Genomic DNA, 72,089 nt, shown 5'->3' with positions numbered 1-72,089 from the left:
GGCTCGAACCAGTGACCTTCTTACTGTGAAGGCGACAGTGCTAACCACTGAGCCACTATGTCACCACTATCCCTTTAACAAAACTATAATTAAAATAAAGGAGAAAGCCAAACATTACAAGCGTCCGCTGTTCTATTAAAACAGGCCTGATGCGTGATTCTGATGTGTTTTCCTGTAAAGGTCTGGCACCGATTTCTGGCTTCTGCATTAAAGGAATTGCATGCTAAAATCCGAGCTTTGTCTGAATTAATCAGAGCTGATTTATGGGGTTTCTTTAATAAAGGCATGTTTCTGCCCTCTCATCTCCTCTCCGAGGCCCAAATGTGGCGCCGTTGCCACACAATCCAGATGTGTTTCTTTCTTTTCTTCACCAAAACACACATCTGGATGAGCTCCAGGAGCCGACGACACACGTGTGTGGTTTACTGATCAGAGTCACTCCTAAAACTGAACACACACACACACACTTACGCTATGGAGTCAGATCAGTCTCAAAAATAACACGTTTACAAAATAAAGTTCACACACAATTCACATTCATTCATTCATTTTCTTTTTGGATTAGTCCCTTTAATAATCAGCGGTCGCCACAGTGGAATGAACCGCCAACTTATCCAGCATGTTTTACACAGCTGATGCCTTTCCAGCTGCAACCCAGCACTGGGAAACATCTATCCACACTCATCACGCCAACATAGGGAGAACATGCAACCTCCACACAGAAATGCCAACTGGCCCATTTGGGACTCGAACCAGCGACCTTCTTGCTGTGAGGCCACAGTGCTAACCACTGAGCCACTGTGTCGCCCATTTACAAAATCGAATTTGTAAATTCAAAACACAATTAATAAATATACAAACAAGACGATGACCTTAAGCACACAGCTAAAACAGCAATGTGCTTCACAACAACTCCGTAACTGTTATTGAATGGCCCAGCCAGAGTCCTGAATTAAACCAATTGAGCATTACTGGAGAGACCTTAAATTGGCTGTCCACCAACTCGATGTGTATTGCATTACTTTAATTGTATGTGTGTTAACGGGATGGTGATTAGTAGCCGTGCAAAATGACAGCGAGTACCTTCTATATAATAATATGTTTCTCTGTTTGTGATGAGCATTGGTTCATTATATGACTTTCTCATCCACACACGCTTGTGGGTGTATTTCAGTCAGTGTAACAAAGTTAAATTGTGTAGATGTTAGTAGGTATTTAGGACCAAAAGAAAAGTATGAAATATGGTAATTTACCGTAAAAGTAAAAAAAGCAACCTTTACAGATGTATTTTTTTTAACAGTCTGTATATTCTATCTCTTTCATTTTAATAATGGAGACCAAAACAATGTCAAAAATGACTGGTAGTGCTATACTTTTTGACATTTTGTCCCCCCATTCTAAGCAATAGAAGGCACACACATACACAATAGTATCTGATTCCAGTTTAGAAGGAAGGACAATTTGCCACAAACTGTTTTTGTAAAAGTGGTTCAAATGTAAAGTTACATGGTTAAAATTACCCAGTTTGCAGAAAAACCATGGATTTGGCAACCATGCTTCAGGTGCAGTTCCAGCATCCACCAGAAGAGGCTAAACTCAACCCTTACAGAAAACAATTTACAGTTCACATTAAAAAAAAAAAAAAGTTAATTGTTTAAGATTTATGAGCCGTTTTACTCATGGGAACCAAAAAAATGTCAAAAATGTTAAAAAATGTCACAATGTCAAAAATTACTAGTATTGCTATACTTCTGGACATTTGGTCACCACACTGTACAGATTGCAAGGTGCACACACACAATACTTTCTTATTCCAGCTCAGCAGGAACAGAATTTGCCACACAATGTTTTTGTAAAAGGGGTTAAAAGTAGTGGTAAAATGGTTAAAAGTATCCTGATTCGTGAAAACCACAGACTTGGCAACCCTGCTTCTGCTGCCGGTGGTGCAGTTCCAGCATCCGCCAGCAGAGGCTAACTTACCCATTTCTAATCCCCCTACCCCTAGGCTCAACCTTCATAGAAAACAATCGACACGTTTACATTTTAAAACAACTTAATTGTTTGAGATTTATTAGCCGTTTTACTCAGAGGAACCAAAAAATGACCCTACAGTGTCAAAAAATACTGGTATTGCTATACTTTTGGACATTTGGTCCCCACATTATAAAGAATACAAGGTGCACACACACACACACACACAGTACTCTCTTATTCCTGCTCGGAAAGAAGGGAAATATTTGCCACAAAATGTTTTTGTATAAATGGTTCAAAGTATCCCAATTTGTGGGAAAACGATGGATTTGGCAACCCTGCTTATGATACAGTTCTACCATCTGCCAGCAGAGGATCCCTGACCCATTTCTAATCCCCCTACCCCTAAACTCGACCCTCACAGAAAATAATCCACATGTTTGCATTTTAAAACGACTTAATTGTTTGAGATTTATCAGCCGTTTTACTCATGGGAACTAAAAAATGTCCACACAATGTCGAAAATTACTAGTATTGCAATACTTTCGGACATTTGGTCCCCACATTATAAGTAACGCAAGGTGCAAACACAATACTCTTTTATTCCAACTCGGAAAGAAAGGAAACATTAGCCACAAAATGTTTTTAGCAAAAAAGTTTCAAAGTATCCCAATTTGTGGGAAAACCATGGATTTGGCAACCTTGCTTGTGCTGCAGTTCCAGCATCCGCCAGCAGAGGCTCACTGGCCCGTTTCTAAGTACACAATGTTTTTAAGCAACTGAACAACACAAAGACTCTGTATATGTAGAGAATTATGCAAGCTTGGCCGCAGTAAGAGAAACAATGGGTGGGTTTATGATCTGCTTTTATTACAGCAGCGCTTGTGTAATTTTGCCCATTGGCACATCGGGACTCTTGAGTGTGTGTGGGTGAATCCCATCAAACCCAAGAATGTCAATCAACAGAAATAAACTGTAGAATTTTATTAATTTATTTAGCTTAAATAAAATAAAGCCTGTTTTTGCTCCATTCAAAGAAGTGAACATTAATAATACATATACACACACACATACATACATATTATATATATATATATATATATATATATATATATATATATATATATATATATATATATATATATATATATATATATACACACAAACACACACACACATACACATATATATATATATATATATATATATATATATATATATATATATATATATATATATATATATATATTAGGGGTGTCAAAAATAACTGTTTTTTCGGTGCACTGCGATGCAGACGCGGACAATTCGGTATCGGTTCAGTAATAATCATAACTGGTTATTACTGACGTCATTTACCTCATATGCGTTCTGTCGCGAGGGAGGTGATCGCGAGTATTTACAGCACTTTAACTACTTAAAACTAATAAACTGTGCACAATTTCACTGTGTGTGTTTGCTGGATCAGTCTTTCACTGACATATACAACAATAGCCCCTATTTCACTGAGATCCAGAGAATGAAAGTAGCCTACTCCATTTCTCTCTCTCTCTTTCTCACACACACAAAGAGTGGCCCATTTGACCTGCTGGGGTGGCTTTTCTTATAGCCCGGCTGTTTTACAGCGTTACTTTTGCATCCAGAAACGAGCGCGTGTCTGCAGAGTTTTCTCCACCGTGTCTATCATACATCAGTTGTGAGATCGCCGCTGCCGCCTGCCGCTTATCAGCATCACTCATCTGTGAAGAGCGCAGCGCAACCGTTTTTTTTTTTTTTTGAGGGTGTGACCAATCAAAGGGGTGTAAGAGAACTAGACAAGGATCAGAAAGTGAGCTGGATATTTAAATTTGTTTATATTATTTGCTAAATGCTCGTGTTGTTTAAAGGTACAGTTTATATATCTGACTGTTTGTATTAAATGACAAAATTGTATTACAAATAGTATATAAATATAAATATATTCATACATGTTAATACAAGAACTGCTGCTGTGAAGAAAATATAAAACTGTGTATGGAAAGCACCGTCAATGCACCGTGATGCACCGAGATATTAAACTGAACCGAGTCGATGGCATGATAATCATAACCGAACCGTGAGACTAGTGTAGGTTCACACCTCTAATATATATATATATATATATATATATATATATATATATATATATATATATATATATATATATAGCCTATATAAAGGGTGTAACGGTTCACAAAAATCACAATTTGGTTCGATACGATACAGTGGTGTCAAGGTTATTACATTTAACATTTGCTTAAAATCCGAAGATTTCACTACCGAAGATAATCCGGAAGATTATCATTTGATTGCGGGCATCCAGAAGTCCACAAAGCTTCCGGGAGACTTGGGATGTCTGGGATTACATAAACGTTAATAATTATTTTGCGAGCGAGTGTAGCGCGTGCCTGGAGTAGTGTTTGCAGGTTGGCTCTTTTGTGTCGGGGGTCCAGGGTTGCTGTGGCAACGGGGGCGGAGCCAGCACGAGCAGCCAGGCTGACACAGACGCTAGCAAGATTGCTAATGAGCGCATGCTTTAATAAAGTGATATTCTGAGTACAAAAGCGATGGTCTATTGCTTAACATGACAGCGGGGAAGGCAGCATGTTGTCTGCCACGTCATTTGGGATGCCATGTTGAGCGTTGCTGCACTGAAAACATATTTTGTACTTATTGTACCAAACCGCAAGTCTCGTACCGAACGGTTCAATACGAATACGCGTATCGTTGCACCCTTAATATATATGTGTATAATATAATTTTATATTATAGACATTTTTCTTTGAAATTAAAGTTATGTTTTAAAGCACTAATATTCTACATTAAATGTTTAACAAAATCTAATAATATACTTAAAATCAATGTTGAAATGATTAACCTAAATTCTGCAACCTATTTATCATTCCCGCAACCAATGTTCCTTAAGTGATATTTTATTAATATTTTTTAATCGTTTGCTTTTCAATGCATGTGCATAATCTACAAATTATGTCCTTTCAGTTTAGCCACATTATTTTGAAAACACATCAGGTTTTATCAAAATACATTAAAAAAAAGTGTTGTCAATTGTGTACAATGGTGTTTCGGTAATGAGAAAAAACAATAAAAATAAAAAACCCTGATAATTTAAAAATAAATGTTATTGCAGAATCTCAAGTAACTCCACATCACTGTTAATAATCCCTTTTTTAAAAATGTCTAAATAAATTAGCTTTTTTGTAAGAATCAATTTAGCAGACTGTTGCGGTAATGAAATTTTTGATTACTTGTTTTGGAAATTATGCTCAAAAAGGTACTAAATGATGTGCATATATTTTTTAATTAATGTTGACAAATGCTCCAGACTTTGTTTCAATTATCTGCAAAACCAAAATTTAATTTAAACATTTTTTTAAAAATTAATGTTTGAAAATTTTTAAACTACGTTTTCGTGAGAATCTCCCATACACACTTTAACATGGCGAGCGGCGGTGAAGTGAGGTTGAGGCAACAGTACAAGGAAGCGCCGGCGAAGTGAGGCAACAATACGAGAAAGCACCGGCGTCTTTCAAATCTGCGGTGTGAGGACATTTCGGTTTTGCTGGTAAGCATAATGCCAATGCACGTGCACGTGAATAACTTGGTTTCGTTCGTACGTCATGGCGAAACACCTAATGACTCGGTATCAAGGCGAGTCATTTGAAGCACTTTGAGTCGACTCTTTTATAGATGAATCAACCGTTTTAAACACTGTACACTTACAGATTTAAGCCTTAGCTGGATACTTCACTTCACTTAGAGCTGTGTTACACACTACATGGAAGGGCATTTTCAAAAACCCATAATATGGGCTCTTTAAAAAATGGTCCGGCCCTTCTGGCATTTGCCAGAATTTCCAGATGGCCAGTCCGCCCCTGGCTAACTGTATTGTTGCATCTCTAATAGGTACTAATATATACTTTTGAGGTACCGATGTAGACCCTTTGAGTACAAATGTATACCTTCTGAAAAGGTACCACCCCAGTGACAGCTCGCGTACCTTCATTTCTGAGAGCATATATCAGTCCAAACTGCTTACAAAAGTTGACTTTGCCTTATGTGTGGCCTTTAAAACACCACGTGACCGCTTTTTGGAAACATCATGCAGACGGAAAACTTGCCTGAATGGGATTTACTTCAGGTTTTACCTCCTGTATTATCATAAGCAAACATCACAGCCACAGGAATGACGCGTGTTTAATTCCCGCCGGCTTTTCACACTTTTTCCTGAAACCACAGAAAGCCGGACTGTATGAAGATGATAAATGACGTGCTTCTGCTGTCGTTCTGGGGTTTGTGAGAAACGCTCCCCGGTGACTTGAGAACAGAAACAGTGCTGGATGTCTTCTGCAGCCGGAGCTCCACACAGGCCGTCTGTAATGCAGCCCAGATGGCCATTAGCCTAATAACTCTGCGGTCGCTCGCACCGCGGCGCACAGGAAGAGAGCGGGTCAGGACGACCCGGCCGGACGCTGAGGGCCCGTGGGCAGAGGAAGAGCCACATGTGTGTGTGGGTGAGTGGGCGAGTGTGTGGAAGACAAACACAGACGCGCACCTTCATGTACTGAGTGCAGTGTGTGTGCAGGAGTCGAGGGTGTGGGTGTTTTTATAAACAGGAACGCTCGACTTTTACGCAATTTCTGAGGCGGACACTTCAGATGGGAAAGCCAAAGAAAATATCCTATGAGTTTTCAGGAATCAGGTGCAACGCCATGTAATTTTCCAACTTGTTTAAAGTGCAGGTTATAGGCAGGAAGCCAACTATACATTGTCAATACGGGGAAGGGGTTGAGTCTAGACGGCATATAGCTGTGGATACACCAGTATAGCTGTACAACAATCATTAATATTTTCACATTACAGTGATGGTTGGGTTTAGGGTTGGGGTAGACATTAATAATCTACAATCAATAGATAATTTAATAAATAATATAAACAAATTGATGCATTTACATTAATATAAACAAATTGATGCATTTACAATAGGGATGCAAAGATTATAGATTTTGGTTGTGCGATTATAGTCTGAGGAATAATCACGGTTATCAGGATTATTATGCACTCATTAATTTTAAAACACTGCTAGTTTAGAAAAATCACATAAAAACTCCTTATATTTTTAAGTGTTGTTTATTGCTGCTCAGTAGCCAAATAATATGACACAAAATAATATTAAAAACAAACAATAGTCCATTTCTCTTTGGACTTGAAAATAAGTGAAAAAAGTTTTGGCATTTAAACATAAGTAATAATTTTAGACTGAAAATAAATGTCAATAAATAAAATTAAAATAAACAAATTTAATATAAACAAAAATAATTCATTTTTAAAAAATATAATTATAATAAATAAAAAATAAAACTTAAATAAATTTATATAAATTTTAATAAATTAAAATAATTAAATGTAAATAAAAAAATGAAAATATAAAAATAAATTATAAATAAATTAATTTAAAATAAATTAATGAATAAATTTAAAGTTATTTTTTAAATAAATTAAAATAAATAAATAAAATAAACAAATAAAACAAAAAATTAATCAATAAATGAATAAATAAATAAGTAGTATTTGTCTAATGTGAATCAAAGTTAAGTAATAGCCAAGTATTTCCCTTTTACAGTGAAGCAATGTATTCAAAGGCTGCTGAACCTTTTGATCAACTATATTACAATATTGTTTGGTATTTTTCATTTTGCTTTTTTTTTTCAGTGTAGGGCGCTCGCGGCATTCTTTTTTAACTAGTAGGTGCGTCTGGAAAGCACGAGTCCGTCGCTCCATATATGCAAGCCACGCGCCTCCATTGGAAATACCGAACTTGCTGGCCCTCAGTTAATAGCCTCAGCCATAGTTAACCCAGTTTGCATGGTGTAAAGTACAAGCTCGGAACTTAAAAACTAGCACTCAGTTGGCATCACTTTAAGTTGCAGCAGTTTTGTTTCATGCAGAAACATGGTGTTGAGAAGCTTTCACGATTAATTAACCCTGACAAACTAAAACATGGTTGATTGAAATTGATTAATTGTTGCATCCCAAATTTACAATAATGTAAAAAAATGTATGTATTTATTGGAACTACAGCAAATTTATAAATTGTTCTCTCCAGACTGGACTATTGCAACTCTACTAGCCGGGCTTCCAGCTAATTCTATCAAACCTCTTCAGCTGCTTCAGAACGCAGCAGCACGAGTGGTCTTCAATGAACCTAAACGAGCACATGTCACTCCGCTGCTCATCTGTTTGCACTGGCTGCCAGTTGCTGCTCGCATCAAATTCAAAGCTCTGATGTTTGCTCTGGCTTTTCTCCTTATCTGCTCTCTCTCATTGTTTGTTCTAAACCACACTGAAGGGAACTTAAACTCTGAAAATTTAACTACACTGTTTCAATTCACTATAATCTTCTATGTATAGCTGCTTTGACACAATCTAAAAGCGCTATAGAAATAAAGGTGAATTGAATACATATTCACACAGATATACACATATATATGTTATCATATCTGTGAAATCCAAGCCAGAAATTGTACGTCATATACATGTAATTTGCACATATTGCCACAGATGAGATTTCAACATGAGTAAAGATCAAATAAGTTTGTATTTATATGATAGATATTTTAAAACATAACTAAATAAAAAATAAGCACCCGTCACTGTTGGACAAGTGCAAAAAATGTTTTTACCCTACAGAAGTAGTCTTTATCCAGCAGAGCTCATATCTGTGCTGCTGTGTTTTTCTCTGGCAGTTGTTTTCACCCTGGTTAACAGATTTCTGCTGGGGTGAGGAGCTGCTAAAATACTTGGCATCTGCGAGCTGTGTGTGTTTGTGCATTTCAGAGACGCTGCTGCCTCTGCTGGCCAATTCATGACTATACATGTTTTTTTCTTCATTAGTGAAAATGAAAAAAACTTTACTAGAAATGCTAAAATAAATCCAGATACACTGCATTGATTAAGCCAATGTGCAAAAGAAGAGAAGAAAAAAAAGGAAAAAATAATAATAATGGTGATTATTATACTACTAATAACAATAATAATAAAACTGAAATTGTAAGATCAAATAAATAAATAATAATATGTGAAATATGTAAAGAAAAAGAAATAAATCAAGTTAATAATAATTAAAATGAAACTGTAAATTAAAATATTTAATAATAATAATAATAATATTGACAAAATGAAAAAAATACAATAATAGCAAAGTAAAATTGTAAAAGAAAAAGAAATAATCATAATAATCAGTGACTAAAAACGTAAAATAAAATTAAACAAATGAATAATAATAAACTGATTAGAGTTGTAAATTAAAATAAATAACGATAATAATAATAATAAATTTAAAAAGTGACAAAATGTAAAAAAAATTATACAATTAATAATAACAGAGTAAAAATGTAAAAGAAAATGTAATAAATAATTAATCATAATAATCGGTGACTAAAAACGTAAAATAAAATTAAACAAATAATTAATAATCAACTGATTAAAGTTCAGAAATTCAAAATCAATAATAATAATGATAAAAAAATTGAAAAAAATGGTTAATAATAATGATAATACTACTAACAAATAAGCAATCAGATAATAATAAATGACAAATATGTAAAGAAAAATAAACAAATAAATACAATTAATAATAATAACAGTGATAGTCACAGTCAGAGTAGTGCAGTGGGTAGCATGATTGCCTCACAGCAAGAAGGTCGATGGTTCAAGCCTCGGCTGGGTCAGTTGGCATTTCTGTGTAGAGTTTGCATGTTCTCCCCGTGTTGGAGTGAGTTTCCTCCGGGTGCTCCGGTTTTCCCCACAGTTAAAACATGTGCAATAGGGGAATTGAATGGGCTAAATTGGCCATATTGTACAGTTGAAGTCAGAATTATTCGCCCCCTTTTTATTTTTTCCCCAATTTCTGTTTAATGGAGAGATTTTTTTTCAACACATTTCTAAACATAATAGTTTTAATAACTCATCTCTAATAACTGATTTCTTTTATCTTTGCCATGATGACAGTAAATATTATTTGACTAGATATTCAAGAAACTAGTATTCAGCTTAAAGTGACATTCAAAGGTTAATTAGGTTACATAGGGTAACTAGGCAGGTTAGGGTAATTAGGCAAGTTATTGTTTAACGATGGTTTGTTCTGTACTGGACTATCGGAAAAAAAAGCAAGTGGTGCTCGCTGCAGAGCCATTTGAGGAGAGCTGAGCTCCAGCGAGGGGGAGATTGAGCTTGAGTTCCTCCTTTTTTGCACTTCTTTTACGAGTGATGTCACTGGGGGTAGGGTTAGGGGTGGGGTTGGTGTACGCATTAAAACAGCTTACAGGAGGAGGAGCGACAGCTCATGCTCCCCCTCGCTGGAGCTCAGCTCTCCTCAAATGGCTCTGCAGCGAGCACCCTCTCAAAAAAATAGCTTAAAGGGGCAAATAATTTTGACCTTAAAATGGTGTATAAAAAATAATAAAATGCTTTTATTCTAGCCGAAATAAAACAAATAAGACTGTGAAAATTTCATTGCTCTATTAAACATCATTTGGGAAATATTTTTTAAAAATTCAAAGGGGAGCTCATAATTTTGACTTCAACTGTATGTGTGTGCAAGAGTGTATGGGTGTTTCCCAGTGATGGGTTACAGCTGGAAGGGCATCCACTGGGTAAAACATATGCTGGATAAGTTGGCGGTTCATTCCACTGTGGTGACGCCTGATTAATAAAGGGACTAAGCTGAAAAAAAAAAAATTATTGAAACAAATAGAAAATAATAATAATAAACTGACAAAAGTTGCAAAATAAAACAAAATGCAAAAATAAAAAGTATAGTTAAATAAATGTAAAAAATAATAATAAATTAATACAATTATTAATAACAACAGAGACTAAAAATGTAATTAAAAATAACAAATTGCCTGCTAATTACCAAATTCATTCATTCATTTTTCTTTTCGGTTTAGTCCCTCTATTAATCTGGGGTCACCACAGTGGAATGAACCACCAACTTATCCAGCATATGTTTTACACAGTGGATGCACTTCCAGCTGCAACCCACCACTGGGAAACATGCACACTCATTCACACACACTCACAGCCATATCACCCTGCAGCCCAAGACCAGTTACTCACTGAAGCTAAGCAGGGCTGAGCCTGGTCAGTACCTGGATGGGAGACCACATGGGAAAACTAGGTTGCTGTTATTAGTGGCGTTAGAATGGCCAGCAAGGGGCGTCCTTAAAGTCCTAAAGCCAGAGTAAAAGTAAAGAGGACACTATACTGTCAGTGGACGCCTGCTTTCAGATGTAACGTTAAACAGTGGTCATGAAAAATCCCTGAGCACTTCTTGTAAAAACCCCAGTGTTCTGGCCAATGTCTCTCAATCGGCCCTTACGATCGTGGCCTCCCAATCATCCCCATCAACTGAACTGGCTCTATCAAGGTCTCTCCACTCCACCTATAGCTGGTGTGTGGTGAAGCACTGGCGCCGTTGTCCTGTGGCTGCCTATCTGCTGAAAGATGCATCTGCTCTGAAACAACACATTGCATTTGGGGAATAAATACAAATAAATGCTGAAATGCTCCAGTGTTTGACTTTATTGGACCCAACAGAGCCGCTGACATTAAAACATCTTTTTTTAATGCATGCAGCAAAACCCACGCAACAGTAAAACCAGCAGAACTGTGAAAAATCAGCACGTATATGAAAAGGTAGAAAAGTGCACATTAGCAGAAAAGCTGTATTTCCACACACACACGCACACACACACACATACGCACGCACGCACACACAATTCACAGACCAGCAGTGACACATGCAGAAGCTTTTTACATGCATAAAACTGCAAGAGAAATAAACAAATTGCACTGAGTTCCATAACACATGATGCATGAAAATAAATTAGGGATGCACCAAAATATACATTTCCAAAACTGAAATTTCAAGATGCACTTTGGGTGAAAACCCAACCTGAAATGCTTTGTTTTAATTATTTATTATTTTAATGCATTCATTCATTCGCTTTTCGGCTTAGTCCCTTTATTAATCCGGGGTCGCCACAGCGGAATGAACCGCCAACTTATCCAGCAAGTTTTTACGCAGCGGATGCCCTTCCAGCTGCAACCCATCTCTGGGAAACATCCACACCACATGTACCGCATGTGTTTGGACTGTGGAGGAAACCGGAGCACCCGGAGGAAACCCACGCGAACGCAGGGAGAACATGCAAACTCCACACAGAAACGCCAACTGAACCGAGATTCGAACCAGCGACCTTCTTTGCTGTGAGGCGGCAGCACTACCTACTGCGCCACTGCCTCGCCCTATTTTAAAACATAGGCCAACATTTTTCTGAATTTACAATTTCACCAATTCAGATGTTTTATAATATAATATAATTATTAATCTACATTATTCATTCATTTTCCTTTGGCTTGGTCCCTTATTTATCAGGGGTCACCACAGCGGAATGAACCGCCAACCTAATTATTATATGTTTTACGCAGCGAATGCCCAACCAGCTGCAACCCTGTACTGGGAAACACCCATACACACTCATTCACGCACTCGTACACTGGGCAGTTTAGCTTATCGATTCTCCTATAGCGCATGTGTTTAGACGATGGGGAAAACCAGAGCACCCGGAGGAAACCCAGTCCAACACGGGGAGAACATGCAAACTCCACATGGAAATGCCAACTGGCCCAGCCGGGACTCGAAACAGTGACCTTCTTGCTGTGAGGCAACAGTGCTAACCACTGAGCCACCCATACTACATTTTTAGACTATAATTTGATAGATTTTATAGACGTTAAGATCATGTATGCTTCCGAAATATGATTTGACTAATATTTTTAGCTTGAAAGAAAGAAAAAAAAAACATTAACAATGACTTAATTTACATTGTAAACCTAAATTTACACTTTATTTTCTTTCTTTCATTCCTAAATCGAAAACTCATCAGCAGAAAATTTTATCTTCGGTGTTTGCAAATTTGGTGCATCCCTAAAATAAACGTTCTTGACCTGTCAGAGTATACGAGAGTGTTTGTGTTTGATTAGAGCTGGACCTGCAGGTTATCTGACGCTCTGCGACATGTGCAGCGGCGTCAGCATCTCCTCAAAGATGGCGCCCTTCACGTTGGAGCCGCGCAGGTTTGCCTCCTGGAGGTCGCAGCCGGACAGATCACAGTTCTGGAGGATTGCAGAAACAACAGTGAGGAGCGGCCGAAAACAACACACAACCACTGTGAAGCGCCCTGTGCTTTGTGCAGAGCTTTGTGAGCATAAACACACTCACCGGCCACTTTATTAGGTACACCTTACTAGTACTGTGTTGGACCCCTACTGCCTTCAGAACTGCCTTAATCCTTCATGGCGTAGATTCAACAAGCTACTGGAAATATTTCTCAGTGATTTTGCTCCATGTTGACATGATAGCATCACACAGTTGCTGCAGATTTGTCGGCGCAACATCACTGATGTGAATCTCCAGTTCCACCACATCCCAAAGGTGCTCTATTGGATTGAGCTCTGGTGTCTGTGGAGGCCATTTGAGTGCAGTGAACTCATCGTCATGTTCAAGAAATCAGAGATGATTCATGCTTGATGACATGGCGCTTTATCCTGCTGGAAGTAGCCATCAGAAGATGGTACGCTGTGGTCATAAAGGGATGGACATGGCCAGCAACAATACTCAGGGAGGCTGTGGCATTGACATGATGCTCAATTGCACTAATGAACCCAAGGCAGGATGGATTCATGCTTTCATGTTGTTGATGCCAAATTCTGACCCGACCATCCAAATGTGACAGCAGAAATGGAGACTCAGAGCAGGCAACGTTTCTCCAATCTTCTATTGTCCAGTTTTGGTGAGTCTGTGTGAATTGTAGCCTCAGTTTCCTGTTCTTAGCTGACAGGAGCGGCACCCGGTGTGCTCTTCTGCTGCTGTAGCCCATCCGCCTCAAGGTTGGACGTGTTGTGTTTTTAGAAATGCTCTTCTGCAGATCTAGGTTGTAACGAGTGCTTATTTGAGTTTCTATCAGCTGGAACCAGTCTGGCCATTCTCCTCTGACCTCTGGCATCAACAAGGCATTTGCGCCCACAGAACTGCCGCTCACTGGATATTTCCTCTTTATCAGACCATTCCCTGTAAACCATAGAGATGGTTGTGCGTGGAAATCCCAGTAGATCAGCAGTTTCTGAAATACTCAGACCAGCCCGTCTGGCAGCAACAACCAAACCATGCTCAAAGTCACTTAAGTCACCTTTCTTCCCGATTCTGATGCTCAATTTAAACTGCAGCAGATCGTCTTGACCATGTCTACATGCCTAGATTAGTTGAATTGTTGCCTTGTGGTTGGTTGATTTGCGTAACCAAGCAGTTGGACAGGTGTACCTAATAAAGTGGCCGTTGAGTGTATATGACAACAAACTTCCCCAAAAAAGTTGGCTTTGGTGAATGGTTTCAAACTGCAAAAATGAATTCAACATGAACTTGGAAACTGGATTTAGCCGGACATGCTGTCATTCCAGTTCTTTTTTTCCAGTTGGTTTGAAGCATACAGGGTTAATAAAGAAATATTGGATCACCTCCAGGTCGGTTCCTGCCAAAGTGGCTCCGCGCAGGTTGCAGTTTTTGAGTTTGGCGTTCTTCAGCGTGGCCACTCGGAGGTTTATACCCGTCATCTGACTGCCCTCCATATCCACACCCTTCAGATTGGCACCTGTGCAGAAATGACAGCCATGCGGTGTTAGGCAAGTAATCGATTACTAATTCAGACAGGCAGCAAATGAAGCACTGCTCATGTATTTAACTGCATTTAACGTTAGCCTTTTTAAATAAGATCATGTTTTATTTGATAGGATTATTAGAATAATGTAAAATGTCGTCAAATCATCAGAATACCACCTCTATAGCATTTTACCTGGCTCAAAATGAAGCAATTGGTAAAGCTGAATGTACGTTTATAATTTTATTCACATATTAATTATACTTTTAATCAGCAACAATGCATTAAAATGCTCAAAAGGGCCACTAAAGACATTTATGTATTTTTTTTTTTTAGTGCCATGTCAGCAACCAAGGCTATCTTCATGGCAGAAATCTTTCAACAATAAATATACAATTTAAAAATCAACTAACAAAACAAAACATTAATTAAATAAGATTTTTTGTGTTAATACATGATAAAAATTCTAAAATCTTTTCTGGTTTCACTTTGTCAAAAATGTCCTTAAAAGAGTTCATTTCATAAAAAAAGTCCTTCTGGAATCAGTAAAAGCAGGACAGTCCAGTAAAATGTGTTTTATAGTAAGAGGAGTTTTGCAGCACAAACACTGAGTAGGGTTTTCACCTTGGAGCAAAAAACCATGTGTAATTCTCGTATGCACAATACGACATCTGGTAAAAACTACTTGATCAAATCGATTCTTAAAATGTCTTAAAATTCTGTGTGAAACTTCAGGTTGGATCTCATGTAGTTTATTGTTTTCTAATGCAGCCCATTCCTTTTGCCACTTGTTTAAAATGTAAGCATTGATAAAAGGTTTCATCTCTGACGGAGGAATTTGGCCTTTGTTCACTACTTGCTTCAAAGCATCTTTAGCAGCTGCATCAGCTCGCTCATTGCCTAAAAGTCCGACATGTCCAGGAACCCAGCAAAAAATGATGTGATAAAACTGATTTTGTAGTTGGTGAACTTTAGTTAAAATATTATCAATTAAAGGATGATCATTCGTTGAAGATTCCATAACTTGGAGGCATGATTTGCCACTAAAGACATATAAAAGTACAAAAGAAAATTAACATTCAGAAAGAAAAAGTAACAATTTCAAAAGGCAGGGCTTTAAAGCATTGTTATTCACAATCTCCACCATTTGATAGATGGGTTTTAGAAATATTAATTAAAAATATGACAAAATGTAAATTGTTGTTCAAAATATTATACATACAGAACATACATACAGAGACAAAACAATAAATTCTGTGAAAATGCAATTATTTTTCCAGAGTGATGTTTAACACAGCAAGGGTTTTTGCTCGGATTTTTATGAAGAAAATCTTATTTCTTTTAGTTTGGCTGGAATTAAAAACATATTTAGCTATGCTAAGGTCAATATTATTAGCCCCATTTGGAAATTATATGTTTGATTGTCTACAGAACAAACCACTGTTATAAAATGACCTGCCTAATTACCCTAACTTGCCTAATTAACCTAGTTAAGCCTTTACATGTCACTTTAAGCTGAAATAAAAGATAAAAGAAAAATCAGTTATTAGAGATGAGTAATTTAAACTATTATTAAATTTGTTTAAGAAAATAAAAATAATAATTTTGCTTATATATTTGACTAAACAGTTTTGAAAAATGTAACTTTTTTTAATAAAAAAAATCTGCAAAATAGATATGCATGAAACAATATTACAACTCCTCTGCTTCTTTAATTGATTTATAAAGAACTGTTTTACTATGTTTATACTGAACATTGATTTACTATATTTAAGGCAAGTAACTTATGAGTAGGCTCACACAGAATCTGTACGTGCAAAAATCTGCCGATTTCTAGCCCATCATTGAGTCGATTTATTTACTCGTGTAAATGTGTGTAAACTTATATTCATTCAGTTTTTAAAGTAATTTCAGTAATATTATTGACTAATATGAAAATGTTAATATGATTTATTTACAATACAGTTTACAGTCATATTTTCTGTCTTTTAGTAGATGCATTATATGAGAGACTTGCTTTGTTTACCAAATAAGTGGATCCAATTGTATTTGCATTGCAAACATTAAATAAAAGCTAAACATTTTTTTTTTAAATTTATTTATTTTCTTCCACTTTTCCGAGGCTGGATCACAGAGGCAATCAGTCTTAGGAGAGAACCCCAGATTTCCCTCTCCTCAGACACTTCCTCCAGCTCCTCCGGGGGGATCCAGAGGCGTTCCCAGGCCAGCCGAGAGACATAGTCCCTCCAGCGTGTTCTGGATCTTCCCCGAGGCCTCCTTCCAGTGGGACATGCCTAAAACACCTCCCTAGTTAGGCGTCCAGGAGGCATCCTAAACAGATGCCCGAGCCACCTCAGCTGACTTCTCTCAATGTGAAGGAGCAGCGGCTGTACTACGAGCTCCTCCTGGGTGACCGAGCTGCTCATCCCGTCTATAAGGGTGTGTCCTGCCACCCTGAGAAAGAAACTCATTCCTGCCACTTGTATCCGAAATCTTGTCCTTTCAGTCATGACCCAAAGCTCATGACCATATGTGAGAGTAGGAACAAAGATTGACCGGTAAATCGAGAGCTTTGCCTTTCGGCTCAGCTCCTTTTTTACCACAACCGACCGTTACATCGACCGCATTACTGCTGCCGCTGCACCAATCCGCCTGTCAATCTCACACTCCATCCTTCCCTCACTCATGAACAATTTTTTATTTCATATATAAAGCTTTTAGTTCTGATACTCCCAAAATCATCCCACATTTTTTTTTTTTTTTACTAAATTCTGCTCAGAAATAGCAAAAACTGTTCGCAGATTCTGTGTGAGCCTAGTTATAGTAACTAATTAAATGAGCTATAAATGAACAGTAATCCCTCACTTTATACAGTGGATCAGTCATATAATTACAGTAACTTGTCAGTTTTGCACGTTAGGTCAAGTGTGTTCGTTTCGTTCACCTTCTAGATTAGCTTTGAGTCCTGCGGGATCCTCAAAATTGCAGCCTTTCAGAGACGCCCCTTCTGCATTGGTGCACAGCATTTTGACGCCCTGTAAATTGGCACCCTGGTAAAAACACAGGCAGAAAGAGAAAATCAGCATCACAGGGCAACAGAAGAAATAAAACAAGAAAGTGGAGGAATAAAATAAATCAATATTTTAGATTCTTTGGATTTTATTGATCTACATAAACATGATTAAAGTAACTCATCTGCATAATCCCCGCCCACCTGTGACATTCGAACACTATTTCATTTGACATGGAATAGTTAAGGAAAGACCAATTAAAACAGAATTGGCTAGAGGACCAATCAGAGCAGAGTTGGCTTAAGGATGGGGAGGGGCTTCAGAAATTGATTCAAACTAACCATATCGAAATGAATGCTAAATTATTCTAATATTGTATGCATACTCTGAGAAACTGACAATGATTTTTGAGCTTGGATGCATTTAAACCTGTTGTAAAGGACTTCAACACTGTATTAGGACTCTTGAAAATACATGTGACCTACTCTTAAATTTTGCTTTGTGTTTTTTGACTCTCAAAGTGTAGCAACTATTGATTTACATTTTATGTATTAACCCTTGTGTATTGTTCAAATTTACTACAGGATGAAAAAAAAATCCACTAAAGAACAGGAAACCGAGGCTACAATTCACACAGGCTCAACAAAACTGGACAATAGAAGATTGGAAAAATTTTGCCTGGCCTCAATTTCTTATGCAACATTCGGATGGTAGGGTCAGAATTTAGTTCATTGTACTCAAATGGCCTCCACAGTCCCCAGAGCTCAATCCAATAGAGCACATTTGGGATGTGGTGGAACGGGAGATTCACATCATGGATGTGCAGCCGACAAATCTGCAGCAACTGTGTGATGCTATCATGTCAATATGGAGCAAAATCTCTGAGGAATATTTCCAGTACCTTGTTGAATCTACGCCATGAAGGATTATAGCAGTTTTGAAGGCAAAAAGGGTCCAACTGGTACTAGTAAGGTGTACCTAATAAAGTGGCCTGTAAGTGTATTTTAATTAGATTTTTTGATGTTGTTGCGTAAATGTGGTAAAGTCAACCTCATTCCTGATCAAACCTACTAAATGTTTTTAAAAATGCAGGACTTTGACTATCATGGCCAAGTTCAATATTTTTTTTATTAATAAAAATAATGAAAAGTGACAGGTAAATTCTCACGTCTAGGTTGGCGCTGGACAGGTCTGCCCGCTCCAGGTTGGTTCCACAGAGGTTGGCGTGAGTGAGGTTACATCGGCTGAGGTTTGCCATCTTAAAGTTGATGTAACGCAGGTCAAGACGAGACAGATCTGTCCCGCTGAAATTCAGGCCCTGGGAGAAAACCGAACACACTGAAATAATGCACAACTATGAATGGTTTCAACTGAGAGCTGCATTACAAAAGTTATGTGCAGGGCCAGACGGAATCTGCGGACATTTTTTGCTATTTCAGCACAGAATTTTGGTAAAAATCTGTGGATTTCTGCAGAATTATTTTGGGAGTATCCAGTGGAGTATCATAACTAAAACCTTAATATATGAAATAAAAAGTAATAAATTACTGAATAAAAACTGAATAAATTCAGATCTACACATTTACTCAAGTAAATAAACAGAATTAATGATGGGCTAAAAATCTGCAGAAATCTGCGGAATTCTGCAGAAAATCTGCGGAATTCTGCGCTCGCAGATTCCGTGTGGGCCTAGATATGTGTTACGTCACATCCCGCCTATGCACATAGACGATCGAGTGGGTCAATTTGTTAATTTGTGTAATACTATGGAGCTTAAAATATGCCAAATCAATCCAAATTTGAATTGTGTTCATTTGAATAATTGACAATTGCAATTTAATTTTAATATATTGAATTTGATGATCTGAATTTCTTCATCTTGAAAACTTTAAACCAGGGGTGTCCACACTCGGTCCTGCAAAGTTTAGTTCCAACTCCGATCAGACACACATGGGCTAGCTAATCAAGCTCTTACTAGACTTACTAGAACCAACCTTGCTGGTGTTTTGAGGTAAGTTGGAGCTTAAACCTGCAGGACACCGGCCCTTTAGGACTGAGTTTGGACACCCCTCAGAACAAAAAAAATCTGAAGTTTGAAAATATATCTATGAAAATCTGCCTTAAAAAAATTCTGTTGTCTTAAATTTCAGATGTTGAATATTCAAGTTCATTCATTCATTTTCCTTCAGCTTAGTCCCTTTAGTGATGATATCATGTTGTCATTCTGGTGATGAGTGGCATAAGATGGCCTTAAAATGACAATAATATCGTTTATCGCAATATATTTTAGTGCAATATGTCAGACAACAAAAAATAGATATCGTGACAGGCCTAGCGATTATGCATTCACAATGGTATGAACCATTATATGGGTGGTCAAATGTATATTTATTTGATCTATTATTTGATTTAATTATTTTATTTAAGATACAGATCAGAGAAAACCACTTCTCACTATTAAATGGCTGACCCTATTGGTATAAATGCATATCATTCCATACTCTATCAAACTATACCAAGTGTAAACAATCCACTAAATTAAACTAACCAATAAAAAAAACTCAGGTCCTCCTACCTGACAGCGAAGCTCAGATTTAGTTGGTGTGGCAAGAAGAAAACGCACAAACTCTTTCCGAGAGATAGGTGAATGATCATCAGGAGGCTGGGAATTCTAAAGAAAAGGAGAGACATCCCTGTTATTATGGTCATATTCAATAAGTCACTACTGCACCTTATTCGTAATGTTTTTTTACCTTAATAACACCTTCAAGCTGCTCAGCGAGTCGTTCAATACCAAAGAAACGAGCTTCTTCTAGAACGCCTGGACAAATAATGTTGCACAGGTGCTCATTTTACATGCAGAGAGGTTAGCCAATCGTAACAGAGCTCATTTGCATATTAGAAAGTTAACGAAATTGGAGAAAAAGGAGTTTGCTTATATTTTAAAATAAAGAATTGCCAAAATTAGATATTATATTGATGACTGTATCCTGTTTACTGATCTATATCATGGCCGAACTCATCTGCATAATCCCCGCCCACCCGAGAGATATGAACAGTCTGGAATGGGCATTTCATTTCTGACAAGGAATAGATACAAAAACAGGCTTGGCCAGCTGACCAATCAGAGCGGAGTTGGCTTAAGGATGGGGGAGGGGCTTTAAAAATGGATTCAAACGAACTGTATCGAAATCAATGCAAAATTATTCTAATATTATGTGCATATTCTGAAAAAATTACAACGATTTCTGAGCTTGGATGCATTTAAACATGTTGTAGAGGACTTCAACACTGTATTAGGACGCTTTAAAAATACCATGTGACCTGCTCTTAAATTTGGCTTTCTTAAGACACAAGACGTGTCTGGCGTCATTTGTTGTTATTTTCAGACCAGCGTAACAGTAACTTTTACGTTTTCTCTGGACGGCAGGGGAGAGACTATGATTCAGAGATTTATGCTAAGCTGTTAGCATTGTGGAAGATCACCTACTGCATCTTTAACTAGCAAATCCATTTGCACCTTTTTGTGGACGTATGAGTGTGCTGGTCTGAAAAGGAGGTGTGTTAAGGCGCATTGTTGGTGCGTTGTTATTTTGAGGAACTGAAATGGCATTGACCAATTAAAAGCTGCTCTAAAGTCCAGCGCAGAGCGAGTTAGTCATGAGGCCCAAATACTTACACATCGTTGAATACACACAGGATGATCAAAAAAACACAAATATCTTTATATATGAAAACAATTAAAGTATTAAAATGTTACAAAAATTATTTTGTACATTAATATAACGTGTGCAGAGTTACTGAAGTTTGTCCTGCGCGCTTGCGGTTTTTTGTGTGTATATACAATGTTTGAGTAATTGTTAAATGTAGAAAACTTTTAATGTCAACTGTTAGAATTTTTTGTATTGATGTACACCTGATTAGTGATGGTGGTTGATGCACTTTATCTCTGTGGAGTGAGGTCGGAAATGGGAAGAATGTTTATTGTCATTGCTGTGAAGATTATAAGTTATTGTGTGATTAATTGATAATGAAATGAGAGTGACGGTTTAACTAATTGCACATTGTGATTGACTATGGAATAAAAGGGTGGAGTTGGAGAATGTGTCACACACTGAGGAAGGCTTTGTGCCGAAACGTCTGTTTGTCTGTTATCACCCGTAAAATGTAAGAAAAAGTAAAAATAAAAACAGTATGAAGCAATTGAGTGCGAATCATTACCTTCTTTTGAATAATACTACATTAATATAACCATTGCCTCCATGCCTTCTTCACCTCGAGGGGCTTTTTCAGTTCATTTATGACAATTTGCAGTTTTATATGTTATTATTAGCAGTATTATTTATCATCTGCATATTTATATTTGTTTTAATAAAAACAAGTTTAGATTTGTCCACCTGTGGGGTTTTGGAGATGTCTGTATCACTATATGGGGTATAAGAACAGGACGTGTGTTTGGATATCACTCAGTTATTTGAACACACTTCGTTATTATTGTTCATTTATTCCTTTGCTGGAAATTAGAACTGAATAAAGAAATAGTTTTGACACAAATCTTTGCGCTTAACAAAGGAAATTAAATATTTAGGCTAATGGATGTGTTCAGTGGAGTGAGTTTCCATCATTTCCTTACTCCAAAAAAGTAAAGAGTAAAAGTAAAGATTAAAAGTATAGAGGCAGAATGGAGGAGGCTCGTTCTTTATCCTCGTGCTGCAGATGCTCTGTTCAACTGTTTTCCCTCTAGTAAAGCGTTTAGTTTTTACACTTACAGAGTAAGAAATAGCAAATGTTTTATTGCACGACGCAACAGACTCTTTAAGGGAATGAAAGATGGGACTCTGATTGGTTTAATGCACGTTATGATAAAAAAACACCCAGAACGTATAAGGAGAACAAGCACAACCATGCGTCAGGGCGCAAAGCGTATTTTTCAGTCCTTAAAATACACACCCTTATTGCCTTTGCGCTCTTGTCTTGGGACTAGATCAATAAAATATTAGCCATCTTTTATGTATTAACAAAGGCCAAAGTTTTAGCTTAAAATCAGTTAATTTGTTGTATTGAAGAAAAGTCGCCAACATCTTGTATGACCTGATGGTGAGTAAATTAGCAAGTTTACATATTTTTTTAATTAACCATCCCTTTAATAAGCAGACCTCAAGAAACCAACAGCATGATAAAAAAATAGGTGTATCATATGCTAATCTGTATGTATCTCACCGAGCAGATTAATGCCGTCATTAATAATGAGCTGTCCGTGTCTCAGGTAGTTCAGAATGGGCTCAAAGTAATCCGGGCTGCGATCGATGAGATATGCTCCTTGCTCGTCCTGTTTGTTCCCCCAAACATCTGAAACAATAATAATACAATTAATAAACGCTGTAAGACTCAAAAGCATGAGCAAATGAGATTTTCTGAACATTACAAACAGGATAAACTATCACCTTTGTCTCTGAACATGTGAGCCAACATACTCTCCGTTTCTTTGACCAAAGTGCTCCTAATAAAAATCACAGAAAAGAGTTTAAGTGTTAAAACCATCAGACATCAATGGGCAAATAATGTAAAAAATTAAATAAATCCACAAAACAAGGTTTGTTACTTAAAATATAAAAAAAACATAAGATTATTTGTATTATTTTCTTTAATTTCAGCTGGCTAAAGCTGCAATGTTCCCATTAGCTTTATCTTAAAATGTTAAAACTAACCTGAAGGAAATGCATCAAAAACATATAGAGATTAAAAACACACATTAAATAACCTATATATATATATATATATATATATATATATATATATATATATATATATATATATATATATATATATATATATAATTTCTCAACATAAATAAACAACACTGAAATACACACAAAACATTGCAAATGTTCAATACCATTTGGTAATTTTCATTAACATTATATATTCAATGTATATATTCCTTTTATTATATATATTCCTTTTATTAACAATTCATATTTTCTCATCGATGATTATAATTATGTTCAATAACCAGAAAGTAAAAAAATCACAATTATTTTTAACAAAAATCAAATTTAAAGGGTTCAGTTGAAAAAAATCTCTCAAGTTTTATCAGTGGCATGATAAAACATACAAATAATAATTTAATAATTAATGAATAATCATTTTCTAATACAAATAATAGACTGAAATAAGCTAAATGTTTCTCAACCTCTATTTAAATTGCCATATAGAATTGAAATACATTTGTGTATTTTAATATACACATCAAGTTTAAATAATATAAAACTCAGTTGAAATAATAAATAAGTAAATAATTCCATAAGACGTTACAATAAGGTTGTATTAGTTAATGCACTTACTAGCATGGACAAACAATGAATAACACATTTATTGCAGTATTTGTTCAAGTTAGTTATTGAAAATACAGTTGTTCACTGTTAGTTCATGTTACTTCACATTAACTAATGATAAGAAGCATGACTTTGGAAGTTAATAATGGGTTAGTAAACTGTGATTAATAGATGCTTTACAAGTATTGTTCATAACTAGTTCATGTTAGTAAATACATTAACTATAGAAAGCTTATTGTAAAGTGTGACCGATAATTAAATATTACATTTTTTTTTTTAATCTTTCACAAGGTGAGGCAGTGGCGCAGTAGGTAATGCTGTCGCCTCACACCAATAAAGTCGCTGGATTGAACCTAGGCTCAGTTGGCGTTTCTGTGTGGAGTTTGCATGTTCTCCCTGCATTCGCGTGGGTTTCCTCCGGGTGCTCCGGTTTCCCCCACAGTTGTACATGCGGTACAGGTGAATTGGGTAGGATAAATTGTCTGTAGTGTATGAGTGCATATGTTTCCAAGAGATGGGTTGCGGCTGGAAGGGCATCCAATGCATAAAAAACATGCTGGATAAGTTGGCGGTTCATTCCGCTGTGGCAATCCCGGATCAATAAAGCGACTAAGCTGACAAGAAAATGAATGAATGAATGAAATTCTTTCACATCACCATAACGAGAATGAAATATTGAGACTTGGCATGCAAACAGTCAAGAAATGATTTGTTGTGATGTTTGTAATTCTGGATTACAGTAAAAGAGCTCAGTGTTTAGTGTGGCGGTGAATTACCGTGTGGTTGTGAACCGTCGGCCTCCAACATTGAGTGTGATCCAGTCTGTGTGAGCCCAGGAGTTAAACTCGTGCACACTCTCTGGGTTATTTGGTGGATCTGCAGGAAATTATTCAAATAATACACATTATAATACAGGTTTGTTGCAAACTCGATTCTGATTGGCAATCTTAATTTATAAATTAGGTGAAATTGTATTTATATCACAATATGTATCGCAGAGAAAAAAAAAACATCACAATGTTAAATTTTTCCAATCTCATGCAGCCCTAGTAAGAGGTGTAAAAAAATAGATTTATTTTTACAAATAAAGCATAAGCACACATTCTTTTCACCCCATAAACACAATCAAACCTTAAAAAGATCCCTTTAAAGTCTATAAATCGCATCAAAACACAACTGAAGACTTTGGATGACATTTGTTTGAAACTAGTCCTACACACAGGAGCAGTTTGAGCACAAAACCCTGACAAATGTCTGAAATACAACATGTGAACAGTGTCTTTTAACTGTGGTATAAGCAGAATAATGCACTCTGGTCCATTAAATTATAAGAACATAACCTGAGGTGTAACAAACACTCCGCTCCACATGTGGTGTGCATTATTTTCTAATAATTCAACAGCCCACCATCAACTATTCCTCACTTGAAGTGTATTAATAACAGTTCTGTGGTCTCAAATTAAATAACTTTAAACTCACCAACAAAAGAGTCTCCTTCTGATATATACAAGACATCGTCGTCTCTGTTAAGAGAAACACCTATGTTACATGATAACAACAATGAAATATATACAATAAAACTAGTTATTGTTCTTACCTGATGAGGGCTATATCATCAATAAGACCTCCTTTCCCATTGTAAACATTAGCAGCTTTTATAGCGAATTTTGCGCTTGCAACCGACAGTAGATCAGCTAGAGTCCCATAAACTGCCACCACCTGATATAAAAGCCACAAATAACCTTATATTAAATAAACAATCGTGCTTTAATAGTGTAATAGACAGGCAGTATATTAAAAACACACTCGCCTTGCCGTTGTGTGATGTGCCGTTCACAAACAGCGTGACTCTTCTCATATCTGAGGCTGTAATGAGGCTCTTCGGTGTTTAAAATCGTTTTAAATTCCACGTTATTGTTAAACATTGAGGCATTTCCGACTATATCTTAACACTGTTTACTTCCGCCCTAGAAATACTACAGCAAGCAGGATTGACTAATGAATAAAGCAAGTCCAGAGTGGGCGGGGTTAGATGAGCGAATGTTTAATCTGATTGGTCAAGTACGAGTATTAAATATTTGTTTTTATTTTTAAAACGTGTGGAATTGCATTTAAATGTGTACGCAATTTTTGGGTGTTGATATTTATTTATTTAAACCAAGAAATCTGAAGAAACTTCGCAGATTAATTAGTCATGTGGTATCTGTTACTTTTCTCATCGCTGGCCAGTAAGGCTGAATCAGAGTCGTTTACGGTTGTAGTTCAAATTTGCTTTGATAAAACGCTTCTTGATCATACTTTGTTTAATTCCGCCAATTAAGACGAAAAACATCCTAGTGTACAATACGGAAATCTCCCACACTTTCTATAGAAACATTATACAGCGGTTTAACCATTAAGATGTCAAAAATATCCTTTATAACAGTTTTATTTCAGTCAAAAAACTTATGTAGAATATATCTAGCCCTTTTACTTAAATATATTACATTTTGCTTGGTTCACAAGTATTTTTACGTTTTAAAAATGTCATGTTGTTATTAATTATCCTGCAGGAAGCAGCCTCAGAAGATGGGTTCACTGTGGTCATAAAGGGATGGACAAGGTCAGCAACAATACTCAGGTAGACTGTGGTGTTGACACGATGCTCAGTTGGTACTAATGGGCCCAAAGAAAAGAAAATATCCCCCATACCATTACACCAACACCAGCCTGAACTGTTGATACTAGGCAGGATGGATCCATGCTTTCATGTTGTTGATGCCAAATTCTGACCCGACCATCTGAATGTGGCAGCAGAAATGGAGACTCATCAGAGCAGGCAACATTTCTCCAATCTTCTATTGTCCAGTTTTGGTGAGCCTGTGTGAATTGTAGCCTCAGTTTCCCGTTGTTAGCTGACAGGAGCGGCACTCGGTGTGGTCTTCTGCTGCTGTAGCCCATCCGCCACAAGGTTGGATTTGTTGTGTGTTCAGAGATGCTCTTCTGCAGACCTCGGTTGTGACGAGTGCTTATTTGAGTTACTGTTGCCTTTCTATCAGCTGGAACTAGTCTGGCCATTCTCCTCTGACCTCTAGCATCAACAAGGCATTTTGGCCCACAGAACTGCCGCTCACTGGATATTTCCTTTTTCATCATTCTCTGTAAACCTTAGAGATGGTTGTGCGTAAAAATCCCAGTAGATCAGCAGTTTCTGAAATACTCAGACCAGCCCGTCTGGCAGCAACAACCATGCCACGTTCAACGTCATTTTAATCCCCTTTCTTCCTCATTCTGATGCTTGCTTTGAACTGCAGCAGATCGTCTTGACCATGTCTACATGCATAAAATGCATGTGAATGGCTGATTAGTTAACAAGCAGTTGGACAGATGTACCCTATAAAGTGGCCAGTGTGTGTATATAAGTTCTATATTTAGTTTAATGTGAGCTATGCCTTTTATAAAACAGTAAATATTCATGTAAAAGTGAACCTGAAAAGCATAACCTGTAGGCAAAATAAATTTTCAATGCATTCTACTTAATGTTTTCAAAGCATGAGGTTTTGCTGTACTAAAATGTCACGAACCACATGCCGAAAATCAGCAGTGTTGAAAACCACTGTTACCAACATCAGCAACAGCACACGACGCAGAAAACACAGACGCTCGCTTCAGACAGCATTAATTTATTCATCATACTGAATTTACAAAATTAAAAGAAAAAGCAACAATTGAAGAAACCGGTTTGTACATTTTAGTCCTTATTTTTTTTCGTTTTTCTTTTTTTTTTTTAACAGTTTTGAATAGCAACCCACTGTACACAAGGCTTATGATGATATTTCTATATCTCTTAAAAAGAAAAACGACCAAGATGCTCTACATCCCAATGACGGATCTTAGAGGCGGATCTCAGTCAGGACAAACTGGACTTCAACGCAACCCTGCTACCCATCATCCCGACAAACACTACTGAAATACTAGTGCCAGAAGAGCTCAGAAATCCATTCAGCCTTCAAAAACCATGAGATTTACACAGAAATGACACAATCTCGGTCGCCGTTGTTGATTTCATGCACTAAATCTGGAGATTTCGGGGAAGAGTCAGAATTTACATCGTGCCACAATGATGGTAGAACTCACTGGACGACTTCATTAAAGCTCTGCTTCTCAAAACTACATGAGAATCATGGGAAATGTAGTCAAGTCGAAGGGGCTAATGCTTGCATCAAGTCAATTACATAATTCAACAACAAAAAAAGACGGTAAACAACTTGATGCGTTTCCACTCACTCCTTTTAACGAACAAAATGTGCTTTATATCAATAATAATAACACTTTTAATTGAAGCAGCGATGAATCTAGCCTACCGTGTGCTTCTGTTTACATCATTTAGCTCCCGGTGAAGGGAAATGACAGCAAACACAGTAGTGTCTATTAAAGCCAACTGTTGTAATAGTGAGCGATGCATCGAATGAATAAAAATACAACGTTGACGTCTAAATAAAACGATAAATCTTCGTTTTCTGGAATGAAATTCTTACAACCGAGTGAAACATTCACCTTCATGTTTTGCATTAGATATGACGGTATCATACAGGGTATAATAGTGTAATAAATACATACATGTAAGCGCTGAATTGAAGCATTGGCTTTTTAAAATGAAACAGTATTGACTGATGCCCTGAAATCGGTGACTGATGGGTGCAAGGGATGTCCGGTTGCGTCCCGATTTTTTTTTTGCCGATGTCCTGGGCAAGGGACGCGGAGGGCAAGCCTTCACTGCGGATGGAGGATTTAAGGGATTTGGGTGGAGAGAAAGGGAGAAAACAGAGGGGAGAGGTCAAGCGAGAGAAGGGGATGTGAAACCGCAGAGATGAGAGGGAGGCTGGCGGACTTTTAAGCCCTGTTAAAATGTCTTCCGGTGAATGGCGCGCGCACGATCTTCCTCATATTCCTTCTTGGAGACCCACATTTTCTTAAAGGTGTCGAGTGATGCTAGGATGGATCCCCTGTTTGAAAATAAAATAAAAAGAAATTTACCAGAAAAAAAAAAAACAAGAGAGTAGCATAACCTTTAAAAAGGCTAATAGCAAACTGGGAGGTGTTCACAAGACCCATACTTATATGGAACCAGATTAGTCTCAAAAGAAATTCATGCAAAAGACACGATGTACACATGCGTAGCCAAATTCACGTGCATAAAACCAAATTCACGTGCGTAAAATATTTATTCATATTCACAAAAAAATTTCACGTGCACAAAATAAAAATACATTTTCATAAAATACGTTTCACAAATGCAACACCATTTGCAAATGTATAAGAGTGTACAAAAAGTTTCGAATGTTTAAAACTTGCGAGTTCATCCTGAATGAGAATGTGCAAATCCTCTTTCACGTACGACTCCCCCTGAATACGTGTGTGTGTATTTTTGAGACTTTCCTGCCAGAGTCAGGACTACTTGTACCTTTCAGCCAATCAGATGAGAGCTGTATTCAATAAAACCAACTTTGCGCTTCTTTTGCGCAGACTGTTCCTCTCCAGCATGGCGAACGGAGAAAGCAGCAGTCGCACTTTTTTTAAATGTATTTATTTATTTGACCATATCCTCACTAATAAATATAAAATAAATATTTTACGCACGTGAATTTGGTTTCATGCACGTGAATTTGGCTATGCATGTGTACGTCGTGTCTTTTGCGTGAATTTCTTTTGAGACTAATCTGGTTCCATACACTTATGTTTATTTTGTCAAAGACTATAGAATACGCAAAGTGTAACTGTCAGTATGGTGAATAAAGCCCCGCCAACTAGTACAGGAGCCAATCATTGATCGCTATATGATGAATAAAGCCCTCCTTCTAGTACAGGAGCCAATCATCAATCGCTATAGACCACCGATACTCTGGAGGAGGGGCTTGGACCCAGTTTTGCAGATTTTGAGTGATTTGGACGTTTAGAGATGAAACTAAAGGGACAGTTGTTGTTTAATTTCATTGGTGATTCCTAATATCAAATTTAATCAAAAGCTTGGCAAGTAGTTTTGTAGAATTTGATGCTTCTCCAGCAGTGTTGTGAGTAATGCGTTACAGAAGGAGTGTATTACAGTAACGTATTACTTTTTCCTGTAACGCAGTAGTGTAAGGCATTACTAACATATTTTCAGTAATATTTTACTCGGTACATGTTCAGTAACGTGTGCGTTACAACAAACTACTAGGCATCTGATTTGATCATTTGGAATGAGGTTTGAGATGTCTTTATGACAACCTGACATTTCCAAGGTACTATAACTCGTTATAAATCCGTCATAAACATAATAGCAGGGTTCATACACATTTTTACTAAAAAAACTTTCAAGTCAATTTTCATGACCTGATGTTTCATGTAATGTCTACGTATACATGGTAAATCATAAGAAAAACAATACACGTTTAAATTTAGGAAATAGGAAAACACTGCTATTTACACACAGGCTGTATCTGAAATTGAATACTTCCCTAATCTGTTGTAGAAAACATTGTCACAAAAAAGTATTATGTCTGAATTCATAGAACCTGTTTTACCTACCACTACTGGCACGATTTACAAGCATTAACAATCCACATCGTGCTAAAATATAACTAATGTCAAAATCTTTACCATTTATGATAACCATTGTCAATTATCAATGGTAAAAACAGTTGGGCTGCTTAATACTTTTGAATATTCCTATAATATTTTATAATAGCTTATGGTTTGCCAAATTTAACACATCTTTGCTAAACAGACTTAATTTATTTAAACATATGACTTTACTATTGCTACAAGAATCAGTATACTTTGTTCTTACCCTATCCATGTTGAGTAAAGTCTCTCCTGCGGTGCAGATATCTGAAACAAGAAGTAAACATTTAGCAACACATAGTTCCCACACAAAGCTAACACTTCTCAGACGTGGCAGTCACCTTAATTTTAACGTCTTTGGGGGCAAGTTTCTTCACTTCGCTTAACAACCGGTCTCCAAAACCTGTGAGGAACAAAAAGACAATTTCACAGAGGGCTGTAGAATATGATGATATACATCGTATGTGCAAAAAAATTGGGCAAAAAAATATTATTTGTTGTGTCACAAAATACATTGTTTACAGTAGTATTGTCAAAAGTATCGAGTTCGGTATCAACTCATACTCGATACTTGACAACACTAGTTTACAGTAATATTTTTTTATAATATAAATGAGAGGATCATTTCCCTCCATTATGGAAACATTAATAACAGAATGGTGAGAAAGTTACAATCTTGAAAGTATAATGTTTACATTTTGCTTTTTAATTAGCAATATTTTTTATTTTTAAGTGTTGTACCGGTAGTCATCGTTTTTTTAAAAGTATTTTAATAACAATTTGTTTTGTCTACATTTTTTCTTCAAACATTTGCCCTGAAGTTTTAAATAAAGAAATATTATCATATACTAATGAATACATTTCAGAGTACACACACATATATATATATATATATATATATATATATATATATTAGTGCTGTCAAAATTAGTGCGTTAATGTATGCGATTAATTTGAAGTAATTAATGTGTTAAAAAAAATTAACGCAATTAACGTAGTTGCAGGTTTTTTCATTTCCTGTTGTCGTTGACGTTTGTTTATCGTGCAAAGAACCATGGATAAGACAAAGGAAGCACTTTTTGAACGCAAGTTTCAGTATAAAAGAACTAATGTGCATCACCAGGCTCTCCAGAGTTTCATGCAATTTCCGGTGTTTCATTTTTAACTTTCGACTTCTGTTTTAATGGAATTTGAAACCGCATGAGAAATGGAATCGTGGATCGCTGCTTACATGGTAGACTCATAATAAGAGTATTATCTTAATTATATTAAAATCGTAGTATTGGTGTCCATACCGGATGAAGTCGCGAGCTGTCAGACAGCGCATTACTCTGCCTTCAGCATGCGCCCTCCAATCTTTTTAATTAAGTTTGATGTGTATCCCCCTTAAACGCAAGCGTATGCTTCGCATTGTTGTGTCACAATCCTTGTGAAATACAGCCATACTTTAAAGTGTTTAGTTTAAGCAAATTTGATGAACGTTATCACACGTGTTGAATCTGAAGGGAGTCATTCCTGCTGCGCTGTCCAGCGCGCCTCTCTCTCTCTCTCTTTATTTTTTTTTGCAACTGGCTGCATGTAATGGAGGACAACTCAACTCACAGCAACACAACTTTACAATGAGTGTAATTGTTTGTATTCAATACTTTATTATTATTATCATAATTTTCCATTTTCCATATCTGCAATGCCGGTATTTTGGCATTTTTTTGCAGTCCACTTAAGAGTACAACTCGGAAATCAATGTTTTCTTTATTGGGATTGATTGTTTTGAAACTCAAATGGCGCTAACATGCCTGTGTTTTAATTTCTGTAATAAATATGGCTGTCAAGCCAGGATCTTGATGGTTTATTGTGGGTATTTTGTTTACATGAAGAAATCTGTGTAACAAGTTAAACAAAAATTCTAATAAAAAATTATATTTTGAATTTAAATAGTTTTTTTTCTTGCGTTTACATTAATTTTACATTTGAATAGCCAAAATAACAAGTGTTATTCTAAATGTGATTAATCGCGATTCATTTTCAAAAAAAAGTGAGAATAATTAGTTAATTAAAACCTCGAGTAGTTTTTCTTCCATTTCGTGGGTCCAAATAAACTGAAAATGAGCACTTTTAACTTCTCCCTCAACCTCCCGCTGGCCAGCAGGTTCACGTGCACGCGCACACACACACACACACACACGCACGCGCACGCGCACACACACACACACACACACACACACACACACACACACACACAAGTGAATGCTGCTCTCTCATTGGCTGTAGGCGATCGCTGATGTTATTTTCAGTCAAAACTCATTTCACACGGCATGATTTGAATCGCCGACGCCAAATATCTCACAGGCATCTGCGACTCATCGGCGATTCTCTCAGATTGCGTCTGCGAGCCAAAATCGGGGCTAAAATAACGCAGTCTGAACTAGGCATTACTTGAAGGGGTGTTTATAAGACTGTCATGAAAAATGCCATGAATGTGAATGAGATTATGCATGCTTATGACAACTGTTTTTATTTTTTTAGTTTTTTTTCACCTTTATTGACAGGACAGAGGAGATTAACAGACAGGAAAGTGTGGGGAGCAGAAAGAGGGGAAGGATTGGCAAAGGACCTCGAGCTGGGAATTGAACCCGGGTCGCCGCCATCACCTGGGTGCTATATGTCGACGCACTAACCACTAGGCTATTAGTGCCAACATGACAACTATTATTAACTGTCGTTTGCTCAGTGATGTCATTTTAAATGCAAAGATGACACTGTTTGAGATGACAACTTGACATTACCAAGACAACAAAACTTGTCATAAATCTGTCATAAACATGATTGTCATGAGGCCATAACTGTCATGAATATTTTTGATCATGTTTCCACTGTATTTGTCCTTAAAATGTCTCATTAAATGTGTCATTACTAATTTAAGAGCATCAATAATATTTAATTATATTTTAATGACAAATTCAGCTTGTTTCACTGTAGCCGAGCTTTAAATAGATATTAATCACACCGTTATAAAGTTCATGACACATTTATAATGGCTTAATGACAATCATTTATGGCAGATTTATGTCAAGATCTTATGACAAAGGCAAAAAAAAAGGGTGTGATCTTTTTGTTATTGTGAAATTGCCATAATCATGTCATCTTAACAATTAAAAAGTTGAATGAGACTTAATGACAGTTGTTATAAGCAAGATTAAAATCTCATTCATGTGTCCTTTTATGATTAATGTCAGTCCCCTTCAAGTGAAGTGTTAGCGATTTGTGTCATATCGCCAAGCCCTAGTTTCACTTATGTAACTAGATGAAGCACTGAAAGAGACAGACTGAACTATTAATTTACTCCACCTTTGAGGAGCGTCGAGCCTCCGGACAGCACTATGTTTGAGAAGAGCGTGCGTCGCAGATCCATGTCGGACTTCTGAATGGCGAAGGCCAGCACCTCATGAATGCCCTCGCTCTCGTCTCCAATCAGATCTGGCCTGAAGAGAAGCTCCGGAGCCCTAAACCGCGCAGGGCCGATCTGCAGGAGACAAACAGCTGTGAGAAACACCATCACTTCTCATGAAAACTAGTCTATGGATCTGCAATGTAGCATAATCAAGCAGGATATTAAATTAAAAATGAAAACATTTAATCATTACAAATCTTTGGTAACAATGGAGCCTTTTCACACGACTGTTATGATGCGTTTAATGGTCATCAGCATCTTAAATCTTCCAAAGTTTTTAACGTTTAGATTTTTTTGTATGTATAAACATTTATATGCAAAGATTACAAGTTACTGCTTATGCGAGGTGTTTTTAATGCAGTGTGTATGGGCTTGTTATAATGCAGTGTGTAATTGAATGTTGTTTACTTTTCTGGCTGCCATTATCAGTCTCACACTATTGTTGTCCTTTTTCTGAAAGTCTTGATAGCACTATCCAGTTTTTTTTTTTAACATTTCAGCAAATCAAATTGTAAACGAATGATTTGTTGTAGTCTCTCATTCACTGCGCTCTACGTTTACCCAACTGTGATGACGTCCGCTACTGAGAAACCCGAAAATGTGAAAATTATACTCCATTATAGTTTATTATAGCGCAACCAGACAGACAAATATCTGTGGATATTTTTGGCTATTTCAGCGCCAAATTTTACAAGATCTATAAATTCATGCAAAACTATTTTAAGAGTATAGCAACAAAAAACTTAAAATGTTCAGAGCCACTAGCAAGTCTCTAATTTAAAATATTTATAAAAATATTACTTTACAAACTGTAATTTAAATGAACCATTTGCATATTAGGTAATAATATTACTTAAATTAATATAAAAACTGAACAAATTTATATTTGCACACAATTATACAAATAAATAAACAGATTCAGTGATGGGCTAAAAAAATCTGTGGATCTCTGCACGCACCAAATTCATGCGAGCCTACATATAAATGTAGAATTTCAAAAACAAACAAGCAATGTAATGATCTCATAAATTACTTGTTTTCAAATTTTTTTTTAGGGAGGGGGGGTTAAATTGTGGCCATTTCTCAGAATCATTTTCAGAAAATGCAAGTTTCTACATAGAAATTATGAGAACTTATCATCTGAAAAAAAGATTTTTATAAATAATTATAAAAATAAAAAAATTATATATATATATATATTCAACTGGAAACGCTGGCAAGATTTCAACTTACAGAATATTTACTAAATATTAATGTAAGAAACTAATTCGAAACTAAAACATTATTTATATACTGAATAAAAATCTATTAAATCTAGCAAATTCAGCAGGTTGGCACCTGTAGAGCTGCAGAAATAATGGTGATGCCTTGGTTACTGCAGTAAAAAAAAGCAGCATGATTTCAAATCGATCAGGATTTCATAGATTTTTTTTTTTTAAATACAGAGCATCTTGATATTCACAGATTTAATTCAGGCAAACTTTAGCATACAACCCTACATTGCATAATCAAAAATGATACAAAATGTAATAGCACAATAGCATGTAAGACTTTAATACTTTTTAAGGGTCTTAAATTTCTCTACATTGATTTATCCACTTTTAATACTTTTTAAGACCCCGCTGAGACTCTGGGGAAGTAATTTCCATGTTTAGTTCCCCTCACTCAACAATAAAAACAAAAAAACAACAATAACAGTATTCATAACCAAAAAATAATCAAATACAAGAAGAAAAAAATCAGCAATTATAGTGAAATTTTCATAAAGAAACATTTATATTAAACATCAAGACTATTTTAACTGCCTAACGCTCCATTCACACGGGGCTTAAGCGTCAACGCTTGACTGAAGGCGCGTCTGAAGTTGGGGCTAACGCGATCGTCATATGACAATGAAATTCAGTCAGCAATAGGCCACTGTCTAGCTGGTGTATTTGCATACAGCGATTTGATTGGCTGGCGCTTCCGATCCACAATGCAGTTTGGCAACGCCTGACGTCACCCATTCAAAGTGAATAGGAAGCGTTGACGCCCCGTGTGAATGGGGCGTAATGTTGCCTGCCACAGCAAGTTCATGATGACAAAATTTTTCTTATTTAAATTACTGGAAATGTAATACTGATAAAATCATTCTTACATCTAGAGTGCTTCCGTCAGGGAGGGTATACTGTGCTTTTTCAGTTTCTAGAGTTTCATCCTTCTGAGGGTTGAGGGAGAGGTAGCAGGCTCTCTGAAAAACAACAGCATCATTACTTTAATGGTGCACCATCAAAAAAAAAAAAAAATCAGATACTGTCACAATATCCGAATTGACCATCAAGATCTGCAGTGTAAATGCAGCCAAAAATGGCTATTAATTATCTATAAATTATAGACATTATAAAAGTCTCATACCTCCTTGATGGTGCGCACCACCTCAAACTCTGCAGAGGTGTGGAAATCATAGCCTTCCTTGCGCAGGAGGAGACGGAGGTACCGGGAGACGTCCCGTCCAGCTATATCCACACGCATAATGGAGTGAGGAATGGCGAATCCCTCGTATATGGGCACGGCGTGAGTCACACCGTCACCAGCGTCCAGCACCACACCTGTGGTTCGGCCTGTGGCGTATCTGGCAGTTGGGAGAAGGGTTTGTATGAGAGGGAAAATGAGGAGTGACGTGAGGAAGAAGATGATTTAAAGAGAAACTCACAAACTGAGAACCGCCTGCATGGAGATGAAGAGCGCAGGCACGTTGAAGGTCTCGAAGAACACCTCTGCTGCTCGCTCACGGTTTTTACTGGGGTTCAGCGGGGCTTCCGTCAACAGTACAGGATGCTGAAACATCAGACAAAACATGTTTTTACCTTGGTATTAAGCTGCGTTTACCCTATCTTTTTTATTTGTAACATTTTTTAAATGTACAATTTTGGAAGAACCCCAAAAAAACAAAGAAATCTAATATATTTATAAATCATTGTATTGTTTTTTTATGCAGGATAGATAGATTTGCATGCAAAATACTCACAAGTGCATATACAGAAATGCACTGCAAATAGCACAGACCACAAGGAAAATGTGTGACCCCTAAAAAAGATTGTTTATTAGAAGAACTCCCACTGCAGAATCATCCCAATCGATCTAACATTATAATTTGTTTTCAAATAGAGATATTAAGTCATCCTGTGTAATTGTACTGATATCACAATATATATCGCAGAATTAAAAAAAATATTGCAATGTTAATTTTTTTCAATATCAAACAGCTTTAGTCTATATATTCTTTACATTTGATTCTTTAACTATATTGACTGATATGCATCAATAAAACAGAGTTAAAATTTATATGTCTCGATTTAATATATAATAATAGTAATATTATAATAATATAATATTAAAGATAACAACACATAATCTGGTAATTACCTGTATTAACTCCACTGGAATGAAAAGAATCTAAACAAATGTCTTTGAATATTAACATTCAAATTATAATAAAAAACATTTCATGAAGCAATTGTGTGTTGATGAATGAATTATCATAATCATCAGCATAATTCAGGCACAATAATAAAACTATATAAAAAAAAAAAAAAAAAATATATATATATATATATATATATATATATATATATATATATATATATATATATATATATATATATAAAACTATGTTTTATAAAACTAATCTATAAATCAAAATAAATAAATAAATAGAATTAAATATATTTTTAAAATCTGATGAAAATGAGGTAGGACGTCTTTGAAGCAGAATTTTTTTTTCCAGAAGTTTTTTTTAAAGACAAGTTTAAAAAATCTTGAAAATAAAAGACCCTTTAATTTGTTTATAAGTTGCTTGAATGTGTTAATAAATATGGTGGCTTGGTTATTTAGCATGTTTTTTTCAGTTTTGCTTTGGTACACAGGACTGTGTATTTTCACTGTTATTGGTACCGAATACTGAAATTAGATACCAGCCACCATGGCTTTACATTAACACCCGCCAACCTGCCAAGTGCGGGTAGATTTCAGCTTTGGCGGGTTAGACAGCCGCTCCCACTAGCCACTTTGGCAGGTTGGAAATCATTTTTACATTGTAGTTTTTTGAAAGCAGGCTTAGACAATAATGATGGCCCAATATTAGGCTTGGGCGGTATTTCGGTATTATGGTATACCGCGGGATCTAAAAATAGCAACGGTGTAAGTTTCAATACCGTTATACCGTCATAAAATATTAAATATCCTTTATTTAATGCCTACAAAAACGTATGTGTGGTTGTCATCACGGGACAGTGTGGAGGAGAGAGAGAGAGGAAGAGGGAGAGGGAGGGGGAGAGGGAGAGGTGACGTGACGTGACGTGACGCGCTTCAAAGTGTCCTGCAGTTTGGCAGTTTCGACTGAACAGAAGGGAGACGTGGTTAATATGAACGAGAGGTCTGCATTAGAGCTGAAGATCTTTGCCCGAACCCGGCGAGACCCGAAAAAATCCAAATCCCTGCATTAAAATCCATCCCTGCAAAGGTGAAACAAATGATGATGAAGTAGTAAAAAAAGCAAATTATTACGGTGGTCAAGCAAGTCACTAGCTCAGAAAGAGCGCATTCCAGCCGCAGGTATTTCGCGGTCGCTCATAAACTGCGTATTACGGTAGAGCCCTAAACCGCAAGCTGACAGGTAAAAAGAAGAGGCCTCTCGCTACAATGAAACTACAGTCATGGAAAATTAAATGGATGTTCCTGAGTGGTAGAAGATGAACAAACAATCCAACCCAAAACTTGCAAAATCAGCCAGATCAGAACTCTGCATCTCGGCCTGTAGCAGCAGGAAAGGGTGTTCAGCTGCTGGACCCTGTAAGCGCAGGACTGCGCTAAAGCCAGTGGATTTAATAATGTTCCTCCACAAACACACGTAGCCTAATCTTGGTGAGTAAAGCGTTTTTCAATTATAAATAAATATTAATTAAACCATATAATCATAATGTAGACAGAGTATACAGGCTAATGGTGGCATTATTCTTTTATTATTCAGCTTCACCGCAGCCCTAATGCCAGATTGTGAAGAGAAGTGGAGAAACACATCTTGCACAGCCTTTATCTTAATTTCGTTATTGCCAAAATACCCGTCATCATTTAGAGTTTATTTTAATTTGATTTGTTAAGAAAGATTTTTTTTCATTTGTGTGTTGGCCAATTTAAAGGCTAAGTGCATGTACCTAGACCTATAGAGTGCTGATATGTTACGATGTTACAGAGGACTTACTTTAGCTATTTCTTTGTTCCAACTTTCAAGTGGCATATAGCCTAGTCTACGTTTGTTACGAATAAATGATGTTAAAACATATAAATGACTCATTCTTGAAAAAATGCAATAGAGCTGTGTGCATGAGCACATTTGAATAATGTCGGGCTGTAAATGGGTTCGGGCTTAAAATATAAAGCTGTCAATCAAAATGTACCTGTCGGACTCGGGACCTATCGGGTATAATTTTTATGGCCCGATTACAGCTCTCTGCATTCCCGCTGCAGTACCGCGGGAGCCGGCCAGATTTCTTATGGTGTGGGAGTAAATTTCTGAATAAATCGCGGGAGTGTGTGTGTGTGTGTGTGAGAGAGAGAGAAAGAGAGAGAGAGAGAGAGAGAGAGGTGCTGTGCGTTGCTTGGCGCTTGCTCTCTCTCTCTCTCTCTCTCTCTCTCTCTCTCTCTCTGACCGCGAGCCTAAGGTCGCATAGAAGGTATTCAGTTTCTGAATGGTTTAGGCTCAAGCCAACAGTTCGGTGAAGCTGTCTGAGCCGAACATCATAAGTTTTTTATTACGCCGGTAATACCGGAAACCGGGGTAAAATATGGAGGCGGTTTGACGGTATCAAAATTTGGACACCGCCCAAGCCTACCCAATATGCGTGCAAATGTGATCTTAGAATCGAGAAGCAGCACGACTAATAACAATAACTGTGTTCGCGCGAGAAAGCAGGTGAATACCTTATGAGAGGATGATTACTCACACGCACAGGTGATGTGATGCGCACGACTGTTAAAAAGCGCCTGTGCTCCTGTTTACTTGTGCGAAACAACTGTGTGTAAAGGAAGCGCAACTGGTGCGATCGGTTCTCTTTGAAAAAGACTATAGACAAAAAACGATTCTCGTGTACCCACATTCCTGCTGCTTTTAAGAGCTTAAGATTGGAGAAATTATATATATATATATTTATTTTTTATTAGTTTTTTTCTTGTAAGCAGCAGCAGCCACTGCTTTTGTTTTCATTGTTCTCAGGCACGTGATCATCCTTTCATTATCACTCGTGGTATGTTTTTACCTGCTTTCTTTTGCTTACAGTTATTTTTGTAAATATAGTTTAATTATCATCCTTTACAATAACATTTCTTTAATACGAGATTAACTCCCCATTTGTGTGTAGTAACTGCTGATTTGAGACCTTTAGTCAGGACAGATTACTGTGCATATTTTAGATGCATGACAATATATCTTTTTAAATGTTAATATTTTTTTTTTATAAAGAAAAGTTTTGTTGAATAAAGTGCATGTATACAGCTATATATTTGCTTGCTTTGACACATTTAAAATGTGTGGCTAAGAAATAATTATTTATTTTTGGTGTGGTTAGAGATGAATTCGGTAGAACCTTAATTCTGAGCCCTAAATTGTCATGTGAAATAAAAACCAATTGCAATGGGACACAACCCATTTGCTCATGCACAGTGAGCAAGCTCACACACAACACACACAAACAGTGAAATAAATAAGGAGGCATGTGGACAGCACAACATCTAAATCAAGTCATTTTAGCATGTCAAAGTCACATTTATTCATATAAAATATTGTTTCCAAACAACAAAATTGTGGCTAGTGAAAATGGCGAGTGGCTAGTAATGTTGGAAAACTACTAGCCACAGTGGCTGGTGATCAAAAAAGTTAATGTCAAGCCACTATACTAAAAGAGAGCGCTAATAATCAACAAAGTGGGTTGTACACAAATATGATGTCTAATATTAATACACCATCAAGTTACTTTTAACATATCTCTGGCAGCACAATAGGAAAAGATGTGACAGAGAGAAAAAATAAATTTGACTACTGTCATTTTAAATTTCACGTTGTACACCCTTTAAGGATAGTGCATCCACACTTCACTCTCTAACTCATCAACAACCAGCTTCAATACTGAAATTTTGGTACCGTAGTGGAAAATACAGATTACTGGTTTTTGACTTGCACAAGCAAACTCATAGATATATACACTAGATATCGCATAGGGACCGTGAGCATGCGTCAATAGCGCCGCCACATTGGTACAGTGCTCCCAGGACAAATGTCATTCAACCGCTCTAGTCAAGACAGTGTTATTACGTGAAGATGCGGGACTTTAGCGCTGTCTACGAGTGTAGTAATGAGCAAACAAAGAAATCAAAGCACAAAGGCAGAACATTTCATAGGTAATATTAAGTTTTTTTCTGTTTTTGTATGTTGTGAACTTTTGTGCTAATCAGGTAACGTTATTGATGATAACAGTCACTTACTGCATTCACCATAAGGCAAAGCAGCTCCAACTCACACTAAACACTCGGCTTATGCTAGTTTTGTTGAATAAAATCAGCAAACAATGCCAAATAAATATGACAACGAGATGCTGCGCTGCCAGAAACTTGTACTATTGTCGGCTAACGTTAGTGAAAGAGACGTTCGGGGGATTCATTCACAAACGAATCGCTCCCTCCGTCAGTATGAGAAGTGAAAGCAGGAGAGGAGCTGTGTTTCAGGACATGATTAGATCAAATTTAACAGGGAGGGTGGATAGTACATTTCAGTACACACAAACACAAGCTTTTAGAATGGAATGCCCGTGCGGTCACTAATCCATCAATGTAGAAAAGTGATGTAAAATTATAATTTTCGTAATTAGAAAAAAGAATGACATACTAACATCCAGGAAAACTCCCGATCACAGATATATGTGTATATGTGTATATCTCTGGCTTTGGATGGCCACAGCCCTCCACTGTACCTTGGTCCCGCATTCATTTCAAAGGAGCGCTACCCTGTAGCAAGATGGCGGCGCTATTGACGCATTCCGTCCAATAGACAACAATAGGCCAGGCGACATATAATGTATATAACTATGAAGCAAACTGTAGAAGAAGCACATGCTCACCTCCTCAGAGAAGGTCTGCAGCTGCTCCTTCGAGTACACGTACTGCCAGATGCGCTCCATGTCGTTCCAGTCTTTCACAATCCCATGTTCCATTGGGTACCGAACAGACAGCAGACCCCGGTGCTCCTGCAGATACCACAGACATCAACACATTATGTACTTATATTAATATGTTAAAATATAACAAAAACACTGAACTACAGTCGCAGAAGCCCAGAAAACTGTTTGACCAGGCTGTGGATTCAAGTTAGCAATATTGTAAATAATGTCTCATCAGGAGCCATATCTATTGATTTGAATTAGTTTGTATGTGTTTATTATTAATCTAAAAACCTGTCACCATTCACTGCCATTATATTAAATCACCAAGAACAACAGATTCATTAAATCTTCTTTAATATTCTACTGAAAAAAAGAAAGTCTTGGATCTTGGATGACCTGTGGGTAGGTAAAATTAACAGGAAATTTTCATTTTGGGGTGAACTATCCCTTTAAATGGAGCACTGCACATGACATGCAAGAACTTAATAGACTTATTCATTCCCTCAATTTACTAGGCTGTGTGCATGATTTATTAATTCATTCTAGGGCTGCACAATCTAAGATTTCAGCATCGATATCGCAATATGCACTTTCATAATAGTTACATCGCAAGATATGCACTGAGTCCTAGTTGACCAGGAGCTACCAAATTGTATTTAATTACTGTATTTAAATGGGATTTATACAACTTCTGCAAAAAAAAAAAAACAGCAATTTTTTAAAAATTTTTGTCTTGTTTAAAGTACAAATATCTACATTTCAAAGCAAAAACAAGATTATTTTACTTAGCCCACTAGCAGTTAATTGTACTTGTTTTAAGGTATAACACTAATTATGAATTATTTCTTCTGCAGTTGAAAAACAAAACAATATTTTTATTTGATCCAACAATCTTTAGATATTTGGACTATAAAACAAGACAAAGCAAAGTAAGAACAGCATTTTTTCCATTGTGATTATTCAATATCTGTACCCAAGTAGTACTGTTACGACTCCCCAGAAAACAAACTCTCTTGTGAAACTGGATTCATATTGCAATATTTATCACAGAAAAATTCAATCTTGCAATATCAGATTTTTCCAATACTGTGCAGGCCTAATTCATTCCCACAATTATTTTTCTCACATATAATAATATACATCTAATAGTAAAATAGAATCAAAATAAAAAGGGTTACCTCTGCTTTAGGTCCAATAAACAGATCGCCTTCCAGTGCACCAGCCATCACCCGAACATGCTTGGGTCGACCCACACTATAAATAAACCACTATAGTTAATATCACAGCTTTAAAACACTGAGAAGATACTAGACTAGAGAATATTAGCAATCACTTGTGGTTTAATCAATAGAAAAGAAAGAAAATTACAGATACAATGCAAATAACACAACAAATGCAATTATGGATGAACATTTCTAAAAATGAATAGGTTAATTTAATGATAAAGATACATTTCTGATGTTTTAATGTTGAAAACATCTGTCACGTCATTGGAAAAAAGACACATTGCGATTTTTTTTCTTCTGCAAAATATGTTGCAATATAAATACAAGTTCTCTAGGCCAGTTGAAAAACTGTTGAGAAAGAATTATTATTTCAGATTGACTGGGAAGATTCAAAGGGGGGAGGGGCATAAAATATAACAAATTATCTACAAATATAGATAAATTCAATAAAAAAACAATATGCAAATTAAATAAACAGCGTCTTATTGTTTTACGAAGACTTGAAATGTATTCATGTATACAGTGAATGAATAAGTAAATGTAAAACAATACTGCATAATCTTCATTTTATAAACAATTCAATAAAATTAATCGTTATAATCTTTTCAAAGGCACAAACGGTACATTTTCTTAAGCCTGGATGCTTTAAAACATTAACAGGTCTCAAAAAATACTTGCAAAATGTTAAATTATAACCCAGACTCAACATTGCGTATACTCACGTGTGACTATTGCGAATGATCACATCGGGATAACGATGCTGTAAGGATATATTGTGCAGCCCTATGTAAATATATGCAACCCTGGACAACTAAAACTTGTCATAAGTCTCATCCTTTTTAAAACTGAGATTAAAACATGATCTAAAACCTAAGTAGTTAGGATTTCCACTAATGTATGCTTTGTAGGAATACAATAAAAATGTGGTCAAAATACAATTATTTGAATATCTGGAATCTGAGGGATAGAAAAAAATATATACATACTGAGAAAATCTCCTTTAAAGTTGACTAAAGTGCTTAGAAATTCATATTTATATTCAAAGGTTAAGTTTTGACAGGTTTACAGAAGGAAATTTAGCTAAAAAACATTAACTGAACATGATCTTTACTCAATATCTTAATGATGTTATGGTGTAAATCAACAATCAATTTTAACCCATGCCAGGGTTTCTGCAGGTTTCGCAAAGTTAAATTAAATATTTTTAAGACATTTTTAAGACAATTACGAATGAAACTTTTTACTTATTTTTAATATCCCAGTTAGAAAAGGTTTTCACTTGCCATATTTTAAGTTATTAAAATTAAATACATTTAATAATACAATAATAATAATAATTTAGTTTGAATATTTTTATTAATTTTCAAATATATCCCTTCACAAACCCTATAACCCGTACCAAGAATAGAACAAAACATAGCTGTCAATTACTTCGGTCTACAATAATAATAATTTAGTAATAAAAAAATATTGGTCAGGTCAGTGTACAGCAAATAAATGGAGAACTTTTAAATAAATGTTACTGTAAGGCAAGTAATTAAAAGCTATTTTTAAATAAAGAGTTAAAGGTTTTATTGAGATAGATTGCTGGTGATTGGTGTTAATGGCCATATTGGGTAGCTATGCATGAAAAAACTAAATTAAGACCCGTTTACAAAAGATTTAAGACCTACAACACAACATTTCAGTAAATGTAAGACTTTTTAAGGCCTAAAATTTAGCTTTTGAGATTTAAGACATTTTAAGACTTTTTAGACCCTGCGGATACCCTAACATACAATGTATTATTGCATATCGCCAATCATATACAAGTGTAACATTAGATTGCTTTTGTGCTCCAGGATCACTTTAACAAGAATTTCCCCTTCATTGTCACCTTTTAATGCATTCTAGCGAATAAGTGCATGATCATAAACTTTTGAAAGCTACGTTTCTATTGATAACACTTGTTACTTACTAATTTGGAAAACAGTATTTGGGGATCTGATCTCCAGCAAAGCCTGCCTTGATAACTCCCGACCCCTGGAAGACAAATTGAGATTAAACCAGCAGTCAGAAATGAGCAATAATAGAGGGAGGAGGTTCAAAATAAACTCCAAGTGCACAAGCTCAAACAGTGAGCGTGTTGTAAAATGAATCATCTGAACCCTCCTTGTTTGATCTGGAGTCATGAGACAGAGCTCAAGGGACAAACAAAAAAAAAAATCAAGCAGATTTAAACTGCAGAAGAGGCAGACTGTGAGAAAACTCCTTCAGAAGTCACTGATATTTACTAAATTTTTCAGATTTTTCTCAATATGTCAAAGTTATATTAATGCATACATTCAATCTTGACTTAATAGTGATTAAAAGATGAAGCTTACCAAGTTTGCATAAACTATTTCACCTTCTGACTTACATTAAGTAACACATTTTCTATTAAATATACACATTACTTCATTGTATGAAGTGTGTATGTAAATACAAGGCGGGGTCAAAGCCAGCCATCTTGGCAAATACAACTCCAGCTTAAAATACAGGATTATATCTGACAGATACTCCTTGACAACCCTGCATCTTACAGTATTTGATTAAAATGAACAATTTATTTCAAGTCTTGGCATAATAACTCAAAGCATCGCTGAACTGAATGACAAATCCCGATGGAGCTAGCTAATGCTTAATGAAAACGCTTTTAACAATGATACTCTGCAATGCCTTGCTTGTTTAAGTTACGTATGATTGCTAAACACATTGGAAACTGGTATTTATTAAAACTAATTCCTAAATAAACGCTAACTTAGCATCGGTCGGCTAGCGCAGGGCTTCGGCACAATGGCATTAGCTTTAGCCCGTTAGCTCAGACTGGGTGTGGAGGGCTGCTGACATCATACTCACATTATCAATCACAACCGGCTGGTTGGCTATAATATCATACGACTCCATGTTCAACCTGCGCTTGGCTGCGTTTTTCGGTCAATTCGTTCGCAAGAAGCCCCGTTTATGATTTTCTGTGCATGTAAATAAAAATAACCGTCGCTGCTCAGCAGTAAAAACCCTGGCTGAGCGGTGATGCGTCAACCAAACCTCACCGCGGAGGGAGCCAATGAAACAGCGTTAACGGAAGATGATTGACAGCTCATTTAGCCAATGGACTGTTCGAATTCCACGCCGTTTGACAACCTCGTAGCCGAATTTTGGAACGATAAATTATTTTTTTTTACCTGCAATTATTTATAAAAAACATGGAAAATAAAGTCTTGTTTTTAATTAGTTGATGGGAAAATAGAGCACGGATGTTTAGAGTGTCACAAAGTGGTTGGTTTATTTTAATATTTATTTTAAATAATAATTTTGCATATTGCATAATACCTGTTTATTGTAATTTTTTATACAACAGTTCTGTCTGGTGCTCGAACCTGATTGGCTGATAGCCATGGGATATTCTGCAATATCAGCACCTGTACAGCCTCCTCCTGTATTACTCCGCCCACATAGAGTGACAACAGATCAATAAACTTACTACAGTTTGACAAATATTGCAGCTGTTGGACAACATAATGTACTTTTGAGGCTTATTAGGCGAGAATGTAGTCGTTTAGATTGCAACTATGCAGTTTATTTATATAGATGTAAAATGTATAATTTATAATAGCAGGGCACAAAGAGCATCAGAGATAGAATAAGACGAGACAGCCCGCCTTCGCCGAGAGCCAAAGAAGAAGACTTTAGAGACTTTAGAAATTACGCTAGAGAATCATTCAAATATTAGCTCTAAGTAACAGCTTCTGCTGTTCTTACGTCAGCTGCAGATGTAAATGAATGGCAGAGGAAAGTAGTTCCTCTTACAAAAGGGTTTTGAGACTCTCTATGTTTGATCTTCTTTTCTATATACACGATTATGCAGTCAAACTGTTGTATAAATAAAATATCACACTCGTTGCAATGCATCATGGTTATTTATGAGCGCTGGTGGGACACTAAGGCCGCACGTCTCCCACCAGTGCCGATATCCCCTTGTTAAGTGTGACATCACGCCAAGTTGCTTTCTTGGTGCAATCGCTCTGTCAAACTGTACAGGGAGACTCAAAGGGTATAAACATTTACAAAGTGATGTAATACTTTCAAAAATCACAATATGCCTAATATCCGATGGCCAGAAAGTGATTAATTTTTTATAAATTGGTAAAACTTTGGTGTTTGTGATGCAGCAAGTCCAGAGACTGTTGTGTACGAAATTATTCTATGTAAAATTCACTTTAAAGTGTGATATGACTAAAAAGTGACCATAAACAAACATTTTCTCAATTTAAATGATTAGTGGCTTGGACCAGGAAACAGTATTCCATATGTCACGACTTAACAACCGGATACAGTCATATCGCACTGCTATTCATGTGATATTCCTCATTTATTTATTCATTTTCTTTTCGGCTTAGTCCCTTTATTCATTTGGGGTCTCCACAGCAGAATGAACGGCCAACTTAACCAGCACATGTTTTACGCAGCGGATGCCCTTCCAGCTGCAGCCCATCACTGGGAATAATGGTCAGTTTATCTGAATTTTTTTTCATTATAATTTGGACTTTTGAACAATATTAAATATAAATTAAATAAATTGTAAATAAAATAAAATAAAATTTAATGAATCCTTTAATAAACAATATGATTAATTCTCTGTATAATTACTGTTTTTACATTATTTGATGGTTGGGTTTAGGGTTGGGCTAGGAATATAATGAGCTATATGCACCGCTAGTGTTTTTCTGCCAGCAGTAAACTTTATTTTCGGTAAAACTTTGTTTTCAGTCTTATGAGGTTCTTTTTACACCGTTGACATCGTAATGTAATTAAAATACAATCAGTTAAATAAACCTAAGCATTTATTTAGTTGTTCAATCATAAAATGAGATGATAGACCGTGTAACCGCTAGCAGCGTCAATAGCAGTAGGCTAGCGCAGAAACTCCTTTCAAAATACTGAGGTAAAATAAATGTTCATATTTTAAAGACATGGTGGGGGGAAATGGAATTTAATGCAGTGCTTCTTGTCTGGTCTGAGGCCCACTTTATATCAAATATAAAGATCACTTATTTTTAAAGAAAACAGATCTTATACATGGCGATTTTGTAATGGAAAAACAGTTCACCGGAAGTCGTCGAGGAGGCTGGGTAAAAATTAAAAGTCTTTGTGCATATACCCCATTAATTAGTAATTTATTTAATTATATAAATAATTCTCCAAGCCGCAGTTGTATCCTCTTTAGCAACTACCGGATTTTGTTGGGGGACATTTATTTTGACACGCGGAAGTTGCCCATCCGGAAGTTGTCCTTCATAAGGTTGTTGTTCTGTCCTCGAAGAAATTGAAACTGTCAAATCAGCCAGATATCTGACATAAACGCCCAGCAGAAGCGATTAGATACACGTAACATCTTCAGGTAATGATCCACACATGAACCGGGCTAATAGTGTTGCGCGAATGACAAGTTGTGGTATGTTTATATCTGTTAAAACTAAAATAACAGTGAGTCGCTACTAAAGAAAATTATGATGAAATGTCTTCCTTCAGAATTGTAACCGAAGTCTCATTCAAATGTGATTAGAGGGCTTGATTGACAATTTAAAACACGTATAGTAACGATATAATCACAAATACATTTACGGCGTGGATTTCAGATAAAGGCAGATGTCATTAATATAAATGAAACAAGTATACTGTCATGTATAGTACTGTGTGCTATCTTTCAAATAAAACATTCTTACTCAAAATATGTTGATAAAATTGAGTTACAAAAGTGATTTTATATTTAGAAAGCATGCTAAATCGACGTGTCTACTTCATAGTTTGAAAACAAAAGTGAAAATGTGATGAAATGATGTGGTCATTTAGCATAACATAATAAATGACATAATGAATAAATGGCACTATATATAACACAAATGAATATATAAATGAAATATAAAACTGCTTGTTGAAATATGTCAAAGCATAAGTGACCTCACCAAATTTTAGTGTATTTTAAATTACAATAAAAATAAAACTTTCTGATAGATTGTTTTATAATATAAAGTTTTAAAATTAGCATTTTGGGGCAAAACTGTAATTGTCAAATGATTCTTGATCAAAATATGTCTGAGAAGATTTTTTACTATTTTAGTGGCCATTTATATAGTACATACTGTTCACTACCTGACAAAAGTCTTGTCGCCTATCCAAGTTTTATGAACAACAAATAATAACTTGACTTCTAGTTGATCATTTGGTATTAGAAGTGGCTTATATGAAAGGCAAAGGCATCTAGATTACACTTATTTGATCACAATAAAATATGATCATGCCTTGATTTTGAATGATTTGATTAGGACAGTAAGGTCTCACTTTGCTATAACATAAGTCTTGTATAGAATATAAAGTCCTGCTGCAGTGGAGACCGAATGAATATTGTGTCTGACTCCATCATGAGCTTGGAGGACTGCATCCATACATCTCTGACATGACTCAAATCACTGATTAATAAAGTCATCTGGAACGGCAAAGAAAGCGTTCCTGCAGGACTCCCAGAGCTCATCAAGACTCTTTGTGTTCATCTTTAATGCCTCCTCCTCCATCTTACCCCAGACATGCTCAATAATGTTCATGTCTGGTGACTGGGCTGGCCAATCCTGGAGCACCTTGACCTTCTTTGCTTTCAGGAGCTTTGATGTGGAGGCTGAAGTATGAGAAGGAGCGCTATCCTGCTGGAGAATTGTCCCTCTCCTGTGGTTTGTAATGTAATGAGCAACACAGATGTCTTGATACCTCAGGCTGTTGATGTTGCAGATCTCTCGCACAGCCCCATACTACATATAACCCCAAACCATGATTTCTCCTTCACCAAACTCGACTGATTTCTGTGAGAATATTGGCTCCATGCGGGTTCCAGTAGGTCTTCTGCAGTATTTGTAATGATTGAGATGCAGCTCAACAGATGATTTATCAGAAAAATCCACCTTATGACACTTTTACAAATGATCACCTAGAAGTTAGGTTATTATTTGTTGCTCTTACATCTGACAAGACTTTTGTCAGGTAGTGTATAGTCACTGTTGTTTGCTCAGGGAAAAACTAAAATTAAGCAGCACACGTTTTACTCTACATGAAAAAAACTAAAGTTAAAGCCATCGTACACTTTTGTTGTTTTAATGGTTGAAAACCACCCTAATATGACAAAAATCTCACATCCTGAGAGCAAGATATATATCACAATATAATAGTACCATTTATGTCAATTTTATTAATTAATAGTTTATATTCATATAGCAGATATTCTTCAACACATTTATAATCATAATAGTTTTAATAACTCAATTCTAATAACTGATTTATTTTGTCTTTGCCATGATGACAGCACATAATATTTGACTAGATACTCTTCAAGACACTTAAAGTGACATTTAAAGGCTTAACTAGGGTAATTAGGTTAGCTAGGCAGGTTAGGGTAACTAGGCAAGTTATTGTATAATGATAGTCTACATTTTCTGTAGACTATCGAATAAATATATAGATTAAAGAAGCTAATAATTTTGACCTTAAAATGGTGTTTAAAAAATTAATAACTGCTTTTATTCTTGGCAAAATAAAACAAATAAGACTTTCTTCAGAAGAAAAAATATTATCAGACATACTGTGAAAATTTTCCTTACTCCGTTAATCATCATTTAGGAAATATTTAAAAAAGAAGGAGAAATTCAAAGGGGGCTAATAATTCTGACTTTAACTGTGTATTGACCCAATAGAAAATAAACCTTTTACATTTACATCAACTTTTTTTACAGTTTAAAGTGTATTCTCAGAAATTTACTCTGCATTTGTGATCATATTTCTGATTTATTTAGAACTTCAGGGGAAATTCTATAAATATGAATTGAATATAAAACACTATTCAAAAACGAATGATTAAAGACCATTAAATAAAATAAAAAAATGCAAAATTAAAATGCAAAATGTAAGCATTGTACTTTCAAGATTGCACCTTTCTTATGATGTTGTTGTTGTTGTATTTGTTTCTGTCTGAATCACTGTAAAGCCATATAATATGGTGCACATATAAATTATGAAAAAGTATTGCATTAAACAATATATTTGAGACACTACAAAATAAATTATGATGATGATGATGATGATGATGATCATGAAAGCTTTTATTTGTCACATACACTTTTACATGCAGTGAAATAGGACCTCTCCGATCATACACAGACTTCACACATTTCAGGGGAAGACAGGTGTGACGAGGGGTAGCATAGAAAGAGTAAATAAGCCCCATTAGGGAAAATGATAGAGCAGAATATGAAATTATAGACTTTATATTTTGTACTCATGATTATATATTCTCATATTCCACAGTCACAATAGAATCTTTACTCTTTCTCAGTCTCATTATGATCTTTATTTCGGCTATTTAATTAAACTGAATGTTGTTTTTACTGAATAAACATGATACAGTGTACTGATGTGTGTGTGTGTGTGTGTGTGTCCAGGTGTGATCTCTGAGGCTGCTGTGGCTCACTCATGCTGGATTTAACCTGACTCATCATGGCCTGTGTTGACGAACCTCCAGAGAAGTGAGTTTCTGCGTTAGCTGGGAATGCTCATTAGGGCTGCAGAATACACCGCAAAATTATCGCAAAAATAGGAAGATTTTTTTCTTGTTTGTTTTAATATTATTAATAATAATTTCAAAAATTTTAATAATAATTTAATAATATTATAATATTATTAAAATAAACAAGGCATTAAGGTATTAATAATACTGTCACCTCACAGCAAGAAGGTTGCCGGGTTGAGCCTCGGCTGGGTCATTTGGCATTTCTGTATGGAGTTTGCATGTTCTCCCCGTGTTAGCGTGGGTTTCCTTGGGGTGCTCCGGTTTCCCCCAAAGTCCAAACACATGCACTATAGGGGAATTGCATAAACAAAATTGGCCGTAGTGTATGAGTGTGAGTGTGTATAAGTGTTTCCCAGTACTGGGTTGCAGCTGGAAGGGCATCCGCTGTGTAAAACATATACCGGAATAGTTGGGGGTTCATTCTGCTGTGGCAGCCTCTGATGAATAAGGGACTAAGCTGAAGGAAAATGAATGAATGAAATGTTAGATCATAAGAAATGTGGTCATTGCAATACTCCACAGCAATACTGCAGATTTGTCCAGTGTCATGAAGGCCTCCTCGTGATTTTTATCCTTTGTTGTGTGTGTACAGGCACTGCTGGGTGTGTTTTGCCACAGAGAAAGAGGACCGCGCTGCTGAATGGGTCAGTCCCTGCCGCTGTAAGGGCTGCACAAAGTGGATCCATCAGTCGTGTTTACAGCGATGGCTGGATGAGAAGCAGAAGGGAAACAGCGGAGGAGCCGTCAGCTGCCCACAATGTGGCACCGAATACCGCATCGTTTTCCCCAAAATGGGTCAGTTTTGTCTGGTGCAAATTATTTTTATTAATGCAAATTAAAGTAATTAAAATATATACTATTTAATTTACAATATTATAAAACAATAAAACGGAAAAAAATGAATGCTGAATAACCGTATAGATCATTTATAGTAGAGCTAACGCTAACTTTGTATCCCTCTAATTGTAGATTGAGTTGCGAGATCTGCTATGTACAAGATTTAGGCCCAATAAGTAATAATTCTGTTTTGTCAGAGTTTAAGAGAAGAAAATTGTTGGTCATCCAGTCTTTAATGTCTTTGATACACTCAGTTAGTTTAGACAGTTGAGACGTCTCGTCAGGTTTAGTTGAAATATATAATTGAGTATCATCTGCATAGCAGTGAAAGCTGATCCCATGTCTTCTAATAATGTCTCCCAGTGGTAGCATGTAAATTGTAAACAGCAAAGGGCCTAAAACTGATCCTTGAGGCACCCCATACTTTACTGGGCTGACTTGTGAAGGCTGTCCATTAATATTCACAAACTGGTAACGGTCAGTTAAGTATGACTTAAACCATTGTAGAGCCTGTTCCTAGACACCTGTAGACTTTAAGCGATTTATGAGGATATTGTGGTCAATGGTGTCTTGCGTCCTCGTGTTCTCATGCAACGTCATCATCAGCTGCCTAAGTTCAGTTCCAATACTCAAGACTGCAAGTACGGAGGACGCGTGAAACTTCCCGGATGTGATCTTGATATCGAGGACAAACCGATGTAGACTTGAGCACCGAACTCGCTCTGGAGGTCCCAGAAGTCATTGCGACTGAATGTGGGAAGCGAAGCATTCTATATAGATTTATTATTAAAGTTCAGAGATATAACTTGTTTACCTCAGGAGTTTCCCTAAATGAAACGGTGAAAAGTAAACATCACTATGAACATCTTAATAGAGGAATATAAACACATTAAGGGTGTTTGTTTGCTGAAATTCGTATTAAAATCTGTTTGATTTATATTGTGCCGAGTATATTGATAATGTTTTTATGCAGAGTATATATTTTAAAAAAGGGGAAAAACAATAAGTTGTTGTGTGAATGCTGTAATGTTTAAATAATTTACCATTTAAAACGCGTGAAGGTCATGTGACCATCAAGAAGAACACAGTAGGTGTGTCAGGGTTCAACCCTAAGGATTTTTTTTCTACTGGCCCGATCGGACCAGTGGTTCAGATTTTTACTTGCCCTGCCAATATTGTCACTGGCCCCACCAAAAAAAAGTTAATAGCCATTTCTAAGCCACAAATTAAAAAAAATGTTAAAATGTTTGTAAATCTAGAATTTAAATATTTAAAAATTGTTAATAAAGTGTTTTGCAAACAAAAGTAGCAAAATGTGCAGGTATTTTTTTGCAAAACCAAAAGATGACTGACCTGCCAAACTAACGGCAAACTGTACAAAACATCACCACATTTTTTTAGTCGTGGTGTACCCTCGTAAATGTCTGCTTCCAAGACGCTAAACAAATGTTTTCCTTTAGCATCATTACTTGATGTTGCCGCCATGTTGCTGTCTCTTAGCTGTACTGATTGTTATGGAAAAAAATAACATGCTCACAACATCCAATCAGATAAGAGGAACCGAGAAGGTAGCATTTGAAGGCTTAAAAACACAAACGGTTTCTCTATTCTGACTGTATTTGCTTGCAATTGACAAATAGTCACAGGCAAATTAAACTTTAGTGAATGGGCATTAGTGGCCCAGTAACGATCCTGTCTACTGTCCCGAGCATCTCACACGCTAGCCCCGGGCCATCGGGCAGTCCTTATTGTTGAGCCCTGTGTGTTCGACTTCATGCAGCGCTGCGCAGATCGGTCGAAATCTGTCTTAAAGCGGTGCATGCTGGTTAGAAATCTTGTCCGGATTGATGCTGCGCCGACGCCACGTGACTGTCACATGTGGCATCAAAGTACCGCGACAGCGCTCCGAGATCAGACGGCAGACTCAGACCGTGCAGCTTCTGAAGAGCGACTGCAGGAGCTCTGATGACGACACCGATATTACACGATTGGCCGAGTTCACCACATGACAACAAACACGTGTATTTCGGGTTTATAATTGGACAAATTCCGATTCAAAAGTTTCAAAACAAAATTCACTTTTCACACCCTCTCTATCCTGTACACATCTTACTTATTAAAAGACTACAAATATTTGACTGCAGTATCATCTTTTGCTTAATAATCTGGTTATAAAGGTTAGCTTGTTTGCACAGGTTTATTTTTAACTTTTTATACAGACTATTTACTGCATTCATCTCCATGAACGATTTAAATGATACATTTTAGTGTATATTTTAGTGAATAACCTAAATATGAACTCAAAAAAATCTTACAGAATTGAAATAAACTATTCATCATCATTGATCCTGCCACACTAAAGCTCTCTTAACAAATTAAGTTAAAGAACTATTTTATTAAATAATTATAAAATGGTTTTATTATTATAATATAAATATATATTTTATTTCCTGTCTAGCAGTTTAAAGGCTTACCTGCTCTTTCTGGGAAACTTCTACATAGCTCACTTATTTTACCTTTTGTTCTTTTCAACACAATCTTTTTGGATTAAAATGCTTTTTTGAAAATTCATTCATTATCCAAAATAATCTCATTTATTAAGACCTAATCAAAACACCTTGTTTGGCTTTTTACATTGGAAATTTTTATATCTATAATTGTACATATATGTAAACCCTTTTTTTAGCATATTCAAACAAGAAGTATTAGCCTAAAGATTGATGTTTAACTCCTAGAATTTATGCTTATTGCTTTGTATTTAATAGACCTGTTCGTTTTTATGTTTATATTAACCTCTTATTTCCTCTTATTTCTCTCATGCATTTGTAATATTTTATTCATAATTCTCCCTTATTGTTTATAAAGGAACTACAGTTTGTAGACTGTATTCTGTTTTATTTGTAAATGTTTTGTTGTTATAAATAAAAATAACAAAATATACATATATATATGATGACGCCATGTGATCGGTCATCATGACTGCAGCGAGTCCCGAAGTGTCCAGCTGTCCGTCTTGACGGCTCCGTTTTCAACTCCGCCCCCGCCTTCGCTCGGCTATTCTCGTTGATCACCGGCTGCAGCTGAGCTTAATGTCGAACGCACCTAGTATCTCATTTCACACAGGATGCGTTCTCTGCCCTCGCGGTCTCCTGAGTTCGTTCTTCCGAGGACACCTGGCAAGACCGGTCTCTACAAGAACGCAAGTCCATCCTCTGCGTTCTTGGAATTAAGAACCGTTTTTGTTTTTTCAATAGTGAGAGGGTCATGTGACACATCAGACTTATTGGAAATTTCACAAGGAAAACAATGGTGCGCTTGGTTTTAACGTAACTTTATTCCTTCATGATTTATTTACAAGTTTCTGACCACTTATAAAATGTGTTTAACGTGCTGCCCATTGTGTTGGATTGTCAATGCAACCCTTTTCTCCCACTCTTCACACACTGATAGCAACACCGCAGGAGAAATGCCAGCACAGGCTTCCAGTATCCGTAGTTTCCGGTGCTACACATCTTGTATCTTCTCTATATTAAATTGATATTACTGAAAAGTATATGTGGCGAGGCAGTGGTGCAGTAGGTAGTGCTGTCGCCTCAGAGCAAGAAGGTCGCTGGTTCGAACCTTGGCTCAGTTGGCGTTTCTGTGTGGAGTTTGCATGTTCTCCCTGCCTTCGCGTGGGTTTCCTCCGGGTGCTCCGGTTTCCCCCACAGTCTAAAGACATGCGGTACAGGTGAATTGGGTAGGCTAAATTGTCCGTAGTGTATGAGTGTGTGTGTGAATGTGTGTGTGGATGTTTCCCAGAGATGGGTTGCGGCTGGAAGGGCATCCGCTGCATAAAATCTTGCTGGATAAGTTGACGGTTCATTCCGCTTTGGCGAACCTGGATTAATAAAGGGACTAAAGGCTGATTTATACTTCTGCGTCAAACACCGGCGTAGGCTACGGCGCTGACGCATAGCCCTTTGCCGTGGCCGTCGCTGACGTGCACCTCTCAAAAATTGTAACTACACGTCGCAACAACGCGTAGCACAAGCTCTGTGATTGGTCGGCTTGCTAGCGCCGATGAGTCTGGGCGGGACCGAGAGCCGCGCGAGCGATTGTTTACAAGTGTGGAGTCCCGTGAAGGAGCTCCGGATGGAAAGTTTTGTTTTGTGTTTACCTCATAGTTAAAGTTGTTGCACGTCCGCCGGTTCCTGCCTCAAAATAAGCGAGTTTGAGTCACTTGTACAACCAGGAAGTATTCAGAATAGCAAAACAGAAGCAAAGAAACTCGACACAGAGGAACATTTACACCTCACTGACAACTAGCGTTTTGGAAGTGTTAATGCACACCAACAGAAACAGTGCGCAGAAGTATGAATGCACAGCTGCGCGCGTTGCCTGCGCCGTGAGTTGCGCCGGTCACTTGACGCAGAAGTATAAACCAGGCTTAAGCCGACAAGAAAATGAATGAATGAAAAGTATATAACTGAAAATAAGTGTTAAAGTACTACAATTACTAAAATTAAAACCTGATATAAAATAACTTAAAGTAAGATAATAAAAATGTTTGAAAATGTAAATGACAATAATTAGAAATAATAGAAATACAGAAAAAGACAACAGCGTATAACTAAATTAATAACATAAAATGAAAATATATACACTAAGAACAGTATTAAAGCTCATTGTACATATGAATATCTGCTATAATACTAAATAAATCTAGATATGCATAGATGTTTCTACACTATTATTCTATATTGCACAGCTTTTGCACTTGTTTTGCTAAACTTCCCCATTTATGTATCAAATATTTATTTCTTCACACATTAGCTGGTAAAATGTGCTAGCTGTGCACAGATTGTGTGTGGGTTTATCAGTGACTAACACACGCCGACTGTCTGCTTGGCTGTTTTTTTTCACTCGTTCAAGGGAAGTGTTAATATGTGCTTGTGTGTCTCTTTCAGGTCCTGTGGTGTACTTCCTCCAGCAGGTGGACCGGGCTCTGTCCAGAGCGAGTCCATTTGCTGCGGCTGGAGTGGTCGTGGGCACCGTCTACTGGTCCGCTGTGACTTACGGGGCCGTCACGGTTATGCAGGTGTGTTCGTAAAAAACAGAAGTAGACCTGTTGGGATTTAATGTTTACACTCAAAGTTTTAAAAATCTATAAATCCATTGGTTTCAGATGCTCATTATTGTTGCAGTTCCTTAAAGAGGCACAAGAGGGAGGCATTAAGCCAAATTCATTAGTTGCATCCTAAATGATGCATTTGTACACTGTGTACTTATGTGTATGAGTTTAGTGTCATCCCAAATGGAATAATAATAATGTTTTTTACTAGCCAGAAATTCGACCTGTCTCCCAGTTATCATTTAACGGGTTTAACCAAAAGTCAAATTAATCCAAATTATTAAACTACCAAAAAGTACCAGTCATGAGTGCATACTAGGGCTGCACGATATTGGAAAAAATTGACATTGCGATATTTTTTTCCCTGCGATTATATATTGCGATATTTATATATATATATATATATATATATATATATATATATATATATATATATATATATATATATATATATATATATATACGTATTACGGAACCCCGGAAAGGACGTAGTGGAGGAGAAAAAAATTGGCTGGGTGAAAAAAAAAATGGGTGAAAGAAAAAAATGGGTGGGAGGAAAATATATATTTATAAGTTTTTGCGTTCTCTTGCAAAGTTTTGCGTTCCCTCGCAAAGATGTTTTGCGTTCCCTCACAAAGTTTTGCGTTCCCTCGCAAAGTTTTGCGTTATCTCGCAAAGATGTTTTGCGTTCCCTCGCAAAGTTTTGCGTTATCTCGCAAAGATGTTTTGCGTTCCCTCACAAAGTTTTGCGTTCCCTCGCAAAGATGTTTTGCGTTCTCTCGCAAAGATGTTTTGCGTTCTCTCGCAAAGATGGTTTGCGTTCCCTCGCAAAGATGTTTTGCGTTCCCTCACAAAGTTTTGCGTTCCCTCGCAAAGATGTTTTACGTTCCCTCACAAAGTTTTGCGTTATCTCGCAAAGATGTTTTGCGTTCCCTCGCAAAGATGTTTTGCGTTATCTCGCAAAACTGTTTCTCCAGAAAACATCCTGTTCACTTCACTCACGTAAACCCTCCCGTTTTTGCCGAAATTCTCATATATTTTACCATTCTACCCCACTTTCTTTACATTACTGTGCGCTGATCGTCGCCTTTCACTTTGCAACCTCTGAACCAGTGAATGCATGTATAAGCGCTGACTGACAGACGCGCTCCATACAATAAACTGATCCCAGATCAGCGTCTGTACGTGCCATTTATAGGGACACTTCTGTTATTAAACAAGTGAGCAGCAAATGAATCTCATGTTTTGTTTAGTTTGATAACAGAGGTGTCTCTGTAAGAATGCACAGATCTATAATGAAAGCAGTCCATTACTTTAGAAACTGTTTGTGCTCATTTAAGAGAAAATTAGCTGTTTAAAATAAAACATGCAGGACGGAGATGTTTCATATTATTAGTGTATTTGTCTGTTTAAACATACACCCGCTCCTCTGTAAATGGCGTGTACAGACGCTGATCTGGGATCAGTTTATTGTATGGAGCGCGTCTGTCAGTCAACGCTTATACATGCATTCACTGGTTCAGAGGTAGCATATGAAAGTCGACGATCGACGTACAGTAATGAAAAGAAAGAGGGGTAGAATGGTAAAATACGGGAGAATTTCGGCAAAAACGGGAGGGTTTACGTGAGTGCAGTGAACAGGAAGTGTTTGTGGAGAAACATCTTTGCGAGAGAACGCAAAACATCTTTGCGAGATAACGCAAAACTTTGCGAGGGAACGCAAAAACTTAGAAATATATATTTTCCTCCCACCCGTTTTTTTCTTTCACCATTATTATTTTTTTCACCCAGCCAATTTTTTTCTCCTCCACTACGTCCCTTCCGGGGTTCCGTTTTATATATATATATATATATATATATATATATATATATATATATATATATATATATATATACTTAAGATATACTTTTGCACACATTACATACAGTATCACTGTTTTATCTGCTGCACCACTGACTGTAAAATTCTTCCACAAAAAACTAGAGCAAGTTTTTTTTGGCTGATGGAGGACCAAGAATGACTCAGCAGCAGCCTCACTCATCTATTTGGGTGCCTAAAAGTTAATAAGTGACTGGCATAGATGTTTATATCTATGAGTGATGGGAAGCTATGCTAAGGTTAACTAGCTTAGCATGTATCTTGCTGTCTGCAAATGACAGTAATTTAAACGTACCATAAAACTGCTATAAGTGCATACAATTCGACACAACTACACAAGCATCGTTTTAACCTTTATAACTGAACGTTAACGTTACTCTGTCAACAGTCTATTGTCTTAATTACCGTGCTAACATACTATATGTTAAACATACTATATGTTTAATACAATCTGTAGTTCTGCAGATTTCCGAATAGTGGTGACTAGCGGAGGAATGAATGGTCTAGAACAGGGGTCTCAAACTCAATTTAACTGGGAGCCAAAGTCTGGGTGAGGCTGGGCCGCATAAGGGATTTCACAAAAAAAAGTCCTCAAATGTCATTATTAACAGTTTTAATTATTTCTTCTGAACATGAAGTGTCCTGAACATTAACAGAACATTGAGTGAAGATTATGAACAGTTCTTCTGAACATGGCATCTTTTGCCTACTTGCTGCCAGAGACTTGACAGCGCTTCTTCTCACAAATCTGAACCACATTTGGCTTTAGAGCGGAAGCAGTTGAGACCCTCAGTATGGCTTGAAGATGATCATCATTAAGTCTAGACCTGTCTAGACTCACTCAAAACTTCCATTCCCTCACCTAAAAAAAGGCGTATATATGTATAAATAAAACACCCCCACCCCACTCCAGTCACATCAGTCTGTACCAGTCTGTATCTACCTATAATATATATAAGATGCAGGCTGTAGCTAGGTAGGTGGCAGGCTGCAGATAGGTAGCTAAGTGGCAGGCAGGGGCGGGAACAGCTTACCTTGGTTCTGGCCGGCGCGAGTTCCCTCCTAACACTTCCCGCCCGTCACAGCGTCTAACAAAGGGGCGGGGTGCGTGGTGACGTCACTGGCATCCCCGCCCCTTTGTTTACACGGTGGGCGGGGAATGCCAGTGACCGCTGTGTACGGATAGAATCAGCGGAGCGGGGAGCGCTCTCTCTCCCAGCTCCGCTGATTCTGTCAGTGTACAGCGGTCGGCGCGGGCCACAAAATATTGCACTGAGGGCCGCAAATGGGCCGCGAGTTTGAGACCCCTGATCTAGAAGGAAGGCTCTGTTTTGAAGAGATGTGTTTTCTTGTGTTTTAAGGTGGTGGGGCATAAGAAGGGTCTGGATGTGATGGAGCGAGCGGATCCTCTGTTTCTGCTCATGGGTTTACCCACCATCCCTGTCATGCTGGTGCTGGGAAAAATGATCCGCTGGGAGGATTATGTGGTGCGGCTCTGGCAAAGACACTCCGCCAAACTGCAGATCTTCAGCGGCCTGGTGCCGGGTACGTGGAAGAAAAGAACTAAAAAAAATCTGCATCTCTGTTATTTTGTAATAGTTTTTGTAGCAATAACAACACTTGATGAACTACTAACTCATTTACTTCTACTGTATTTTATCATTTTAGTATTTCAACAAATTTGCTTCTGTTATTAGTTTTTAAGCTGACTTATTGAAGCACTAAAACAAGTCATTTTGATTAGATTGTTGTGACTTTTACTGTATGAATTTTACTATTAGTTACAGTATTAACAGCTATCAGCCTGATGGTCATAAACTGATCATTTTTTTATGTCATCATGTCAAACACAAAAGCCCCTTTCACACAGTGATACCGGTAAATATATGGAAAATTTCCAGAACGAATTTATCGGTAAATTCAAAAAAGTGCTGTTCACACAGTCGAGGACGCAACAGAATTTTTCCAGAAAGGAGCATTCACACATCCATTCCAAAATACTGGTAAATTCTGACATCATTAACCTGAAATGAGCTCTAAACGGCAGCGCGTGTGTTTGTAAACATTTGACTACATCACAAACTCAGTGGATGGATCAGTATTGTGAAAAACTTCGATGAAAACATATGGAGGAACATTTTCGCATGTCGAGATGTACATGATATGTGTGTGTGCTGGCGCTCACGGACGGTTTCACAGGCAAGATGCTTATCATAAGCATCTTATCGATAATTAATTACACGGTTGGCATTAAGATGAACATATAAATGTCTGGAAAAATATTCAAAGGCTTTTATTCTCATAAACCGCGCGGACGCAAATGCGTCTGACTGTTCTGATTGGCTAAAGTATACGTCTCACGTCAGCACGTTCTAGACGTGCACACACTCTTTCCAGTAATCTTCCTTCTGCGTTTACACAGCTTAGCATTCCGGCAAATTACCGGGAATGTTACAACTTCTCTTTTCGGAAAATAGCCAGAACGAATTTACCGGTATTTTCAAAAAGGCCCTGTTCACACATACACACCTTTCCGGAAAATTTACGGTAATTTTTTCGGAAAGGTGTGTATGTGTGAAACGGGCTATAGGATACACCTTTTCAGCTATATTATTATTATTATTACTATTATTATTATTATTATTATTATTATTATTATTAAGTTTGCACCTAGATTTGATACATTTGTAATTCCACACACAGGTATGGGTCGCGCTCTTCCCCGTGTCCCAGTAGAAGGCAGTTATGGAGGAGATCATCTCTCTGTGTCTCGTACCCTGTGCGGTGCCCTCATCTTCCCCTCCATCGCCAACCTGGTGGGCCGTTTGCTGTTTCGCAGAGTCACGTCGAACCTGCAGCGCACAATCCTGGTGAGAATGCTGCACAACCTGGACTTTCGTGACAGGCTTAAAAATGCACAAAGCTAACTTTCCCAAACAAATTTGAAAGCATCAAAAAAATATGCTTGTAAAGCTCAACAGGATGCTGCATCTTTTTGATATGTCCACTATAGTTATAAGCAGAGCCAGAAAGAATCTGCAGACATTTTTTTCTATTTCTGTGCAAAATTTTGTTATAAAGAATTATGCAAAAAGATTTTGGGCGTATAGTAACTAAGGCTGCGTCCGAAACCGCATACTTCCATACTATATAGTACGCTAAAATCAGTATGCGAGCCGAGTAGTATGTCCGAATTCTTAGAATTCGAAAATCAGTAGGCGAGAAGTTCCCGGATGATTTACTACTTCCGGTGAGATTCTGAAGTGCGCATCCCATGCACGCTGCGCTATCCCATAATGCCCCGTGAGAGAATTCATGAATGAAAGTGAGGCGATGCAACTAACGCAGGTAGGTCACGTGACCATGACAAAATGGCGGATGTAGTACGTCTGAATTTCATTCATACTTTTCAGATTCATACTGTATAGAACGCACTTTTCTAACAGCCGAGTAGTACGTTTAAATTCAAATGCAGTACCTACTGAGTAGTAGGCGGTTTCGGACGCAGCCTAAAACTTTTTTTTTTACTTTTAACCTTTACCTAAAGGGGACCTATTATGCCTCTTTATAAAAGTGTAACATACTGTAAGGGCGTAATCACACTTTGCTATCCGAACCGTGCACAGGCCCATTTTCCAGATCGTTTGAGAAGTGCGAATGCTCTGAATCGGGCTCAGGCATGGTTTAGTTGGCTGGCCTGGCCCAGTTGGAAGAGCCTGAAACTGAAAGCGAGACTTGACTTTTATGGGACTATGGTTTCATATGGATTTATTAATCATTTTTACTGTTCAATGAACACAAACTGTCATAGTTTATTAAAGAGGCAAACCCCTGACTGCATGACAGATGCACCTTCAGCAGACCTCCTAATTCCTGCAGCACGAGGGCTTTATGATTATTTATGAGCGTCAAAAGTGGCGGATCTGTTCAGCAAAAATATTTGACTGCGTGTCACTGCATATCAGACGACTTAAACGATATAACTAAAGAAATCTCCATTGTGCTGAGTGAGAGCACTTCTGACCAGCGAATCATCGATGATGTAAGCGTGCCCAGGCCCGAATGTAATGTGAGTGCGGGTCGTCGGGGGAGACGGGAGGGAGGACAAGCGTGCTTTGGCCTGGTTCAAGGCAACTGTACATAGTGTGAGTACGCCCTAAGTCTCTGATATGCCAAGAGTGTGTGTGAAGTTTCAGCTCAAAAAATACGGGTAAATACGATGAACAATTTTAAATGACTCCTCTCTAATTTTATTCGTTATACAAAAACGTCTGGAAAACTTACAAGTCTCGTTCCAATTAACATCTTGAAATTGTGATCTCCAATACCCAATAGATGAAGGAACATTGACAATCCGGCAAATCATTCTTCAGGGCTCGAACTTAACCTTTTTGCTTGGTAGCACCGGTGCTGCTAACTTTAAAAATGTAGGCGCATCAGCCAAAATCTAGTCGCACCCACCAATTATGAGCATCGTTACTCACCGGCCCTGCACACACTGCTTGAATGAATCTGTTAACGGTATAACTGTGCTGTTCTCACGGGTGCTGTCTGATATTGCACTGATGCTTTTGACATATACTGTACCTTATTATATGCATAACGTTACGTCATGTTAATAGCCATACCGATCTTCATGAGTAGCGATATTAGTTACTCAGTGTAAGCCCGTTTGCGATGGTGTATGTGGTGTTACATTTTACATATATCTGCCCCTTGCACGGCGGACAGCATCTGGCGATTATTTGAAGGATTAAACAGAAGCTCTCGTGCTAGATGTGGCAAACAGTTACCTGAAAACTCCATCCCACAGACTTTTAATAGCGGACTTGAAGCCAATGGAAGTCTTTTATCCACTCTTGGAAAAGTGTAGATGGTGGGTTAACATTCAGCACGTGATCACTAGTAAGATGTGTCATTATTTGTAACTTTAGATGCCATGGTTTCTAAAATAAAATCTGTCAGTGTTATCTTCATCCTCATCTTCAGCGCTTTACAGTTTTTCGCGGTAGTAGCTCTCTCTGTCATCCCAAGCCAGAAAGCACTGAGTGATTGACAGCTGATATTAACCAATCATTCGCGTTCAGTGCTAGAGCAGTGGTGGGCCAATAAGAAGAGCGCGAAGGCGGGGCAAGCATTACGGACTTGGCTTTGTTTACTGCAGCACGTTTACATGACAACTGTTTTAAACCATTCCCGAGCGCTGCGTTTCAGGCGCAGACCAATAGCTTAGAGATGCATTCTGCATGAATGTCTCCCGAATCCGTGCATTTGCTGAACATTTTGCAGTAAAAACTGGTCGCACACAACAATTTTAAGCACTCGCACAAATGCTCCCAAATATATTTTGAGGTCGCATAAATCAAATTTCGGCCGCATATGCGACCAAAATGGCCGCAATTTCGAGCCCTGTTCTAAGATAATTATAGCACATAATAGCACACACATAATGTTTTATAACTCTGAATATGCCTTTTTAAAACTTTGATCCTGATTGTGCTGTTTTGGTGCCACTTTAAATGCAAATGACTTTAGCACTGTTTTTCAGATAAGTGAAATTTATTTATAAACTAATTTCAAGAGGATCACGTGCTTATGATTGCTTGCAGCCGGTCCTGCATTATCTAATTAATGATTGACCAATCAGGCGATTCCTAAGCCACTATAAATACCCTAATTTCCATAATACAACCATATTCATTTTTAAGAATCCCCCCTTCCCCCCCACTCCTTCTCTTTTCCTAGATGGGTGGCCCAGTGGTTAGCACTGTTGCCTCACAGCAAGAACGTCACTGGTTCTAGTCCTTACCAAGCCAGTCGACATTTCTGAGTTTACACATTCTCCCCGTGCTCGCGTGGGTTTCCCCCGGGTTCCCCGGTTTCCTCCCACCATCCAAAAACATGCAACTTAAGTTAATAGACTAATCCAAATCAGCACCATAGACATGCTCCTAGTAAAAGGACAAACCAGCAACAATCAAGAATGCATGATTATATGGTATCATGTTAATTAAAATTAATTTAATTATTAAATTATTATGATGAAATTGAAATAGTAAAATGGCATAAAGACGCACTGTAAAAATTACTGTCAAATTTACAGTAACTTACTGTCGATTTTGGTTGCCATTAACACTAAATTTACAAGCACAATGTAAATAAATAACTACACTTGTGCTGTATGTTACATTACGTTTTTTATTTATTTAATTACAGTGCACTTGAAAATTTACAGTAACACTGTTGATTTTGGTTGCCATTAACACTAAATTTACAAGCACAATGTAAATAAATAACTACAATTGTGCTGTATTTTACATTGCATAATTTATTTATTTATATACAGTGAACTTGTAAATTTACAGTAACTTACTGTTGATTTTGGTTGCCAGTAACACTAAATTTACAAGCACAATGTAAATAAATAACTACAATTGTGCTGTATTTTACATTGCATTATTTATTTATTTATATACAGTGCACTTGTAAATTTACAGTAACTTACTGTCGATGTTTGTTGCCAGTAACACTAAATTTACAAGCACAATGTAAATAAATAAGTACAATTGTGCTGTATTTTACATTGCATTTTTTATTTATTTATATACAGTGCACTTGAAATATTACAGTAACACTGTCGATTTTGGTTGCCAAAAAACACTAAATTTACAAGCACAATGTAAATAAATAAGTACAATTGTGCTGTATTTTACATTGCATTATTTATTTATTTATTTACAGTGCACTTGTAAATTTACAGTAACTTACTGTCGATGTTTGTTGCCAGTAACACTAAATTTACAAGCACAATGTAAATAAATAACTACAATTGTGCTGTATTTTACATTGCATTTTTAATTTATTTAAATACAATCAAATAATGTGTTTATAATGGAAGTCAATGGGGAAAAACAGCCCACAACATACCATAATAATATTTAAACAATATATTTAACAACGGGTTAAATATCTGCAAATATAATGTTATTTTTATGCTTTGGAAGAGTCAAAAAACGTACCTGCAGCACATTTAAATCCAAATGGAAACTCCACAAGTGCCAGTCTAAGCATCTCCTCCTCTTCTTTTAGGGTGGCATCGCATTTGTGGTGATGAAAGGAGTGCTGAAGGTGTATTTTAAGCAGCAGCAGTATCTCATCCAGGCTAACAGACACATCCTGAACTACCCGGAGCCCGAGGGACAAGCAGACGGAGCGACTGAAGACGAGGACAGCAGCAACGAATGAAACAAACACACATTCGAGGACGGCAAACCAATGCACTGTAGTATAGGATTCGCCAAGACTCAAAGAGCTCATTTTTTTCAGCTTCACACGCACTCTGAATCAGCACAAACACATGCTCGCTGTGTGTTATTAAAACGCAAAGATGGCCCGAGTTCTGTTATCATTGAGAAGAAGCAGACGTCGGGGTGTTAAAGTGCCTGTAAATGCAAAATTGACCAGTAGATGGCGCCAAATGCAAAAGCTGGTAAATGCACTGCACACTGATGTCTCTGATGGAAAATAGACGTTGACATTTAGGATGCAAATTGTACCAGCTGAATCATGTTCAGATTGTGAGAATGACGTGATTGATTCTGTTTGAAAGGTAACACGCACTGGCTCTTTAAATATAGATTAAATAAAGGATAATAAACACAGAAATGTTGACTTTTTGTTGCATTTAAGTTGGGTGGTTTTATTGCAAAAATAAAATTATGCTGTGTGTGTGTGTATATATAATTACAATATGTATCAGAATTAGAAATATTTATAGAGTTTTTTTTTTTTTTGACTATTTTGGTGTAAAATTTATTTTTAAATCCTCCTATTTAAATTAACACTATTTTGGTGTTTTTAATTATTGGTATTATTATTATTAATAATAATAATATTATATCATTATAATTTTTTGTATTATTATTCGAAATAAAATGTGTCATTATGCATTTATTTTTAAATAAATTTTAACACGTTAAAATGTTCATTTAAAAGCCATTTATTATTTTTAAAATGAAAGATTTTGCAAATTTGGTAAATAAAATGTGTTAAATTCTTGTTAACTTTGTTAATTAAAACTTGTTAATTTAATTATTAAATTATTATGATGAAATTGAAATAGTAAAATGGCATAAAGACACACTGTCTTACAAAATACTGTCGGTTTTGGTTGCCATTAACACTAAATTTACAAGCACAATGTAAATAAGTACAATTGTGCTGTATTTTAAATTGCATTATTTATTTATTTATTTACAGTGCACTTGTAAATTTACAGTAACTTACTGTCGATTTTGGTTGCCAGTAACACTGTAAATTTACAAGCACAATGTAAATAAAAAATTACAACTGTGCTGTATTTTACATTGCAGTCTTAATTATTAATTTACAGTGCACGTGTAAATTTACAGTCTTACTGGCAACTAAAACCAGCAGTAAATTACTTTAAATTTTACAGTAAATTGTAATTGTTAATTGCATTGTACTTGTACATTTACAGTTTTATTGGCAACCAAAATTGCTAGTAAGTTACTGTAAATAGCACAGTATATTTTTAAACTGCAATACCTTTCCTTTTTACAATACCGTATACCTTTTTAAAACTTGCATTACAGTAATGAAAATGACAATTTGGCACTTAAGTAATCTGATTTTGCAATGACAATAATTAAGCAATGCAATCAGTTGTAAAGTGGGCTTGAAACAGAATTTGAAACCGTAATTTGTGATGTAAATCACAGTGAAACAAGAACAAATGTACGGGAAAATGACTGAATGGCCAAGTTTAATTACATTCACACAGATTTTAAGAAACATAATTTTGTAATCTATTTCAGCTATTTTAAACTATGAATAAGTGCATGTGAAAGTGTTCAAGACATGTTGAAAACGCAAAATGGCAAATGTTTCTTGTCACATTCGGTTATGAAGTACACGAATCACATTGATAATTCATTCAAAACTTTCGGTTCAAAGATGATGAAATTTGAGAAGAACGCCTACAGACTGCATAGAGATAAGTGACGCTGACTGTCTTCTGTCATTTGATTGGCCATTTCAGACATCTTGATATTTAATTTTTAAAACTTTGCCAACATATTCCTAAAAACAAACAGAACAGCTTCAATATCAAATATCGATTATTTCAATTCTAATTATTCTCACATAGAGACAGAATTATTCGCCCTCCCGTGAAATTAAAATTCCTTTCCAAATATTTCACAAGTGATGTTTAACAGAGCACAGGACATTTTCACAGTGCTTCCTATTATATCTGGAGAAAGGCTTATTTCTTTAAGTTTGGCTGGAATAAAATAAACTCTTACAACTATTTGCCCTGATTTTTTTCCACCAATTGGTAACAGAACAAACCACATGTTGTCAAATGACTATAACACACTTATAGCTAAATAACTATATTTTCACCCTCACAAAGGCAAAATAAAAAGATAAAATATAAAAATTATGTTTAACATCACTTGAAAATATTCGAAAAACTATTTAAATTTCACTGCAGGGCTAATAACTGTGTCTTCAAGTTTGTCTAGTACTGATTACTTGATAATGAATCCGATAATTTACTTCAGGAGGACGTCCCTGAAGGATTTACGCACAGATACGCAAACTGCTTGTGTAAGCGGTGCTTCCCAAACCAAAATGATGCGTACTGGCGTCATTTGCGTCTATGACGTTTCCAGGAGATGAACAGCTGAGTTCAATTTGTAATGAGTCCAAGCCTTTAAAAGCGATTGTAGTTTCTGGGTCAGGAGGGGTTTTTCTTGGTTTTTGATTGCAGGTGCTGCTGAGCCGCTGGCCAAGGCTATCGTGCCGGGACGTGGGCATGATGTTGTGCGCGAGCGAATGACTGGGAGGGATAATTGGTAGTGCTGGGGTTTCCCCGGACTAAAGTTTCGGCGGCCGCTGTTGACTTCCAATCGCTGTATCCCACGTCCGGTAGCGGGTAAGCGGGCCAGCAGCACAATACTGTTGCGGGGTGTGTGTATTGCATTTTGTTCGCCGGGAGTTTGAGTGAGTTTGATTGCTCCCGGCGCTTGTAGTCTGTCTGTTTGTGCGTGTGTGCGTGCGTGTGTGTGTGTGTGCGTGCGTGCGTGCGTGCGTGTGACGGGGATGAGCGCAGGCTAGCATCACGCTCCATACAGGAAATGTTAAATGACGACGGCTTGATATTTAGCTGGAGTGGTATTGATGGTAGCTTATGATTTGATTGCTGTGTGGAGTCTATTTATGGGTGTTATTTATACATTTATATTTATGAGATTTACTGTGTGGTGTATTACAACTCTAGGTTGGTGTGAAATGATGATGTGTTGCACAATTACGGTTGATACCCCTTGTTAAATGCCTTGTGGTGGTCATTTTAATTGCCTTACCTAATAATTTTTATACAGTCCGCTAACAATCTTTACATCATGAACTTTATGTCCTTTTGATTCCCTACCTGCTGCTCCCCTTGTGTGGAATTTTAATCTTTAAGATTATTGTATAAAATAAAAGTGAAATTAGTATTTAAATGAATTGAGTGTTTGACGTTTACTTGATTATTGTGGCCCAAAATAAATACTGTATTTTGTCCAGCAAAGAACTTGTGTTGTGTGTGTGAATACTTTATGCCCTTTTTGGGAGGGTTACAACTTGGCGTAGTTTTGGCAGTCTGGACTTTGGGCAACAATCAGGAAAATGTCAACCACACAACAGTTAGACCAGTCACCTTCTACATCTGGTGAGCAGCAGCAGGGGGCTGATAGCTCACCTAATATAGCCCAGAATCAAGCCATGCTTATGTTTCCTTTGATGATGGGGACACCATGGTGTCAAAAATTTAGTGGGGAGAAAACGGCACAGGAGAATAATTTTCAGGATTGGCATAATATGCAAAAATCAATGTTTGATATGTACCCTTTTTCAGAGGCTCAAAAAGTTTCAGCTTTAATAAGTAATTTAGATGGGGAAGCGAAGAGGGAAGTGTTAGCTTTGCCGATAGCAGAGCGTGTAACATCAGGACAGATATTGACATTTTTGAAAAATAATTATGGGGATACAGTCCCTCTTGCAACCCTTCGTTCCCAATTTTTTACTCGTAAACAAAGGACCGATGAGAGTGTGAGACAGTTTGCATTAGTACTTCAGGAATTAAGTAATAGGTTGGAGAGTAGGGGAGATCACACTACTGGAGGCTATGTGTTACGGGATCAGTTTATTTTGGGACTTTTTGATGCCGGACTGCGGAGGGAACTTCAGGGTATGGTAAGAGCATCGTCAGATATTGCTTTTGTTGATATTAAACGAGAAGCCATCCTACAAGCAGATGCGTTTGGAGAGGTAAGGCAAGCAGTAGCTGCAACCGTACAAATGAAACCAACTCTAGATACAACCAAATTGGTAGAGGAAATTAAACAGGAGGTATTTTTGCAGCTGAAAGGAGAAATAAAAGAAATAGTAGCTGGAATGATGAGTGAAGTCCGTGAAGGAGTACAGAATATGTGGCCTAAGAGTGAGGGTGTTAGACCTAGGTATGAGTTGATGGGGGGTCGAAGAAGTTCTGATCAATTCGACCATCAGGGAAGACCTATTTGTCGGCGTTGTAAACAAGTGGGTCATATTGAAAGACGTTGTAGGACTGTAGAAGGACCACAAGGGCCTTTAAACTTATAGAGCCCACTGTACAGGCCCAAACGGTGGGTACATCAAGTAGTGGCCAATTAGAAAAGAAAGATCACCTAATAGGACAATGTCCAGTCGTGCAGGTAGAAATACAAGGAGTTAAAACATCTTGCTTAATTGATACTGGCTCGCAGGTAACCACATTGACTGAAAGTTATTTTAAGAAACATTTCGAGACCGAAGGGCCAATGGTGTATCCACCCATTCAAAAATTTAACCTAGTGGCTGCTAATGGGTTAGTCATCCCGTATATTGGCTACATTGAGGTGGATTTAAATATTTGTGGCAAAGTCATACCAAAAAGGGGCGTGCTTATTGTCAAAGATTCAAACGGATCATCATATCCAGGGTTGATTGGCATGAATGTAATTAAGGAATGTAGAGAATTTTTAATGACAAAAACTGGAGATGATTACCTAGGCTCAGAAAGTG

At 36.9% G+C, this 72,089-nt stretch overlaps 3 protein-coding genes across 3 annotated transcripts; 1 reads left to right on the top strand and 2 right to left on the bottom strand.

Moving 5' to 3' along the window:
- Positions 1-12,732: 12,732 nt before the first annotated feature.
- kctd9b (potassium channel tetramerization domain containing 9b) lies at positions 12,733-25,985 on the bottom strand. Its single transcript, NM_001002738.1, is given in 12 exon segments — positions 12,733-13,185; positions 14,584-14,717; positions 17,668-17,773; positions 18,903-19,052; positions 20,310-20,405; positions 20,488-20,555; positions 22,955-23,083; positions 23,179-23,234; positions 24,846-24,945; positions 25,549-25,592; positions 25,667-25,788; positions 25,880-25,985. Coding segments are annotated over 12 exon segments (1,170 nt in total). The 5' UTR covers positions 25,928-25,985; the 3' UTR covers positions 12,733-13,068.
- Positions 25,986-27,715: 1,730 nt separating this feature from the next.
- Positions 27,716-46,588, bottom strand: actr1b (actin related protein 1B). Its single transcript, NM_213372.1, is given in 11 exon segments — positions 27,716-29,054; positions 30,878-30,918; positions 30,993-31,054; positions 34,000-34,174; positions 36,240-36,332; positions 36,497-36,713; positions 36,795-36,919; positions 42,250-42,375; positions 43,470-43,545; positions 45,475-45,539; positions 46,395-46,588. Coding segments are annotated over 11 exon segments (1,131 nt in total). The 5' UTR covers positions 46,443-46,588; the 3' UTR covers positions 27,716-28,951.
- Positions 46,589-48,868: 2,280 nt separating this feature from the next.
- marchf5l (membrane-associated ring finger (C3HC4) 5, like) lies at positions 48,869-67,640 on the top strand. Its single transcript, NM_199739.3, is given in 7 exon segments — positions 48,869-48,936; positions 52,019-52,102; positions 52,739-52,941; positions 57,933-58,063; positions 61,337-61,520; positions 62,679-62,845; positions 67,065-67,640. Coding segments are annotated over 6 exon segments (870 nt in total). The 5' UTR covers positions 48,869-48,936; positions 52,019-52,073; the 3' UTR covers positions 67,221-67,640.
- Positions 67,641-72,089: the final 4,449 nt, after the last annotated feature.

Source organism: Danio rerio, chromosome 10 (genome assembly GCF_052040795.2).
Source record: "Danio rerio strain M-AB ecotype USA chromosome 10, GRCz13ab, whole genome shotgun sequence".
Classification (NCBI taxonomy): Eukaryota; Metazoa; Chordata; class Actinopteri; order Cypriniformes; family Danionidae; genus Danio; species Danio rerio.
Note: the sequence above shows the minus strand (reverse complement) of the source record. Positions and strands in the feature narration are given on the sequence as shown.